General features: G+C 37.0%; 4 protein-coding genes and 1 long non-coding RNA gene across 7 annotated transcripts; 2 read left to right on the forward strand and 3 right to left on the reverse strand.

Moving 5' to 3' along the window:
* Positions 1-2,821: 2,821 nt before the first annotated feature.
* LOC145807652 (uncharacterized) lies at positions 2,822-3,219 on the reverse strand. Its single transcript, XR_014350914.1, has 2 exons — positions 3,051-3,219; positions 2,822-2,964 (listed from the first exon to the last, which is right to left on the reverse strand). It is a non-coding gene; the product is annotated as an uncharacterized LOC145807652 (long non-coding RNA).
* Positions 3,220-21,804: 18,585 nt separating this feature from the next.
* Positions 21,805-22,290, reverse strand: LOC114291108 (pectinesterase inhibitor 11). Its single transcript, XM_028235139.2, has one exon. The coding sequence runs from the start codon at positions 22,288-22,290 to the stop codon at positions 21,805-21,807; it is 486 nt and encodes a 161-aa protein (XP_028090940.1).
* Positions 22,291-24,331: 2,041 nt separating this feature from the next.
* On the reverse strand, positions 24,332-31,967 carry LOC114291092 (Phototropic-responsive NPH3 family protein). 3 transcript variants are annotated; one of them, XR_003639286.2, is made up of 5 exons: positions 31,250-31,967; positions 30,401-30,470; positions 26,228-27,436; positions 24,561-25,369; positions 24,332-24,474 (listed from the first exon to the last, which is right to left on the reverse strand). XR_003639286.2 is itself a non-coding variant. In XM_028235123.2 (4 exons), exons 1-4 carry the CDS (start codon positions 31,297-31,299, stop codon positions 24,773-24,775), a joined length of 1,926 nt encoding a protein of 641 aa, XP_028090924.2. In that variant the 5' UTR covers positions 31,300-31,967; the 3' UTR covers positions 24,332-24,772. The 3 variants fall into 3 exon arrangements, 2 of the variants coding, with proteins under 2 accessions (XP_028090924.2, XP_082762353.1); XM_028235123.2 differs by having other exon boundaries at positions 24,332-25,369; XM_082906227.1 differs by having other exon boundaries at positions 24,332-25,369; positions 30,401-30,456; positions 31,250-31,963.
* Positions 31,968-48,968: 17,001 nt separating this feature from the next.
* Positions 48,969-50,276, forward strand: LOC145807121 (uncharacterized). Its single transcript, XM_082905050.1, has one exon. The coding sequence runs from the start codon at positions 48,969-48,971 to the stop codon at positions 50,274-50,276; it is 1,308 nt and encodes a 435-aa protein (XP_082761176.1).
* A 1,560-nt stretch (positions 50,277-51,836) lies between these two features.
* LOC145807122 (uncharacterized) lies at positions 51,837-52,574 on the forward strand. The gene has a single exon (XM_082905051.1). It carries the CDS (start codon positions 51,837-51,839, stop codon positions 52,572-52,574), a length of 738 nt encoding a protein of 245 aa, XP_082761177.1.
* The last annotated feature ends 19,515 nt before the right edge of the window (positions 52,575-72,089 follow it).

The following is a 72,089-nucleotide window of genomic DNA, read 5'->3' on the forward strand; positions in this document are numbered from 1 at the left end:
AGAAAGTGTTATAAGACCCATATTAAATTGCATCAGGGCATAAATAAGGAATTGTTTGTTGATCTCTTAGCCACGGATATTTTAGACATTAAACCATCTTTCTCTTAACAAATTTGAACCATTCATTTTAATTTATCCAAAATCTAATTATACCTTTAACAAATCTGAACCATTCATTTTAAGATATCTATGCCTTACCACACCCAATCCATCCTCCATCTTCTTCCTTTAGTCCCCCACGAAGTTTGTTGTTTGTTACTTTTAAAAAATAAAAAATGTTTTTTTCAATTAAATTTTTACTAATTTCACAATACCATCACCATTATTCTCACCTTCACTGTCACACTACCATCACCATAGCCACTACCATCATCACTGCCGCCATCACCCCACCACTATGTCACAATCTCTACTTTCACCTTCGTTCCATCACCACCACCACCAAATATAAAAAAATATATTTTTAATTTTTTTTATAAAAAATATTTTTCATTAAAATATTTTCTATCTAAATAAATGAAGCATAACATTGGGAAACAAGCTGATTTCAGTTAAATCTATTCATAACTAAGAAAAATTCTTTTATTTTAAAAAAAAATTATTTAGTAAGACTTTGTATCCCCTTTTTATTTTTCCAGCAAATAAATCTTTGTACCCATCCTTTCTAACCAATCACGACTCATGCTTGTTTTGATTCTCTACAATTTCCTTATTTTCAAATACATTCATATATATATATATATATATATGAAATTTCAGAACAAGCAAACCATTCTGAAAATTGCAATACATAACAAAATAAAATAACATAGAAAAGCAAACCGAAACCTGCACTAGACAGTGTCCTTAATTTTTTTAAATAAATTTAAAAAATTCTAGATATGCATAAAATTTGACAAGAATAATATGACAATGTTAATTAATGTGTATTTGATTTTATTGTTGAGCCAAATAAAATAAAATAAGATTGAATGTATATTTAGCTTTGGTTGTGAATCTTAAAAAAAAAAAAATTGTGAACCTTAAACCTTAAAAAAAAAATTAAAAGAAAAACAAAAGAAAAAAGATTGAATGTATATTTAGCTTTGGTTATGAATCTTAAAAATTAAAAAAAAATGGTTGTGAACCTTAAAAATAAAAATAAAAATTAGATGTATATTTAGCTTTGGTTGTGGATCTTAAAAAAAAAAAAAAAAAAAAAAAAAAAAAAAAAAAAAAAAAATTGGTTGTGAACCTGAAAAAATAAATAAATAAATAAAAGAAAAAAAAATTGAATGTATATTTAGTTTTGGTTGTAAATCTTAAAAAAAAAAAAAAAAAAAAAAAACATATGGGGAAATTAGTGGGTACCCATCCCCTATGGATATTTAAAGAATATCACTTACCCTACCCAATGGATAAGAAAAAAATGGAAAACCCATGTATTTGGGTTGGGTCTCCATGGATACCCACAGGATAGGTTATCCATTGCCATCCCTAGTTGAACCCTCACAAATAATTTATCAAACTATGTTGTTTTGTCTAGGTTTTGAACTCTACACGTACAAACCATAACTCATAACATCATATTAAGGGCAAGTTTGGGATCTTTCAAAAAAGATAAAAAGACAAAAAGTTACTTAAAAAGTTAAAAAGTTAACACTATTCACCAAAAGTCAACAATTACGGCTGCACAACTCCCAATTTGAATTTTTCCCTACAAATCAATTTTTACAATTTTTTATTACACATTTTTTCATAAAAAGTAAAAAAGTTAACCCAAACATCTATATTTTCAACCTCAATTTTTTAGTCCAAAAAGACAAAAAGTGCACTTATTTAGGACACCCCAAACAACCCCTAAATTATGTGCGTTTCTTTGACATCTAGCTTCTTCCTATCGTGCTCTTGCTCTCTATTGTGCCACTATGAACGAGCCTCCAGAGGCACTATGCTCATCTTTCCATTGGCAAGAGGTCTCTCTTTCACTCTCCAGTTCCCTCTCTATTCCCTCCCCCTTTACTTTCATGCTCTCCATTTAGACACCGGAGAAGGTCAAGTCCTGGGCAATGGACTGTGGCGCTTTGATGGCGCACTTTGCACTAGCACAAATGCACCAGCACAAGGCACCATGAAGGTGCTTTCTTGTTTGCTACAGAAACCTACATGGCAACGATACGGCATTACACTGTAGTAGTGGCGTGGATCAACGGTTGATCGGACAACCAAATGCTAGTAACTGCCTCACTTATGTCTAGATGCAATGGGGTGAGATCATGACCGTCAGTCGTGCAATCATAGATTTGATGGATCAGATTGAGCCCAAAAAACTGAAAAACTGAATGTAATACACTCATACCCGATTGGGTGCACCGCACCCATTCATGGGAGCGCACCTATCCTTACGCATTTCCATCCGGACAATAATGTCTAGAGATTTTCATGCCTCAATTCCCACATCATATGGCTATAAGTATATTAAAACAAAGAGACATAGACTTGAAGAGAAAAAATTGCAGCCAGCATCTAACAACAAATGTATAGGAAAGGGTGGAAAATTATAAATCTGACCTTATGCTGTGCACAAGTAGTATTAGTTTGGCAACAACTTTTTCTAGTTTTAAATTTTTTTTATAGGTTTTTTTTTTTTTTTATAAATTTAATGAATAGATTTATAAAAAGGGCTAAAAAAAAAGGCCCACAAAATGTGCTCCCTTTTTTTGTCATGGACCTTTTTTCTTTTTTTCTTTTTAAAATTTAAGGACACCTAATCTACCAAAACACCTAGAAACTAAAAAACAATTTAAGAAAATGACTAAAGTTGGGAGGGGAAAAAAATCACTTAAGCCAAAAAAAAGCCAGGCCAAACTAGTATGACAAACCTTTGGTGTGAAAGATCCCACAATACCAAACTGAAAACAAAGCCAACCAAAAACCTTCTATGTCTTCCCACCTTTCCACAAACTTGCAAGTTGTTTCAAAGAGCTGTACATGTATAACCCAAAAAACAAAAATTTAACAACAAATGGATTTCGTTTTGTAATTGAAACACCTTGTACAATTGTATTTACCTGTCAAACCCTCCCCTAAGAACAGCATGTGTGCATGCATAGTAGCGTATAGCTGCACATACCTGTACATCCAAATCAAGGATCAGTGATGGCTTCTAGTCTGGCCAACCTTTTTTTCCTTTTGCTCCTTTGATGCGAAAGCATTGCTTTCACCCTCCTGTACTTCTCAACCCTTGCTCAGCAACAAAAGCTTTGTTTTGGGGGAGAAGTGGTGTCGAGCCTTGCCGTTGTTCATTCGCAGTTATGGCTAAGGATTTATGGGTCAATTGCTTGGGCTGTTTGAAATGCCTGATCATTAGATTTTTCTTAACTAATTCATGCATTGAATCAATTTTACAGCACTGCTACATATGTTGAGATTGAGTTGCCTGTTCCAGCCGATGCTACCAACCCAAATGTTCGGACATCATTGGGATCTGCGTCATATGCACCAGAAAAGGATGCTTTGATCTGGGAAATTAAATCTTTTCCTGGTGGTAAGGTGAGAGTTTACCTCAATTTTTTCTCAGTGTATTGTTTGCTAGTAATTTCTTGTTCATGGCTATTGGTTATGTGGGGCTACAGTATCTTTTCCACTTGCAATTTTGACATGGGATTTTAACACTCTTTGCAAATTCAATTTAGGAATATATGATTTAGGAATATATGCTTAGAGCGGAGTATACTCTTCCCAGCATAACATCTGAAGACACAGCTTCTGAGAGAAAAGCTCATATACTTGTGAAGTTTGAGATACCATATTTTGCTGTCTTAGGAATCCAGGTTTCCCCTCTCAAATACAAATTTTTTTTTATTTTTTTAATTTAATTTTTTATTGAATAGAAAATTCAGATATTGTTGCATTTATATCTGCAATGCTTCATTCTTTCTGTGTCTGCTGTGTTTGCGTCTTTTTTTCATTTTTTTTAATCTATCTAGACAAAGGTGGAATGGATAAAACCAAACCCTGTGTTCCAATCAAGAATGATAAACCAAAACCAAACCAAACTTTGTGTTCCAATCAGGTGGGAGGATTCATACTTGATGTGGTTGAACACTCAAATCTGATGCAGGATATCACTCCCTGTTACATGCATGTAGCCATGCACCTACCATTACTGCTCTGCTCTCCTTGATCAAATCAACAAATATAAAAAATAAATAAATAATAATAAAAAAAAAGGTTGGTTGTTGGACTGAGAATACTATTTCACTCACTTTCCAGGATTGCAGGATACATAAATCTGCATTTTGTATGACTCTTTTTTGGGTTTCATTATGCCCTGAAATGCTTGTCCTCCCAACAGAGGTCATGAATGACTGTGAACGACTGCTCCCCTGTAACTACCTATTCCAATATTACTTCTTTTTGACTCTGCATTAAAAGGGCCAACCTGCTTTTTAAATTCACAGATGTGGATACAAAAAAAGGCCAAACTACTCTCTGTCTGCCTCAGCCATTTTGGCACTGTAATTTGTCATTAGCCATTGATAGAAGCTGTGCTTGTTGAAGTGGTATTCCTGCTCTTGCACTGTATTTCCTTTTAGAATAGAATAGCCTGTTGAACTTCTTAGAGATGTGGTTTTCCACAGATGTTAGTGATTGAGCATGATTGAACCTATGTATTATAATTATTCTGATTCTTGCTTGCTGCTTTCTGCTACTGGGATGTGAAACTTCTAAACCTTAAGCGAAGGGGTTGATGTCTACTTGCCCTAGTTCTGGTCTTGTTCTTGTTCCGAGGAGTGAACAGTGCCACTGGTTTTAACTTTGAAATTTATTTTATTTTATTCAAGTTGGTTGGGGAAACTGCTTTGGTGACTTTTCATGATGATGCATTCCTGCTGTTTGGTTCTTCTGGATGCTCAGTTTGGTTCTTAACGTAACGTAACAACCATAATAAAATAATATCCTTTATTTATGTAAATGCTGTGTTTTGTAGGTTCGTTACCTAAAGATTATCGAGAAAAGCGGCTACCAGGCTCTTCCACGTGCGAGATACATAACCATGGCCGGCGAGTATGAACTAAGACTTATGTGAAAATCCATTTCCACCTGTTGGTGTTCTCAATCTCTACAAACTCGCATGATTTTGCACTTTCGTGGGCAAAATGAGCCTATAGGAGAGTTAAATTGCCCCTATACAGACAAATAGCTAATTGAGCAAATTCTTGTGCGTCCGTTTTCTTTGTTGAAGTCATTGTTGATTATCAATCAGAGGTTTGTAGAAGTTGATGTTTACTAGCAAAGTTTATTCAGACACTTGTGAAAATCAAGTTAACTTTTGTGAATTAAAGTTTGTTTGTTCGTGATATTTTTATGAACTCGTCCGCTTTTTATGTTTTTATTGTTAATTCAAAAACCCGAAGGTATATGCATCAGCACAAGATGATTGTCATGGTAATTTATGTATGATAGAAAAGCCTTGTTCTTATGATGTCAGAGCTTCATGTGTTCAGTTACATGATCATCTGACGTCCACTTGCATTACAACCTAAACTGATTGATGTGCACTTTGACATCAAGGCATATATCTTTCCTTTGGCAGGTACGCATCTTTTGGACCTGAATATGCCTACCCACAGGTCAGTAAATTCAAATCTCAACTGCTAATGGGTATTTTGGTACTCCAGTTGGTTCTGGAAAGGAATATGTGCACAATCATGGTGTGTTCTGTCTATTTTTTCAGGGTGTCTACAATCCTCACATGGGTCAGCATTACCTTCAAATATATGGTGTACCAGGCACAGTTAACACAAATATTGTCCCATATGGACAAATGGGTCATCCTTTCTCTAGCAACCATGGGTATCCAACCATTCAGGGCTATGTGACACCAGGTCGTCATGTTCTGCAATATGGGGGACCCCTTGTCAGTGGAGTAACTACAGACACTATTGTCATAACTCAAGCACAATACCTTGCAGGTAACTCTCTCTATCTCTCTCTCTCTCTCTCTCTCTCTCTCTCTCTCTCTCTCTCTCTCTCTCTCTCTCTCTGCTTTGAGCTGGGAAATGAGTGTGAAAATGATGCATACCAGATTTGGCATATAGCCAAAAAAATTATCAATCTAGAGTTGCTACTGCAAGTTTGTTAACAATACATATTTGCGTATGTGCATACGCCTAAGTGTATAAATGTCCATCCATGTTACACACAGACATGCAATTCTAGAAGCATTACAGTTTTGATTGTCAATATAATGATAATTAAGTGGAGACCAATTCATTCTTGCACAGATCCAGGATCATGTGAGATGTTTAGGATCAATAAAGATGTGTGATTATGGCTGAACCGAAGGTAGCTTGATGAGGCATCCTTCTGGCTACTGTATGGTTGTTTTGGGCCTTCTGACTACTGTATGGCTGATCTAGCAAGTTTCTTTCTTCTTTTTCTTCTTAGAAGCTTCCAACCAACCGTACAACTTTTGGTTAATACCTTCCTATATGATGTTTAGCTCCTGGCAGGAGCTATTGCTGAACAAAAGGGGTTAAAAAAAAAAAGAAAAAAAAGAAAAAGAAAATGTTATTTCAAATCTGCCTCCTTAGAATAACATATTGATGAAGAAGATATTCTCTAAGCAATACTATATCCTATAATAAGGTTATTTATGTGATGGTTGGCATTGCTTTAAGGGTGAAGTTTTAGGAATTGTTGGTTTGATTATGCTCCTCAAAATTGTTACTCTGACCTTGTAAGGATTGGTTAGGATAGAGATGTTAGTGGCTAATATTGTCAGTATTAGTAAAGTGATTGTTCTCTTGTCAGAATTTCATTTCAATACATTATTTTAGTTAGCTTGGAAATAGAAACATGAGGAAAGCAAAAAAAAATATTTGTAAACAAAAACCAAAACCTACCTTAATGGATAATTGAACATGGCTACACTAAACAAGGTTTACGAATTGCACACACACACACACACACACATATGTATATATAAAAGAAGAAGAATAAACATGGACAACAAGAGGGTGATGTGCACAGTCTTATGCGTAATTGTTTACGATCTAAAACTAAAGCAGATGAGAGAGGTTGAAGAATAAAAAACTAAAGCAATTGCCTACTTGAATATAGAACTCAAGTAAAGCAAAGTGACTATTTCCTTATTCTGCTCTTGCCATAAGAATTATTGACACAGCTTCAACAAGGAGGGACAACAAATATATATATATATATATATATATTTTGTAAGCAAATAAATAAAAAGAAGACCCAACCCTATACACTCAATCTATAGATTCTATATTGAGGTTGTGGTACTACTGAGGAACTTGGACACCATGCTCCATTCCAAGGCCCTGTTGTAAGTGTGAGCCTTGTGCACTGGGTATAACCTTTTTTTGTCTGGATTGCTCTCTCCTTTTGTTGGTTTAGCATTAGGCATGGCTGGCTAAGATGCAAATTAGCAGCCTCTTGATAAATATTTTGGTCAAAGATAAAACTTGAAAATTTGAAATCTTAACTTTTGTCAAGTGTTTTCATAAAATGCTAATTGATTACCCCCCCCCCCCCCCAAACACACAACACACAATTTCTTCCTCATTTAAGAGAGTGGAGGGCTTTGGTTTGTTCTAAAGTAATAGCATCTTAATGGGTTGGTAGTTTGTGATTGCAGCTTACTCTTTTTTCAGGATTTGTCAGTTATCAAATGGTGCGAGATGCAAATGAAGGTATATTTATCTATTATAGCAGTTAATCCTGGGCTCATTTTAATATTTGGGTCTCCGGACATTTACTGTTTTTATTGATTACAATTTTTCTTCATCATCTAATGTGTGGCATTAAAGACATTTCCTGAGTTTCAATCTTATAGCATATAACACTTCATATGCTCATTTGTACTTGTTCCTGCTTCAGTGACTCATGCAGCCACACAGCTCTCAATTAAGGAATAGTGGTTCTGATTGAGATTTTATAATTGCTACTGATTATAGTTGAAAGTAGTCATCAACTTGATGCATTATAATTTTGTGAAACTGAATGAAAAGAAATACCCTTGTCCTTGAAGTTTGTTTTATTCCAACAGGTGTGTTTTAATATTTCAAATGAATTTTTATTGGTGGATTGTTTCATGTTGACTCCCACTAGTTGATTGATCAATATTGAAGCAAGTGTTTCAGTGGAATTTCTTCCATGAAGTCCATAATATAATGTCATATTCCCAAGTAAATGATTTGTGGCAAGTAGCATATCACTATGTGCATGCAATTAGCTTGTGTAAACTGCTCGTCCACTTAGTCTTTGAGTTCAATATTGATTAGTGGAAAGTATTTTAAATTTTTCCTTACTAACAAATTGTTTCTGCTTTGAAACTTTTCTCCACACTTAATTATCATCCAAATACTAACAATTATCGATATGGAAATAATAAAAAAAAGAAAATTAAAACTATTCAAGCCATGTATTTATTGATGTGGAAATAATTTTCAACTCCTTTGGTCGATCAAAAACTTGACATTTAACAGTTTACCTTGCTAGAATAACAAAGTTTATATCATAATCTTTTAGTTTGTGATATTCAATCAAAAGTTTTACAACTTCCCGAAATAAAGTTTGTAGTTATGACATTTCCATTACAGAGTTTGATTAAATCACCAATTCTGGATATCAGAGTACTGCACTGAAATTTTATGTATCAATTTTGAGCATTATTCTTTCTTTTTTTCTTTTTTCTTTTTTTTCGATCAACTACAAAAAAAAAAAAAAAAGGTTATTCTTTCTTTGTCTGGGCTTATCTCTCCCTCTCCTTTACAGCTAGGAAGTCTGGATTCGGAAGCCTCCTGTCACTTGGACATTCCCGTAGGAAAACTTCCAGGATTCACATGAAAGGCCCTAGAGGACGTGGGGAGGTAGAAGTTGCTGTTTCTCGTGTTGTAGGTAAATAAGAAAATATTTTTTTTTCTCCGCTCATTCTGCAATTCTTCTAATATTTTGTAGTTTTTTTAACCTTAATTTTATTGGTGATAATGTTTTTGCTGGTGAAGAATGAATTGAATTGATTCATATTTCATAATTTGTATTGGAACTTTACGAAACTTGACTACCTTGGCGTTTGTTGGTAGAATTTCATTTAAATGTTTTTATTAAACTTACCATTCTTATTTAGCATAGCTGATCCACCCGAAACTCCCTTCCTTCCCCGTTCCAGAAACAGGTGCTTATGGTTTGACAGCTAGAAAGCTTTCTTCTGAAATATCTTCTCTAAAATAATTATTTCTTTTTCTTTTTTAATTATTTTTCTTGGTGGTGCAGGAGTGACAGTTTATCTATTATTGTTTTTCTTTGATACATTGAATTTGGCACAATAGAGGAAATTGATTCCTTTTTCCTTAGGTTTTTGTAAGTGCCCAGTTTGTTAGGATTTGCTTGAGAAGTATGTAGTTTACAATATATTGATGTGGTTTGTTTTCTGCACTTGAATCATGTCATTTTAAGCCTACTATAGTAATGCTTAACACTCACACACACACACACACTCACACACACACACACACACACACACACACACACACACACACACAGACTGCTACTAGATCAATAAAAAAGCTAATGGACTTTGTTTTAAACTTGTCATTGATCAATACAGATTGCTACAAGATCCTCCTTTTTGCTAGTGGCTGATGGCTGTTGCTTGTTGGTCTGCTGCAGTTGCTGGTCTGCTGCAGCTGTTGGTTTGCTGCTATTGCCACCGTCATGGCTGATGCTTGCTGGGCTGCTGCTATTGCAATGTTGTTGTGAGGCGGCTGCTACTAGATTTTGGCCTGCTGGATAAGTTTGTGGGTGATTTTCATGCCGTTTTGCTTGTCTTTGTTAGTTTCATGTTTTCATTTTGTTATCTGTTGCTTCTAATGTGGGTTCACCATTTGGATGTATTTGGGTATTTTAATGACTTTACCCTTTCAGGTTTTATACATTGCTTCTGAGAGCAGTATCACTAGTGGTTTTTTTGCTTGCCCATCAACTTTAGGTGATTTGATATCAATGTTATTAGTTTGTAATAGTGGTGCCTGAGGGATGCCTCTTGTAAATCTGTAAATCTTATAAAAATATATAAATTATTTTCAATTATTTTTGTTGGTAAATGTGTCGCCAAAAGTTTATTTTTGCCCACTCATATTGTGTTGTTAGAAGTGTATTTTTTGCTAATGCCAATTTGTCGTTGCCAAAAGTACACCTTTATCGACAAACAAATTGTCGGCAAATGGCAATATTTACCGACGTAAATGTGTTGTCAAAAGTTTACTTTTGCCCACTCATATTGTGTTGCTAAAAGTATATTTTTTGCCAATGCTAATTTGTCGTTGCCAAAAGTGAAGTTTTATCGACAAACAAATCGTAGGCAAATGACAACATTTACCGACGTAAATGTGTCGCCAAAAGTTTACTTTTGCCGATGCATCCGATGCATATTTTGTTGCTAAAATTATACTTTTTGCCCATGCAAATTTGTGTCGCGAAAAGTGCCACACAATCATCATATTTGAATGACTTTTACTGACGTAAGGTAAATTGCCGACGATGGATGAAGGCTTTTACCAACGACTATGTTCGTCACTAAAGGCATTACTTTTACCAACGCATTGATAATTTCGTCGGCAAAAACTTTTGCCGACTCACTTTTGCCTACGAGTTGCCAACGTAGCTTTGTGTGTCGGCAAAACTCTTTGCCGACGAATTTTCCCTTTTAGCAACATATTTTGTTGCGTTGCCAAAAATGCAATTTCTTGTAGTGAGAAGGAGGAGTGGTCATATTCATTGCATTCATTGATTTTTGTCCAAAATTGTATCCGGAATCATCAAGCAATCAATTTGTTCATTGATGGTTTTGGAAACAGTTTTAACCTTCTCTCGAGGTTTTTCCATAATAGAGAAGAGATGAAGGGACAAACAGAGCTTGAATAACTCTGTCTGCACTATTTTCACTTCAGAGCACAAAACAGAGTTTTGCACAAAATTGAGGCACGGCCGGCCTTCCCTAGGCTCGGCCGGGCTTCATTAAGGGCGGGCCGGCCCTTAATGTTTGGCCAGCAGTGTTTTTTTTTTTTTTTTTGTGTACAGAAAATAGAGGGCAATGGCTGAGGTGAAACAGAGCAAGCTTAGGGTAAACAAAGTTGTTCTCGAACATTGAGCATGTGCATGCATGCAATTCTTGCGCAACCGCGTTTACATTATGATCATTGTAATTAATTTAATCTAATATTTTTTTATGTAATTAGTCTCAATAATTATTAAGTGTTGTAATTATTATCATTGTTCCTTTGTAATTATGGTAGTTAATTAGTTTAAATAGCTAGTTGACATATCTTAGTTATCCTTGTTGTAATAGCATAGTTAGCTAGTTAATTAGTCTCGCTTATTTATTCATTTGGTTTTGTAATAATTAGTTAAATTCAGACTTTTGGACTTTGATTCGCATCCTCTTCCACGAGGGCAATGTTGTAATAAGTTATATGTCTTCCAATCCTACATCTTTTTCCCTTTTACTTACCCACTTATGATGGTTAGTATAGGGCATCACGTTTCATTAGCATTCTCATGTTTTGTATCCATTCGTCTTCCATGCATATAAGGTTCGGCTCATCATGCCAACCCGATATCAAATGTTCAAAATTCATTACTTGAATACGTGCTCTCTCACATGTCTTGAATGAAATCATATGCTATGCTCATAGCCGAGCCTATAAAAATACATAATGCATGTGTTGCATTAGTCATATTGCATAAGTTAGGAACATACATATTTTTCTAACTCTTTCACCTGTTTTGGCTCGGAGTACTAGGTGAGCTTTTATGTCTTGGCATATTGCATTGAATTTTTTTGTGGCTATGTTAAGCATGAATACCATGAGGCTAATTGCTTAAATGATATAATTGTTTGAATGCCTGTGGATGAAGGCTAGTTGTTTGAACTGGGATGGTTTGATTAAATATCCATTTTAAAGCCCACTCTTTCAAGTGGCAAATTCACAAAACAATTTCTAAACAAAACATGAGATCAAGTGTTCTAATTCTTGCAAACTAGTCTATACCTTGTGTGCGCATCACATAGTAAAATAGCTAATAAATCCAAACAAGAGCATATAATGTAAATAAGAAACACATCGCGATTAGTAAAGACCGATCTTTGATCGAGCAAGTGGGGTGCTCAATTCATGACCTTCCCCTTTCGTACCTAAGGTCCTGAGCCGAGCCACTTTGGTGATGATGGACTAATGGCCTTTGGCACAAGTCTAGGGTTTCCTACGTTCTCCAAAAAAAAATATTTAGGTGGCGACTCTGTAATCTAGCAAAACAGTCCACTTTTGGCATTTGATTCAAACATTGATTTTCCAAAAAGATTTGCCAGATTTAGACTCTTTTTGTGTTTTCATTATTTCACATTGCACTTGTGAAATCAGATTCAGAACCACAAGCGGAGTCCGGACTGTAGGGCTATTCGCCTTCCAAAAAGAGCGCGAAAAGTTAGGGTACAGTCAGCCATATAACTATCTATCAACCTTGCTACTTTCTTTAAAGGTCCAAATGATGGTGAAGTTTCTAGGTCAAATGATGCTAGCGAAAATGAAGTTACACTTGGTTCTACAGATGTAAAATGATGAATAATCCGCTCCACACTGTCAATATTATACAAAGTATCAAAATCTGAATAACTAGGTATCAGCAGACTATCAAGGGTTACAAGTTCGAGTTGCATCCCTATTCTCTTCTCTAAAGAATCTTGGCACGTGTCGTTAACACCTAATATCAAAGCGACACAAAGAAGTCCTAATAGAAAATGGCAAAAAGATTTCCCCTTCTTTTCGAGGAGCAACTTTACAACACTTTCCAAAAGAACCCTCTGATCTATGGTAACCGGTGTCATGCTGAAACTTGTCATTGTTCTAGTTTTGGTACTTTGTCCACCCTGCCATCGGCTCAAGCCTGGAAGGTACTTTTTAGCGTAATACATTATAGCACCGGCCAAGTTTTCAGGTCTTATGCCTCTTGCTACCATAGTCTGAATAAGTTTATAAAACAAATGCACACTGAGATATGAGATGTCTTCAAACCACCAGTCAGATTCAGAGCTTCAGATTCTGGCACTAGTGTTTATTCCGTTCCACAAGATACTTCCTCCAAGACTCTATAAACTACCATACATCATCATAGGCCATTCAAACAGACTAGGATCCATATAAACCATCATAAATACAGCACTTAGGCATTTGCTAATGATTTGGAACTCCTTGGTTATAAATGGATTTTCAAAAGGAAAATGAAAGTTAATGGCACAATTGACAAGTTCAAATCAAGATTAGTTACTAAGGGCTTTACTCAAAAGAACGTATCAATTATTTTGATATATATGCTCCGGCGACCAGAATTGCCATCATTCGAGTATTGATTGTCTTAGCCTCAATCTACAAGTTTGAAATCCATCAAACGGATGTTAAGACCACTTTCCTAAATGGAGAGTTAGATGAGGAAATCTATGTGCAACAACTGGAAGGATTTGTTGTACAAGGTCAAGAATACAAAGTGTGTAAACTCGTTAAGTCACTATATGGACTGAAACAAGCTCCAAAGTAGTGGCATGAGAAATTTGACAAAGTAATAGTGTCAAATAATTTTAAGATACATGAATCTGATAAGTGTGTATACAATAAGTCCAGTGGCAATAGAGGTGTAATCATATGCCTGTATGTAAATAGCATGCTTATTTTTGGTTCTAACAATGATGTCATTGAGAGTACTAAAAGTTTCTTGTTGTCTAGCTTTAATATGAAAGACATGGGCTTAGTTGATGTAATTCTAAGTATTAAGATCAAACAAGAGGACAATAATTTGATTCTTACCAGTCGCACTTTATTGAGAAAATTCTTAAGAAATTTGATCAATATAATTGTACACCCATGTCTACACCTTTTGATTCAAATTTGAAATTGAATCCTAATACTAGAAGAACTATTGATTAGCTAGAATACTCAAGAGTGATAGGTAGTCTGATGTATGCCATGACTTGCACTAGACCTGATATCGCATTTGCAGTGGGAAAACTTAATAGATATACTAGTAATCCCAATTTAACAGAGTACTTAGGTACTTAAGGAAAATAATAGACTACGTAATAGTCTATAATGGCTATCCACTAGTGCTGGAAGGATTCACGGATACCAGTTGGATAACTGACCGTGAATATCACTCGTCCATGAGTGGTTGGATTTTTACTCTTGGAAGAGGAGCCATCTCCAGGGGTTCTAAGAAGCAAACATGCATAACAGACTTAACCATGACGTCTGAGTTTATAGCATTGGCTTCTTATAGCAAAGAGGCATTGGATTTTTACTCTTGGATGAGGAGCCATCTCCTGGGGTTCTAAGAAGCAAACATGCATAACAGACTTAACCATGACGTCTGAGTTTGTAGCATTGGCTTCTTATAGCAAAGAGGCAAAGTAGCTAAGGAATCTCTTATTAGAGATTAAGCTATGGCCAAAACTTATGCCACCAATATCTTTACAATCTATCACGGGCCTATAACCATGTTTATAATGGAAAGTCAAGACATATAGGACTGAGACATAGCTGTGTCAAGCAGTTAATCACAGAAGGTGTGATTACCATTAGTTATGTAAAGTCAAGTAAAAACTTTGCTGACCTCTTATTAAAAGGACTTGCAAGGGATTGGGTGTGGAAAACATCAAAGGGATAGGTCTTAAGCCCATTTAACATAATCACTCCTGATGGAAACTTGACTCAACGCTTGAAGAAACACCAAGTCTTAAGTTCAATGAGCCCAAGTACACCATATGCCGTGACTGCAAGCACTTAGTTTTATTTTATTTCCATCCCAAGGTTGAAGTGCTTGGTACTTGTAATGTAAAAAGAAGAGGATGAGTTAGCAAACTCTTAATAAGCCTATAACTGGGTTGTTAGGGTACTGTAATTACCTGGGTACTCTCAGTAAGCTTACCTATATAGTGTAGGAGATGGTGCCGCTTCCTATGAGTATAATGGCTTGACTCCAGAGCGCTCATGAAACAAAATATAGACATGAGGTCAATCCATGTGTCGGTTTATTTAAATATTTGAGGTAACATGTACTGTGCGTGAGACATGTCTAGTTAGTCGCATAAGATCGTTACTTCAAAGATAAGTTTACTATGCCATCTTGACTAACTTTGAAATGTCTTCACTAAGTGAATGATTCAAATCGTAAGATATCTTCGCCTATGCATAAAGCTACCAAGTGAACCAAGAATCATCATTTGGTATTTTGAAAATGGTAGGGGAATGTTGGCGAATTTTCAAAATGGTTTTCAAAATTTATGATTTAGTTTTTGGGTGTTTTCAAAACCTTCCTTATTTTTCTTTGGAAAGCTTGAAATAAGTTTGGAGACTTTGTCCCACATTGGAAAGAAAGAAAACATGGAGCACTTAATAAAGTGCTACATGGAATATTCCTTTGAATATGGAATTGTAGAATGGATGCTAGTGTGCATGCACTCACACCGCAAGGATGGTGCTTCACACCATCCCACACGCACACACACATGCGTGCGGGGCGTAGGCAATGGGTTGTGTGGCATTTGATGGCGCACTTTGCACTTAGCACGAACGCATCAGTGCAAAGCGCCATGAAGGCACTTTTCTATTTGCATCGAAAAAGTTGGAGCGATGATTTGGATCCAACATAGCATGGGTGACATGGAATACAGTCAACTCCACGTGGTAGTGATGTGGCGTCCGTTGGGGATGAGTCAACTAAGAAATCAAACGATTACGCATCCGATCTGAAATAGTTTGATCATAGCCGTTGATTAGAGGTGCACGCAGTCGTACGGTTGAGATGACACCCAATCATGATCACGTGTGATCAGTCAAGGCATCTATTTAGTATGAGATTGATCTGCACCATAGATCATCGATCCAACAGTCAGATCTGATCAGATGTGATCAAAAGGCATGACTATTCGATCAGGTGCATTAAGGTCTATAAATAGGCAGTGAATTCAGCCATTTCAATCATTTCAAAATCTATAGAGCATTCCTACAATTCTCTTTCTCCTTCTTGATTTAGATTTTTCAATGAAAAGTTTTTTTAGCAAGTTTCTACTTTTCTTACTAGTAATCAAATTTTGCAAACTTGATTATCAGTGTATTGGTTTTCTTGATTATGTCAAAAGTATTCTAATCTATTGTCATCAATGTAGATGCCAGTAGACTTAATCCTTAAATCAGGCTTCATTGCATCTTAAAGGCGAATTTGTTGTAACCCCTTGCACACCTTTTGGTGGATGCAAATATTGTCTTTAGGAAAACCACTAAGTAACGCAACTTGAAACACCAAATTTATGTTCTACATAGACAATATCGTCGCCAAGTTTTGAAAATCCGAAGACCACCAATTAAAGAATTCAAGACTAATTGTTCAACAGATTATGCCCAAATTATTCTTCATTTTTTCTAGGCTTCATTGAATCCATTGATGCTTTCTCTTACTATATATATATATATATATATATATTTAAGGTTTTTTGTTTTTTGATTTTTTTCACTATCCATCAACTGTTACTGCATATGTGTATATATATATTTCCAAAATAATTCATTGATATGTTTACAGTGTACATATACTTTGTGTATACATATTATATATACATTATACATGTATGTATATTATAATTAAATTTAAATTAGGATAAAGGTTAGAGATAGATTAAAAATAATTAGGCACTTAAGGTTAATTTCTGATTTAATTAACTCAATTTTTTTTTTCATGAGAAATTAAATGTTGTTTAAGTTAGATTTGTGTATAATAAAAGAGAGGGGAAGAAACAAAAGTACACAAATGGAGAAGAAAAGTCTGAAGAGTATTATGGTCATTTCAAGTATTTTGTTAACAGAGTTTGAATTGCAATTTAATCCAAAATTACAAGAGAGATCTCTGCCTATTTTTAAACTATATGGGGGTAAGGTGCTCCAAGCCTAAACCATAAAGGAGTAAAATGAATTTTGTCCAAAATAATAAGTACTTTTAATTTTTTTTATTTTTCTAACAAAATTAATTTTTAATTTTTTTAAAATCATACCAAACATATCTTTGTTTGTTTTGACAAAATAAAAATAGTGACTACGAAATGTCTTCTTTCAATTCGCATTTTGAATTCTCAAATCCGAGAGATCAGAAAAAGGGAGATGAAACGCCAACATCAGCGGCTGAGCATCTCCAACCCACTAGGCATATAATGTTTGTTAGTTAAAATTCCTAGATGACTCACTTTTTTCAACTCTAATACACTAGGTATATGATTAGGCATTAGCTCAACTCACATTCATTAGCTACATATGGCTAGCCTTCAAAGGCTAAGCAAAATGTATTTAATCATTAAGATTATTTCCCTCTATCTTTTGTTGCTAATGTGATATCCTATAAAGTTAATAGTATTGGATGAATAGCTAATAGCTAAAATAAAGAGTATGGTTGGAGTAGAAACATGAAACAATTGATAGGCAAAATAAAATGTATACTTTATAGTAATATTTAGATAGGTAAAATGCCTATGACCGTTGGAGATGCTCTAAAGGCAGATCTGAAGGAAATGTGATGGATCTGGTGAGGGTGGATCCATGGAGGCGAGAAGGTAGCAGATCTGGTGGCGGTATGGTGGTGGCGGCACTGAAAATGGTTGGAATGAAGCAAGAAGACAAAGAAAAAAAAAAAAAAAGGAAGATGGAAGGAGGAGAGAGGAGGCCAGTGGCCGGAACACCTCCCCACCCCAGCGGCACACCCAATAGAAGGTTTAGAGAGAAAGGCTTAGAAAGAGATGCTCTCAGTTTAGAGAGAGAGAGAGAGGGCCATCACATATTCTTTGAATTGACATAAACAAAAATATATTTTTTAAAGTAACATATTTTAAAAGGACTTGTGATTTGAACGGGAGGATACTGTTCGAACACGTGAGACTTATCATGGATCTTATTTTGATAATTTGAATTATTTATTTTGTCGGGTCCTTTATATATATTATTCATAAAAAATAAAATAAAATAAATAAGTCGATCCAATAATCATAACATATTCAATTCATAACAATTATCTCCAAAAAAATGAACGAAAAGTGTGTTTCAAAAATAAACCATCCATTTTTTTAATAGCAAACGTGATAAATTAAATAGGTTACAATTATCAAATCGATTTAATTTTTTTATGCATGATATACACAAAGAACTCGACAAAATGAACGATTCTAACTACATGGACTCAGACAATACCACCAATTCAGATCATAAACAGGAGAGGGTCTCGTTCCATTTTTAAAATAGAACCCATTATCTTTGGCCTTGTTGAGAAAATTTTAAAAAAATAGTGAATACCTAAATTTTTTTATACATCACCAAAAAAGTATACCGGACTTTTTTTCTTCATGTTTTGTGATTTCTTATGTAATATGGTAAGTGTCATTATTTATTAAATAATGTGAGGCTTTGGTGGTGTTTAATAAAATGTATAGAAGAATACATCCGGAAGGACCATCTTGGTTCTAAAACCCAACCTTTGCTCATATTTTCCTCCTCCAGTCCATTCCAGCCGAGTCCAGTCCAATGATACGTCCTGTTTGGCCGAGTGCGATGTTCTGGTTCTTCATCGGCGTTTGCACCTCTTATCTATGGTGGCTTACAGCTTACCAGATGGGACCGTTTCCAAAAAAAGAAAAGGCGATATCCTAGTCGACATCGTCTTCAAGGCATCACAAGGAAGCGAGGTACAATTGTCACGTCAATAATTTTTATTTTATTATAAATGGCAACTAACAGCATGAGTAATAATTGATTTAAAATCAAGTAGTTTAAATATAAAATTAATAGGGTGTAGCACTAATAAATCCCAACATGTAGTCATGAACGGTTTAGTTCTCCATTTTTTTTCATAAATCCAAAAGTCTCATTAAAGTGAAAATTATATAAAAAGGTAGTCACTTACTTGTTTGGGTTTAATTTTTTAGGAATAAAAGTGATTTTCTCAAAATGTAAAATTACATATTTGGACAATTTAAACTATAGAAGTTTTGAATTTTTCCTTATTTTAGAACAAATCTCACATTACGAATGAAAATCTAACACTCTAATGTAACACTTCAATATAACACACTAAAAAACTCATTGGTATACTTTTTCCAAACGTAACAATGTAACACTCAAAAAAAATTCTTTGGTGTATTTTTCCCAAACATAACGCTCCAATGTAAAAAAAAAATATATATATATATATATATAATTCTTAATGTACTTTTCTCAAGCGTAATACTTCAATCAGTATAATCTCAAACATAACACTCCAATGTAAATGTAACACACAAAAACACTAAAATCTCCTAATATTGTGTTTGGTTGGGGGATTTGAAGAGGGATTTGGAAAGGGAAAAGGTGTGTGAAACTAGATGAAATTTAGACATGTTTTATTCACATTTCACCTACCTTTTCCATTTCTCTTTCTAAATCTCTCCTCAAATCCCCCAACCAAACACAGCATTAGTGTATTTTTTTTTCAAATGTAACTCTCATAGTTTGAAACTATACATTTGTTCAAAACTTATTAAGGAATATTTGTACTTCTTTCGGAATGGTTTGAAGAATCTCACATTTTTTTTTTTTTGGTTATATTGGAGTGTTATGTTTAGGAAAAGTACACTAAGAAATTTATTTTTTATTTTTTTTTTTTTTTTTGGTTACATTAGAACGTTACATTTGGGAAAAATACACCAAAGAATTTTTTTGTGTATTACATTAAAGTGTTACACTAAGAAATTTTTTTGAAGTGTTACGTTTTAAAAAGTACAATGGTAAGTTTTTTTGTGTGCTATATTAGAATGCTACACTAAGGGGCTTTTGTGTATTACATTAGAGTGTTACACTAAAAAAATTTTTAAAGTATTATATTAGAGTGTTACATTTGAAAAAAAGTACATGAAGAAGTTTTTTTTGTATGTTACATTAGAGTGTTACACTAAGGAGTTTTTGTGTGTGTTACAATAGAGTATTACATTAAGGAGTTTTGTTGTGTATTTACATTTGAAAAAAATACACTAAAAAATTTTTTTGTGTGTTACATTAGAGTGTTATAATAAGAAATTTTTGTGTGTATTACTTTAGAGTGTTATACTAAAGAGTTTTTTTTGGAGTTTTATATTAAGATATTACGTTCGGGAAAACTATAATAAGGAGTTTTTTTATGTGTTATATTAGTATTACGTTTGGATGTTAATTAATGTCAATGTTATAATGTCAATGTTACAATAGGGACGAACATCATAAAAAGAAACGAACACCACACCAATAACCCCACAAACGGAGTAACATCATCCACCTACAAATCACTCTACTAAATCTCCACACAAAAAATAGAAACGTAAAAACCTACCTTACCTACATACACCCAACATTAGGAAAAAAATTCAAACAAAATCACACACAAGGGCAAACAAGTAAACTTTCAAACCCCAAATCAATAAAATATAACATACGCAAAATAAAAAGGACTAATTGGTTTGAAAAAAAAAAAAAAAAAAACTTCTAGGACTAAATGGAAGAACTCTTCTCCAAATGAGATTTATGAGTAATTTTTCCAAATTAATATTATTAAAAAAAAAAGAATTGAATTGATTTTTGAATAATAATTTGAGTTGGAAAATGGAATTTCTTCTTAAAAACAATTTTTTTTGGGTGTTACTTTTCTATCCTAAATTAATTAAAATTGAATAGATTTATTTTTATTTTTTATTTTTTTTAAGGTTACTTATATATAATTGGTATAACCTATATTCTTAAATAAATAAAATAAAATCCCAATAAATATGTTGTTGACCTAACGCCTGACAAAATTCTAGATTCATCCCTGAAGACATGTATCATGTTAGACATATTAAACCAAATCAAATTAAGTCTTAAATCCCATCAAATGGAGTCAGCTATGAATCGTGTTAGACAATAACCAATATTCATTAGTAATGAGAAACACACCAACCAAAGCACAAATTTAAGGGTAAAATATATCAATATTGAAATGTATATAATACTGTAACTTGAACTGTTCATATATTTGCGTATATCATATAAAGTCTTGTTAACATATGTCCATAGGGTACGTGTTAAGATAACTTTACAAGATTATACATTTTTTATACACCCACTTTCATGTATAATATACAATCTATTTAAGCTCACATGTTAACAAAACTCTATTATATGTAATATAATGTATATATTATAACAAACTAGGCAAATCTTCGACATTGGCTAACTATGGCATTAGATATAGTATGCTCAACCATAGTTTTATATCGACAATGCTTAGATTAATTGATTGACAAATTTAGAACTTCTCTAATGATTTTGTATTTCGTCAATGTCAACCTATAATTTGTCATTCTATAAAATTCAACTGTGCCATTTGTTATCAATCCAAAGTAAAATAATAAAAAAATATTATGTTTTTAGCTCAAAATGACAAAGAAAGAAAAAGAGTGACAAAAAGAAAAAAGTAAAATCTTTGAGTTTCATCATGGATTGAAGTAATACTTAGACCAATGAGTAATATAATATAGAAATGGCTACGGCATCACAAGGAACTAACACTTGCGATTTTTTTAACCACATGTCATATCGCTTATTTTTAAGTTCTTATATCAGGTCTCAAAATATAATCTTCATAGTAAAAACAAACGACATAAGGTCGATCCCCCTCATTCTGTGTCATCTGAACCTCTTGTACTTCAAACATTGTTGGTATGGCTCATTGTGCCAATTGGTTAATTGTTGCTAGTGCATTACTAATGAGTTTCTTAGCATTAGTGACCTGTCCTTGTACGGAGCCCTTAATTTTTCTATCTAGAGCTTTGCCCGACAATCCTTCCTCACAATCATTTATTTCAGTCAAGGCAGTACTAGTCCAAGTTTGCACATTGCCCCGGTGAAAAACAAACTTGTCACCTTTGACTTGGCCCAAGAACTTAATTTCTCGTACTGATTGGCTAAGTTTGTCCACACTTTCTTCAACATGACCCAAGCAATCCTTCAAGACTTTGGAATCTGTGGCCTTGAGTCCCTTAAGGGTTTTTAGCTTCAATATATTTGCTTTTATGGATCCAGCCGTTGCTAAGCTCGTCGTCAACGCAGTGCGAGCCTTAACAATATTTGCCAGGGCTGCGGATTCACCTGTACCAGAAATGTACAAGACATAGAGGGCCAAGAGAAGCAATTGAAGGGTAGGTCTTGCCATGTTTTAGAACAGTGGGGATTTGTTAATTGAGGAGGATGGTTTAGAACAGAGTGAATTTGTTAAATGAGGAGGATGAGGGTTAAGAGGTCTCTATGGCAACATTTTATAGAGCATGCCTTGGTTTATTTTTGTTCTAATGTAAGTTGCGGATCACCCTTGGTGAATACCATGTCACCAATTTGACCATGTACCATACCAATTTTGGCATTTACTTTATTTAGAGTATAGATGCACAAAATAGGCATTCGACTCTAACTGTAGTCATGTTTTGTTCAAAGTTTCTAAAATTGATAAATGATATTATGTACACAATATCAGACTTGATAATTGCGTCAACTCATACAAACCAGTCATATTTGTTGTGTAAATCCACATATAATGTGAAAAACTTAGTAAAACTCATCTGGTGATGCATAACAACTTTCTTAATATAATGCAACCTCGTGTTTCTGTAATGATAACTTCTTATACTTGCGATGTAGATTCCCTTACGAGAAAATTAACTAGCCTTACAATATCATTGTTAATAAGAATCTTAAAAGCATATTGTAAACTTTGTTGATAGTATCTTACAAAGATTTTGTTTTTAAACCCTCATTTACATAGCACATCATTAACCTATTCATTTTCTTTACATGCACATTGCATGTGCTTTCTGCTACCAATAAAAAACAATATTACATGATTTTGCCGATTCTTTCTGCAACTCTCGGTTGCCTCCAATGGACACAACCTGATTTAGCTAGCCTGAGGGCACCATCATGGAGTAGAATTCTTTTGCATCAGATTATTAGTGTCGGGAAAAATGCCGGGAATAAGATTTTTGTTGACATATTATAATGCCCCTCAAAAACTGTCATTTGCATAAGCATTGTCCCCGTGGAGATAAACTACACGCAATTGATGGCTATTCGCCATGATTAACTCCCCATCTCAAATAGCTAGTCCTAAACATTTGACCATTCAAGATAGTAGTTGAACCCTCACAAATAATTTATCAAACTATGTTGTTTTCTCTAGGTTTTGAACTCTACACGTACAAACCATAACTCATAACATCATATTAAATTATGTGCGTTTCTTTGGCATCTACCTTCTTCCTATCGTGCTCTAGCTCTCTATTGTGCCACTATGAACGAGCCTCCAGAGGCACTATGCTCATCTTTCCATTGGCAAGAGGTCTCTCTTTCACTCTCCAGTTCCCTCTCTATTCCCTCCCCCTTTACTTTCATACTCTCCATTTAGACACCGGAGAAGGTCAAGTCCTGGGCATTGACTGTGGCGCTTTGATGGCGCACTTTGCACTAGCACAAATGCACCAGCGCAAGGCACCATGAAGGTGCTTTCTTGTTTGCTACAGAAACCTACATGGCAACGATACGGCATTACACTGTAGTAGTGACGTGGATCAACGGTTGATCGGGCAACCAAATGCTAGTAACTGCCTCACTTATGTCTAGATGCAATGGGGCAAGATCATGACCGTCAGTCGTGCAATCATAGATTTGATGGATCAGATTGAGCCCAAAAAACTGAAAAACTGAATGTAATACACTCATACCCAATTGGGTGCACCGCACCCATTCATGGGAGCGCACCTATCCTTACGCATTTCCATCCGGACAATAATGTCTAGAGATTTTCTTGTCTCAATTCCCACATCATATGGCTATAAGTATATTAAAACAAAGAGACAGAGACTTGAAGAGAAAAAATTGTAGCCAGCATCTAACAACAAATGTATAGGAAAGGGTGGAAAATTATAAATCTGACCTTATGCTGTGCACAAGTAGTATTAGTTTGGCAACAACATTTTCTAGTTTTAAATTTTTTTTATAGTTTTTTTTTTTTATAAATCTAATGAATATATTTATAAAAAGGGCTAAAAAAAAAAGCCCCACAAAATGTGCTCCCTTTTTTTGTCATGGACCTTTTTTCTTTTTTTCTTTTTAAAATTTAAGGACACCTAATCTACCAAAACACCTAGAAACTAAAAAACAATTTAAGAAAATGACTAAAGTTGGGAGGGGAAAAAAATCACTTAAGCCAAAAAAAAGCCAGGCCAAACTAGTATGACAAACCTTTGGTGTGAAAGATCCCACAATACCAAACTGAAAACAAAGCCAACCAAAAACCTTCTATGTCTTCCCACCTTTCCACAAACTTGCAAGTTGTTTCAAAGAGCTGTACATGTATAACCCAAAAAACAAAAATTTAACAACAAATGGATTTCGTTTTGTAATTGAAACACCTTGTACAATTGTATTTACCTGTCAAACCCTCCCCTAAGAACAGCATGTGTGCATGCATAGTAGCGTATAGCTGCACATACCTGTACATCCAAATCAAGGATCAGTGATGGCTTCTAGTCTGGCCAACCTTTTTTTCTTTTTGCTCCTTTGATGCGAAAGCATTGCTTTCACCCTCCTGTACTTCTCAACCCTTTCAAAACATAGATTTAGTTTCTTTCTTGTCATAGCACTCACAACAAAGAGAAACTTTTGCGATGCCTGGAGTGATGGGAAGGTCGTGCCTGCTCAACTGATGATCTTGGAGTGCTTCCAACATCTGATGGTCTTGGAGTGGGCCCCGTGCTTTCAATGACATCCAGTTGAGCATCGGATGATCGTGGAATGCGCTTGCACCCCATCCTCTGAGCAACAAAGCGGGGAGAACTTAAGGAACTATGTGATTTGGTCACCCTTTTCATCTCTTGCTTTATTTTACTAAATTCTTCTTCAAGTTCTCCAACTCTAGACCTCATGTTTTCCATGTCCACCTTTAAAACCTGGTTTTCACGCACCACTGATACCCATCCATCTCTCTGTATGATCTGACCTGCCATGTCAGTAGGGATGTTCGTAGGACCTGTAGGAGCAGTATCTGCATCTAAGACATGAAGACAGCCTGCTAGAGCTGTTCTCAAGTGCAATTGCTCAAAGAACAGGACTTGAAGAATAACTCTAAGTGGCAACCTTTCGTTTTGAGAAGCATGTGCACAAGCATCAATAGATAATTTCTGGAAATCAATGATATTGCAGAGTTGCTTCTTCTCTTTCTCCTGCAGCCAAGGGTGTCCCTGCACAATGCCAGTAATTCTGGTAAATCCAAAACAACACAATTTTCTTTGGCTAATTATGCTCTGTTTGTTTCGAAAAAAATATTTTCCACCAGAAAACTTTTTTCAGTACTTGAAACTAATGGGTGGGTGGTGGTCGTGGTGGTAGTGGTCGTGGTGGCAGTGGAAGTGATGGCCGTGGTCGTGGTGGCATTAGTAAGATTTTAGTCAGGGAGGAAAACGGTTTGCGCCCAAATAGGTTTGCTTCTGTCAACCATGAAAACATTTTCCGTAGACTTTTGTTTTCCGTTATACCAAATGCTAGAAAACCAATCAAAGCGTTAATCCAGAAAAGATTCACCAAAGTTTGGTCAATAAACACCAAAAAATGTGCATTCATGAATTGCTAGGTGTAACAAGGTCGACAACTCAAGAAAACCAACAAAAGGCCACCAGCATGACACACTAAACAACAAATGTGAAGACCAAAAGACATCAAAGAAGTAAAACAAAAAAAAAAAAAAAAAAAGGCTGCCTAGGTTGTGATATCAAAAGACAATCAACATTACAGCACCAAACCAAGATTTTATTAGAGACTATCTATGATCCAATGATAGTCTTGAGTTGAGTGAGCCAAGTGAACCGAATTGGGTCAGCTTTTGGGGCAAGTCTACTTCTCAGAATATATCTTCCATTTTCAGTTAAGCAAAATGATCAAAAAAGAAATAAGATTATGTGGGCAGCATTTAGACCAATTCATCCACTAGAATGAGTAATAAAATGAAAAAGGTCATGAATGAAAAAAATAAATAAATAAATAAAACCATCTAAACACTACGTAGTCGATGCTTGGTTGGAAGCAAGAAAATCGATTCAAACCTTGAAATATATATCAAGTGCTCTGTATAGCCCATCATGCAAAGATCTTGAAGATTCTGGAAGGGCCTCTGCAAGTGCACGTATCTTTCCAGGTTTTAAGTTCACATCAGAAGCAACCTCAGCCATATAACTATCTATCAACCTTGCTACTTTCTTTAAAGGTCCAAATGATGGTGAAGTTTCTAGGTCAAATGATGCTGGCGAAAATGAAGTTACACTTGGTTCTACAGATGTAAAATGACGAATAATCCGCTCCACACTGTCAGTATTATACAAAGTATCAGAATCTGAATAACTAGGTATCAGCAGACTATCAAGGGTTGCAAGTTCGAGTTGCATCCCTATTCTCTTCTCCAAAGAATCTTGGCACGTGTCGTTAACACCTAATATCAAAGCGACACGAAGAAGTCCCAATAGAAAACGGCAAAAAGATTTCCCCTTCTTTTCGGGGAGCAACTTTACAATACTTTCCAAAAGAACCCTCTGATCTACAGCAGCCGGTGTCATGCTGAAACTTGTAACTGTTCTAGTTTTGGTACTTTGTCCACCCTGCCATCGGCTCAAGCCTGGAAGGTACTTTTTAGCGTAATACATTATAGCACCAGCCAAGTTTTCAGGTCTTATGCCTCTTGCTACCATAGTCTGAATAAGTTTCTGAAACAAATGCACACTGAGATATGAGATGTCTTCAAACCACCAGTCAGATTCGGAGCTTCGGATTCTGGCACCAGTGTTTATTCCGTTCCACAGGATACTTCCTCCAGGACTCTGTAAACTACCATACATCATCATAGGCCATCCAAACAAACTAGGATCCGTACAAACCATCATAGATACAGCGCTCAAGCACTTGCTAATGATTTGGAGCTCCTCAGCTTTTGTTATCACAGGTTCAGAACTTTGAAGAGCCAAAATACAATCTTTCCAGTTCCGCAGAACATTCTTATGGAAGAAACTCTCCGACCTGGAATGCAAGTTATCTTCTCCATACTCATCAGTCATTTCAAGATAGTCCGCTGCACAATACACCATTATGATGTTTCTTGCTGTAAATTCTATTCGGACACCATAGCAGAATTTAGCAGCAAGCAAGAAAGTGTCGGGGCCACCAGGGAATCCTTCTAGAGTCATTGTGAAAGTCCCCTCATGGGCACTTTGAGATTCTTCAATTATTTTTGCTATCTTCCCACATTTTGACATTAGAGGAAACTGGAGAGACATGCATTGATTACATATTATTAGAGTTTGATGAGAAATAATGTATGGGTTTTACCATATCTTAAAATGTAAACAAGAATTGTATTACGTAAAGCATAGATTCCAGCATTGAAAGAAATATCAACTAAAAGTCTGCAGAAGTATCGCACTAAGCACTACAAATAATTCTTTTCCATTGATAGATACAGTAACAACTCAAAAATTAATTTTCTTTGTCAAATACAGTAACTACTGACAGAACATACAAAGCTAAGAATCAAAAACAATAATGGAATGGAATAAAGATGACAGAGCTATAAACATTCTCAACCAGAGAAATTTTTAGGAGGTCAAATCAAAAGGATAAATTTTCTAGAAATAATAAATAAGTAAATAAATAATAGGAGGGGCAGAGAGGTTGTAAATTTCAAATACAAAGTCCGACTAAACAAGTAACATGATTGTATACTAAAAAGGCACCAATTGCAAAAGTGAAAGTTGAGCACACCAAGTTATCGAACCAAGCCTTGCAGCACCATGGGTCAGATTTGTAAGAAATAAACCATAATCTCAACATTCCAAAATTTCACTTTTTGGAGTTGATCCTGGTGGAACAAAATCCGTTCATTTGATCACAGTTTTCCATCAAGGTCAACCATTCTCCAAGGAGGACCCAATGAACACTAGGTTCCACTAGTTTGCATCCACTGTGCATTACTAGCACACCTTATGCATGGTGACATGGCATCCTTGTGATCTGCCATGTGGAACAAAAATTCATGGAGACTTTGCATCTACCACTTCACTTTGTAAGTCTCCACTTTTCATAAACTTAGAACTTCCTGCTCCATATAATAAGAAAGTAACTGTTGGCATCCCCACTGCTGTAAAGTCTAAATAGTTCAAAGTTTCACCCAGCAACAATCTAGATGGATGGATGATACAAAGTGCCCCAATCCTTAATGGATTTCAGCTAATGCAAGTTGAATTGCTAATGATTTAGCATTATTTGGCAAGACACTGTCACATGTACTGGCAATAAGGACCTGGCAAGCATTCTACAGACCACGAACACTTTTTTTTCGGTTTAGCAATTAGGGGTGTGCAGGCCAGTTTACGTGCACCTCTACTAATCCCCTCTCCGGTCCAGTCAAAGGCAAGTCATCCATGCCAAGACTAGGGAATTCACAAGAAATTACTTTCTTGAGGCTTGGCCCCAAGGATTGAATCCTAAAAATTGTGTAGGGAGGACACCAACCAATAACTCGGGACAACCCCCAGGGTTACAGACCATGGACATTGAGATCAACACTAATTCTTAGAATCCCTGCCTTTGATTTGTCTCCCTTTGAGAAAATGGGGTAATGATTAGAGGATTGACAGGTCAAGAACATGTAAAATAAGGACCTTGTTAAGAGGACTGATGGATAGCAACACAAGAAAGAACATGACCTTAAATGAACACTTTAATTTTGGCAACCGAATTTTTTAGACAAAAAGTCAAAAAATTACTAAATTAGCCAAAAAGCCAACAACCCATACCAAAAAGTCAAAGATTCTCTTTTCTCTCTACTTTTTGCACATCTTTTTGTAAAAAGCCAAAAAATCATCCCAAACATACTAGTTTTTTTTAGCTCATATTTTGGTCAAATAGCTAAAAAGTTACTAAATTAGCCTGTTCCCAAACGAGGCCTTATAAAATGAGAAGACAATGTGACACAAAATCACCACTAGCACTATCACAATAAGGAGGATTTATTAAATAGAATGTGGGTTTAAGTAGGCTGCATAAAATTATGGTATACAATTAAATAAGAGTGCATAAGCAACCATATTTATGTAGTTTGCATAGAGGGATTTGTTGAGTTTCTTGTGGCATTATCATAATATTTTTCACGAAATAGTACTTCTTGAAGATTTGGAGTGATTTACACCAAATACTGCACCCTTCTATTTGTTTGTTAGAATTTTCTTGGGTTTGGGGGCGGGGGTGAAACTACAACTAAGTTAATTGAGCTGCTAATGCTTTTTTTGTTTGAATCTTTTCAATAAGTGCTATGGAAAAATAATCTCCTGCCCCTTCCCAAACTGCAATCCCTTGCACAGCCCCGAGATTCCATAAATTCATGACAAGTGATAAGCTTCGGAAAGAAGATAGATATCAACAGTAAAACCAAATGGTGCTACAGAGTTACAAAGAGTTTAGATTTTAAGAGAATAGTTTGAATATATAGCTGAGAAACAAAGAATCAAGTTAATCCCATAAATCCAAATAAAATTTTGTTATAAGAATATTAATACCTCTAGGCCCCGTTTGTTTTGGGAGATAGAATGGAGGGGATTGATAGTGAGGGGATTAATAGTGAGGGGATTAATAGTGAGGAATTATTAAATTATTTTTATATAAAATAATAAAACAAATAAAAAAATATAAAAAATTAAACATTATATTTAAAAAAAAATTCCCAATATATAAAAAATAAAAAAATTTCTAATCCCCTCACTATTTTCTAATACCATCTCTACCTCCTCCTTACCAATCCCCCTTCGAGGGTATTAGCAATACCAAGGGACTAATAGTCCCAAGGCTTTCTCTGCAAACAAACAGGGACTTTAGTAATACCATGGTATTACTAGTCCCAATACCCTCCTTATAGCCCAAAACAAACGGGGCCTAGCCTTTAGAATATCTCCTGATTACATTTTAACATTTAAATTGGGTTTCATTTTAAACAACATTAGAGTATGCTAATTAAGTTAAAAAAACATGACAATTATCATAGCATTAAAATTTCCTAGACTCCTTCGTAGGAATAGAAAATCCACAACACTGAAGAAAGGAAAATCCGTAAAAGTTCACCCCCAAAAATTAAGAAAGATCCACTATTTTTTTTTTTTTTTTTTTTGAATAGACAGGCCTGGAAATCAGCTATTTCCCTCATATTCCATCTTTAGAAGAGAATAGACAGACAGTACCTTGTGTAGATGGAAGTTTGCTCCGTCTACAGCTATAGTGATATCGCTCGGCAAACCTGCATTGCAGAACCTGTCATACCCAAAAGAGATCCACATCACACAATAATTTGATTTGAACTAAACAATTTCTTCACTAAATGGATTACCCAAAAAAAATCCTTTGGAACAAGGTTCCTCTCCATGTCAAGCAGCTTCCAGTTCCATCTGTAGCCAAAATTTCAAGTGGGTCCAATTTAAGAGAGTGGTTCCCACATTGAAACCTGTGGTGGGTGGGTGATTTCACTGGAAGCTTTGCCAATTGGAGAGGATTCTTTTCCTATCTTCCTCCTGCAAGAGCATCTGGAATCCTTCATCAATTTTTCCATCAAATTCAAATTTGATGGGAAAATGGTTAAGAGTGTGCTCCAACCACTTAATTAAATTAAGGCTGAGGCAATTTTTTCACCAACCAAATCCTTCACCAAATTCCCAACATTCATATTTTTAATCAAATTTCATGAAATTTGAAAAAAGTAAGGATTGCAGATGGTTTTCTTTCATCAAAAATTGTTAAAACAATATTTTAGGATAAGTTTGAAGTTTTTCAAAAATATTTGATGGAAAAAAAAGAGAAAAAAGTAAGGATGGGAGATGCTCTAAGCCCTACATTAATTAAGGAAGCACCCATCCAATATGTACTCTCAATTATGAAACTCAATCAACATACATGTTGAACTAGAAGTCATATACACATTTATTGTAAATAAACTCCAAACATTAATTATGAATAGAAACAAAACCCAAATACGATTAAAAACTGAACCAAGGAAAACAATTTAGCAATGGGGTTACTAGAGAGAGAGAGTATACCAGTCGTTTCCCTCACGGTAGAACACAATCACCTTCCCAGAAGGAGCCATGAGTGACCAAGTAACAGACACACCCTTCTCTCTCTTCAACAGACCCCAATTCAATCAAAATCATCAAACACCCAAATTCTAAGAAATCAAAAACTAGGCCACCAACCAAACAATCCTTTGAAACCCAGTCCACTTTAGTCAATCCCAGGTCATATAGAGAGAGCAATGGAGGATCTTTACAGGTAGATATAAAAAGTTGAATTTGATGGCATCATGGGCAATAATATTATTGAAAAGGAAACGCATAGATCACAGCAACCCCATGAGAGGATTTATTAATATGAAGAGAGGAAGTGCCAATCTGTGAGATTCGAATTTGGGAAGTTTTTTTTTTTTTGGACATAGTAATTAACAACACAAACAAGCAGCACTACAAGAAGAGCCTATTCAAACAAATATACAATTATATAAATATAAATACGTGTCTGTGTGTTGAGTGTGATTGAAGCTTTAGGCCGGCCGTGGAATGGAAGAAGGAGAGAACAGGAAGACATGGGTAATGATAATGATGATATTGCTTTTTCTAGACAAAAGAGAGAGAGAGAGAGAGAGAGAGAGGGAGAGAGAGAGAGTGAGTGGGGCTTTTTGTCGAACGGTTTGGGTGCAATCATCGAGAGAGCGTGGAACCAACGAAAGCAGCGTTGTTGCCTTGTTGTTGTTTGTTGGGTACTCTGATGAATATGGAAGAGTATTTATTTGTTTAGTTTCAGTTTCAGTTTTTAAAATTTATTTTTGAAAAAATTTTGGTCTTCTTTGGTTTAATTTTCAAAACATAATTTTTGAAAAAAAATTCTAAAATATTGTTTGGTTGAAAATTTTTTGATTTTTTTTTTAAAATCACTTTATTTCTTTTACACATCAATCAATTATTTTTTCTCTTTCCTCTCTCCTTTTCAATCATTTTTTTCTCTCACACACATTCATGAGTTGTTTGGGAAGTGGGTTTGGGACTAAAATAGCTAAAAAAAACAAAAAAATGTTTTTAATCCTAATAAGACAAAACATCACATTTAACTTATAATCATTATATTTTTTCTCTCACAAAAAAATTAAAAAAGCCAAAAGCTCTTTCCAAACTAAGTTTTTTAGTCCCAGGCTAAAATAACGAAAAAGGCAAAAAGTCAACCCACTTCCCAAACCAAGCCTTACTCAATTACAACAAAATATCAAATCATCTCACACTCTCGTACTCCAAAATTATTTTCAAAATATATAACCAAACAAATCAAAAAAATTTCTAAACTCTCTCCTCAAAAATAATTTAAAAAATTTATCTCCCAAAACTAAAGCAAACACACCCTTTACTTTTTCATTTTTATGTATTTTTTGTTTTCATTAAATTTTTTTAATATTTCAAGTAATTTTTTTTAATTTTTAAACACACCTAACATAAATACACTTAAAAAATATAATATTTGTGAAAAAAATCTTTAAAAAATTTACTAAATACCAAAAATATAAAAAAAAATATTAAAATTCAATACATTTTTCATATTTTTGTGTATTTATTAATTTTTAAAAATATTTTTTCACAAATATCTTACTATTTAGATTCATCTAAGTAAGGTGTATATAAAAAAGTAAAAAAATTACTTAAAATTTAAAAAATATTCACTAAAATTAAAAAAAAAAACAAGCAAAAAAAAAATTAATTTTCAGAAAACTGAATTTAGTAAACTAAAACCAAACATAAGATTTGTGTGTGTGTGTGAGAGAGAGAGAGAGAGAGAGAGAGAGAGAGAGATGAATGTGTAATATTTGAGGAATTATTTTGTCTCAATTAAGCAGTGTACCTATGTCATAATTTCTCCTAATATTGGATAACCCAATTTTGGTCCCCACACTTGAGTTGTAAACTAATTAATAATTTTAGGAATTAATTATAAAAAAAAATCATAAATTTATTGACCCCACTGGGGTGACATTTGGAATAGATTGTTTGGTTTTAATTTTTAAACTCAAATTTTTTGAAAATTGAATTTTTTATATTTCGTATTTTTTATTTTTAATAATTTTTTTAATATTTTAAATAATTTTTTTTTATTTTTTGGATGTACTTAACCTAAATGTAATTAAAAAGTAAAAAACACGTAAAAAAATATTCAAAAAATTAATAAATACACAAAAATATAAAAATATACTGGATTCTTATATTTTTTGTATTTAGTGAGTTTTTTAAATATTTTTTTCATAAATATTATACTTTTTAAGTATATTTATGTTAAGTGTATCTAAAAATTAAAAAATTTTATTTTAAATATTAAAAAAATTTAGTAAAAACAAAAGCATCTGAGAAACAAAAAACTATGGAACCAAGCAAGGTAAAGGTTTCTAAATCATTTATTTTGTTTGATTATACATTTAGATCATTTATGAAAGAAATTTAGATTAATTTGATAATTATAACTTATAATTTTATCAAATTTCTCTACAAGTAAATAGATTGATTATTTTTAAAATTATTTTTGCCGCCTATTTTTTACAAACAAGTACAGTATCATAACATGTAATTAAAATCATTAGATTAATTTTAATTTTTTTTCTTTTTATAAATAATTTACCTGCATAGTTGAAGGATTTAATCTGTTAAAATAACGTCCGCAGCCTAGCAAGGCCCAACAACACTTTCAGATCGACAATGCTACGTAGCTCAAATTTTGTGGCTCAAAAGTGGCTCAAATGGCCAAAACGACGTCGTCTTGAGTACAGAACAACATAAAAATGGCCAAAACGACGTTGTTTTGGCCATTTGAGCCACTTTTGAGCCACAAAATTTGAGCTACGAGACATTTTCCCTTTTCGATATTGTTTGGGAAAGGCTAAAGTGGCTATTTTAGTCACAAAAGACAAAATAAGTTATTTTAGTCACAAAAAATAAAACATCACATTCAACCCATAATCATTACATTTTTCTCTCACAAAAAAGTCAAAAAAACTAAAAAATCAAAGTAAGCTTTTTAGCACAGGCTAAAATAGTCAAAAAAATCAAAAAATCAACTCACTTTCCAAACGGAGACTCAATCAACGGAAGCATTCCTATTGTTTATCTATGGTCTTATTTGAGTAAGTTAATGAAATTTCATTTTATATTTTTAATCTTAAAAATGTATATTTAAATTTTTTTTAATAATGAAAAAATCACACAAATATTTTTTGATCATTTAGTAGTTTAATTATTTTAATAATTTTTTGGCTTAACAAAAAAAAAGGAAAAAAAAAAAAAAAGAAGAAGATTGATTGATATGTATTATACTACATTTTGACTTTTTTAATTTTTTGTCACTTTTTTATTTTTTATTTTTAACCAAAAAGTTAACTGTCAAACAAGACCAGCTGAAAGTCATACAATTTCATAATTGAGAATTTAAAATGTATGATTTTAAAATTGAAATAAGTTTAATGCTGTTTGCATAATCTTAATTTTATAAATAAAATCTATCACAAAATCGACTATAAAAAAAGAGTAAGTTTATGTGCATAGAAATTGAGTACAGAATGAAATACAATCCTCTCATTATAAGGGGTGGGGCTCACATGTGTGAGACCCACCACTTGTAAAAAGGTTGTGTCTCATTATGTGTTTGATTTCTGTGCTCCTACCATTATTGTAAAAACAGTTTTGATATGTAGCTTGAAATTTTCGAGTTTGAATTTGTCCCAAATCCAAAACGACGTCATTTTGAAATTATTATTATTATTATTATTATTATTATTATTATTATTATTATTATTATTATTATTTCTTTCTTTCTCGATGTTTTGAAGATGAAGAAGAAGAAAAAGAAAAGAGAAGACGGAGCAGCTGCAGCTAAACACATCATCATCATCAACATCTTCATCATAATCATCATCATCAACACATCATCAATAGCCAACAAATTTTTTTTTTCCCCTCATCTTCCGATCTAGATCCACTAGAAAAAAAAAATTAAAAAATAAAATAAAAAATCAACAACATCTTCATCAACACATCATCATCAGCCAACAAATTTATTTTATTTTATTTTTCCCTTCATTTTCAGATCCAGATCCACTAAGAAAAAAAAAAAAAAAAAAAGTAGAGTGGCGATCGGCGATACCCACCGGCAATCACCGCTATCACCGTCAAAGCCATCACCGTCTCCATCTTTTCCCCTTCTTCTCTCTTCCTGTTCTTTTCTCCTCTCTCTCTCTCTCTCTTGCCTCTTCTCTTCCTCTATATTCAAAAGCAAGAAAAAAAAAAACCCAAAACGTCGTCGTTTTGAATTTCGAGCCAGTTAGTTTCGGGCTACCAAGTATTATTCTTGTAAAAAAATGTAATAAATTTTGTATCATGAGCTTATTCATAAACTATAACAGTTCAGAGCATTCAAGACATGTATTTATTACTATAAATACTGTTATATGTATTATGTGACATAATTTTAGAAGTTTTAAGTATTTATAATTTGTATAATAGGCGGGGTCCATAATAATAACATAACACTAATTAGTATACTATACATTAATTGGTACATGTAGCACTACTGTATTGCTATTAGCTTTGCAATTTTAATGTGGGAAGTTAACAGAATTTTATGCAAATTATGTAACTTAGCTTGTTTTGGGAATATAGTTAAAAGTAGTGTTTTGGTTGATTTGAATCACATTTTCTTTTCTTTTTTTTTTTACACGTTTGTTATAAGAAAAGTTTTAAAAAAAAAATTTAAAATGAACTTTTAACTTATTTTTCAAAATCAGCCAGTGACGGCAACGATTTAAGGAAGTGGGTGGGAAAAAAAAAATTATTAGGCAAATCAATAACGGAAGTGGGTGGGAAAAAAAAAATTATTAGGCAAATTAATAACGGCTTGGGGGTTACATGGTTAATGAGTGGGGACAACAGAGGGGGTTACCATGCATTCAAAAAAAACAGAAAAGGGTTTACCAAAGGGTATATGTTTCGTTTGGCATTGATTTTTTTGGTTAAAAAAGTATATAAAAATAAATAAATAAATAAATAAATAAATAAGTTAATAAGACAAAACGTAAATCATTTTATTTTTTCTCTCATAAAATTTAAAAAAATTAAAAAAATCCAAACCAAACAAACTTTAGTCTCAAGTTAAAATAGCCAAAAACCAACTAAAAAACCAATTGCCAAATGGCAACTAAGGGTGTGTCTCGGATTGGATTTTTTAGTTTTTTTTTAAAAAAAAATTTAAACAAATTTTTTAAAATTAAAATTACAAAAAAAAAAGGATTTTTTTAATAATTTTTTATTTTTAGATTATTCTACATTAGATGGAATTGAAAAGTAAAAATTTTTAACACAAATTTAAAATAAAATAAAAAAGAAATAAATTCATGAAAAGTCCATTTTCATAAATGTGTATAGTCTAATGATTGTTTTGTTTTGGTCATAAGAATATGATTAATGAAATTGTTCGGTGAAAAGAATAAATTAATGTGTTGAAAAATAATTTTTTTCATTTTTACCCTACTACCACTAGACCACTAATCACCGGAAAACGAGATGGCCGACGGCAGTTGGTGATAATGGTGGTGATACGAACAAATTGGTAGATTAGATGAACAAATAGATGACGTGAATATATAGGTGACATTAACGGACAATCAAATATATAGGGTTAATATGGTCTTTCTAGCTGGTATTGTCCTTGGCTTCAAAAGATTAAATCTTGGGAAATTCTATTTCCATACACTTAAATAACTCAGAGTAAGTCTTTTCTCAATACACACACATGTTAATTTATTTATTTATTATTTTTCTCAATTCACACACTAAAAATTACAATTATATCCTTCATTCAAATATTATTGTACACACTTGCCCCTCATTTTCACACACCTTTTGTAAACTTGAAGACCAACCCCTCATTTTCACACACCTTTTGAAAACTTGAAGACCAAAAAACTTCCACCCACGTGAACTTGAAGACCTCCATTGAAGTAAAAACCTCCAATGTCTGAAATGAGTCCATTGATTGAAGCCATCCATGGAAGACCTCCATAAAAACCTCAATTGAAAACCTCCAAAATAAAACACTGGACCCTTTAACCTCAGTTTCTCAGTGCATGTAATCTGGAAAAGGGGCGGGAAATTTTTTTAATTCAACACTACAGAGCCGAATGAAATTATATATTTCATCATTTGGTAACCGAAAAAATTAAAATATTCGGCTTTAAAAAAATCGGAACTAAAATACCGAATTTATTAATAATTTTTGAGATATAGATGTCGAAGAAGTAAATATATTTCAGTGGTTGATATCCGAATTTAATACATAAATTCAACACTGGTTCTTCGAATTAAAATCGAAACAAATATTGTTCAAAAAAAACTAACATTTTCATTACTATTTTTCTGTCACCCGACATATTTTTACTTGGATTTGAACTTCTATAAATTTGCAACGATAGGGGGATTTGCGCCGGGAATAGTACGACCGAGCTACGGCAGCGCGGATCGTGACGGACCCCGCGGGAGCCGCACCATCTTCTACATCTGAATTGTTCCCAGGCCCGCCATGCGCGGCCGAGCTGGATTTGTCGACCGGAGCGTGGGCTAAGGCATATGTCGGGCCGAGCTGAGACTTGGCTAGATGTTCAGTTGGATCCGTAATGGTACGGGTGGATCGAACCAATGACAGCCTGGATTGGCTTTGGGCCAGGGAAAAGGTCGGTACGCTTCTCGGTCTGGTTAGCCCGGAAGGACCTCCTTCAGCTCGGTCTTGAGGATCGTGGTTGAGTTCCTTTCCAAGGGACAGGTCGGCCACGATATCTCGGTTGGGCGTACCACCTGGACCAATGGTGTAACAGAAGGGAAGCCCACTCCAGACACGCGTCAATACCGTTTAGCAGTTCCATACACACTGTTTGGAGGTTTTGGCTTTTACACGGGTAAGATAGGGAGAGGCGAGCACTGCCACTTGTCCAGGGAAGGACAGTAGAGATAGTGCGCGCACAATCCCTGTGGCTGCATGGCTAGCCTAGAAAAAGGGAGAAAGGAGAACGTTGGAGGTATGCTATCTGAACAACTCTTACTCTCTCTCTCTCTTTCTCTAACGGTATTCTCCTTCTTCTTCAAGTGATCTAACTTGATCGTCGGAGGGTCTATCCGGCAACACACTGTCGGGCAGCTCACCGTTTCTCTCTTTCCAGTCCGACGCCGTTACGTGAAGCTTGAGTGTAACAACCCTCATACTGTTTACCGATTAATGACTGATTAATTGCGATAAACATCGATTACCGTTAAACTGAACTGATCATGACTGATAATTGAACTGACTAAAAGTACTGAACTGACTGACCGAAATTGAAACTGAATGGATTGAATACATCTGTTTGAATTGCATTCTATATGTTGACCGTTTGTTTGATCTGTTCATGTTTTATGTTTAAACTGCTGATTGAAAGCCTTATCGGCGGCCGAACCGGGAATTGGTTAGTGTTTTATGATCCTCATAATTAATGTGATTTTATGGTATATTTACCTGAAAACTGATTAGGTATGCGTAAATTAGATTTAATAAGCTAATTAAAGAGTTGGACTTAATTACCATTTTGCCCTTGAGTGGGCCACTACCTCTACACCTTGAGCTCATTATACTTGAGCCAAAAACATTTTCCTCAGCCTTCTTCTTGTTCTTGCCGACCTTGAGGGAGAGAGGGAGAGAATAGAATCGTTCTTGGGGGTTTGGCTTAGTCAACGCGAAGAATTGCATGAAATTGAAGTGTATCTACCTATTTGAGCTCCTTCACTTCTACTTCGAATTCTACACCTAAGGTAGATCATTCATCATCTTAATGGTGTCTTTGAGTTGTTCTTGCATGATTCATACTTTATTGTAGAACTAAGTCATGAATTGGTTCATTGTTGTTGAATTGAAGCTCTATCCTTGCATGCATGTTTGTAATGTAGAAGTTTGAGTTGTTTTCATGGAAAATGTTACATGCATGTTCATAATTATGTTAAGTCCATGGTTTCACCATGTTTTGAAAAGAATTGGTTCCTCAGAGCATCAAATTGGAGCTTCAAAATGATTTGAATCCATGCATGTTTGCATGTTCTTCTTGTTCATGAAAATGGTTTGAAATTGAGTTTGAATTAAACACCCTTGGGCTTTGATTACTCAAATTGAGCTTTGAACCATGTTATTCTATGTGTTTATAAATGTTTTCCAGAAAATGGGCCCAAGAGGATCGGTTTTGATGCATTTGAACTTGAGTTTGAGCTTGGAGGTGCAATCTGGGTTTTCCAGATTTCGCACTTCCGCTCGAGCGGGGAAGTTCCGCTCGAGCGGGGAATCCGAGCAACCAGCATCTCTCTGCACTGTTTTACAGTCCGCTCGAGCGGAGGATCGGGCGCTCGAGCGGAGTCATGTCTCAAGCTCGAGCGGGCATCGAGCGGAGATTTCACCCATCCAGTACTTTTATAGTACGCTCGAGCGGGAAAGTTTACGCTCGAGCGTGTACCTTTGTTGCATTACCGCTCGAGCGGGGAAACCTGAGCTCGAGCGGGACTCTGTTCTTCTGAAATTGCTTTTTGAGTACATCTTTGCATCCTCATCTCATCCTAGGCATTCTTAGGCCTAGTTTAAGACACCTTGTTGAGGATATAGATGTAGAACACACCGAGGCAAATTAGGGATTAAGTTATTATCTTTCCCAGCTGTGTAGCTTAGTGTGTGTGCAATCTGTTAACTGTGTAGGGTTGGCGACTGGGGAGACGCACTCTAGCCTACTGTAGCCCAAACTCCGTGAGTAAAAATTGTGTAAAGATATGTTCAAATGATTATCTTCTGAATACTGAACTGAACTGTTTACTGAACTGATATTGTTTACTGAATGAATGTGTGTCCTATCTTCTGAACTGTATTGTGGCATCCTTAGCACCTACTGTTTACTGTTACTGTTACTGTTACAGAGATCTCTGTCGGTTCCCTCGTGGAACCACTACTGTTTACTGACTGATGGCCATCATTAATGTTCGGTCTTTAAGACCTACTGTTTACTGCTATGCTAATGGATGTACCACATATGACTGAATAACTGTTCTGACTGAAAGACTGAAGTATTGTTTAATGAACTGATTTCATTACTGTAAGGACATTTCATTCATAACCTCTTTACGCACTATGTTATTCACTGGGCTTTAGCTTACTGTTTATATATATATGTAGGTGCTCAGCCACCAGATCGGAGCTAGGAGCGTCAGAGTAACTCCAGTTTTGTCAAGCCAGCCTATGTGCCTCACTGCGAGGTTCCGAGCCTATCGTGTTAAGGCTTAGGGGTGTTTTACAATTCCCTCTTCTGCACCGTCTCACTGTCTTGTATAGACTGAATGTTTACCGTACTGTTTAATAGGGTTGAGTCCCTGGTCAGAATGATTGTAAATATTGTGCATACTGTTCTGTACTGGTTACGTATAATGTATGAAAAGTCTTTTTGCATACAGACTGTCACAGCTCATCGGGCATTGTTTATTTACTGTATTGGCTTCCGCCAGGCCCTGTACTCTGTTTTACTGTGTTACTGTTCTGCAGGCCTTTGGTAATCTCAGATTACTGGCCGGTTACGGTGCTAAACCCATAGGGCCGGGTTTGGGTCGTGACAGAGTGGTATCAGAGCGATACTTAACCACGAGTTATACCGCACACACGTGTCCGAATGAGCTATAGGGTGTCCTAGAAAAGTGATTAGGGCATGTCATGAACTTGAAAAGTGTGTGGTTATGTTATGACTGAGTTATGACTGAATACATGCTAACGTGTTAAACTGTTAAACAAATGACTGCCTATGTTTAAAACTGTTGTAACTGCTTATAGTGAAAATGGACAATGCAAATGAACCTGAATCGTCATCTACTGAGGCAAGAATGGAAAGAATGGAAAGAATGATGGAACTGATAACTGTTAGACTTGAACAACAACAAAACCAACCGCCCCCACCTCCTCCTCCTCCGGTACAGCCGGAACCTAATGTAAATGTGAATGATGGGGACATTATTGCTCTGACCCAGAAGTTCAGCAAGATGAAACCGCCATCCTTTCAGGGAGGATTGGAACCGCTAAAAGCTGAAGCGTGGGTTCTTGAGACAGAGAAATTATTTGAGGTGTTTCCGTGCTCTGAAGCACACAAGGTACTGTTAGCCACCTTTACTCTACAGGAAGAAGCTAGAAGGTGGTGGATGTTAATTCGCGATGCAAATACTGTTATGACTTGGGCTCAGTTCAAGGAGTCCTTCTTTGAAAAGTACTTCCCGCAGTGTGTCAGGGATAGGAAAGTGACTGAATTTGAACAGCTGAAGCAGGGCACAATGTCCGTTGCGGAATATGAGACGAAATTTACCGAACTTGCCAGATATGCACCACACATGATGGACACTGACTACAAGAAGGCCAGAAAATTTGAGGGTGGCCTTAATGTTGCAATACTTGACCGAATAAATGTTTTGAAACTACCGACTTTTGTGGGTGTTCTCGACCGGGCATTAATGGCCGAGTCAAACATTGAAGCACTGAAAACTGAAACACCAACGTCGGAATGGCGTAGTAAGAGGCAGGGTTTCAAATTTAAGAAAGGCAAGCATAACCCGGCCAACAAGAAACAGAATACGGGGTCGACAACTAGCCCCAGCCAAGGGAGTGGGTTCATACCACCCTGTTCTGAGTGTGGCAAGAAGCACAAAGGGGTCTGCTATAAAATATCTGGAGCCTGCTACAGGTGTGGCAAGGTGGGCCACATGGTTAAAGACTGCCCCTCTGCGCCGCAGGCCAGTAGTAAAGCTGCACCAAGCGCAACAGCATTAACTGTAGCACCAAAGCCGAACCCCAAGGCTACCGGGAAAGAGCCCATGAGGCAGGGCCGAGTGTTCTGCAAAATACAGAGACCGTTGTGTCAGGTATCCTCTCTATCTGTACGCAAAATGCATATGTATTGATTGATTCAGGGTCTACACATTCGTATGTATCGCATGCTTTCTCACGGAAATTGAATAGACCCTTAGAACCCATGAACTATCTGTTAGCCGTATCATCACCCGTAGGAGGATCCATGACATGTGCTTATATGTACCCCGCATGTGAAATTATTGTTGGGGATATGCATCTGTTTATTGATTTACTGCCATTGAACATTGATCATTTTGATGTAATATTGGGGATGGATTGGTTACAAAAATATCATGCCACTATTGACTGTGTGACCAAGCAAGTTGTTTTCCGTCCACCTGGTTTGCCTGAATTTGTGTTTAATGGGAGTGGAGTAGTACCTCCTCCGTATCTGATTTCATCTGTGAAAGCTGTTAAACTGATTAGAAAGGGATGTAAAGGATATCTATGTTCTGTATTGACTGTATCTACTGATGATAATGCTAATGTAAACTGTATTCCTATAGTCAGAGAATTCCCAGATGTATTTCCAGGTGATCTGCCAGGGGATTTGATTGACAGGGAGATCGAATTTACCGTTGATGTGGTTCCGGGTACACAGCCGATATCGAAAGCTCCTTACAGAATGGCCCCAACTGAACTGAAAGAACTGAAAGTGCAACTGCAGGAACTGTTAGACAAAAAGTTCATCAGACCCAGTACCTCACCATGGGGTGCACCGGTTTTATTTGTAAAGAAGAAAGATGGCTCACTGAGACTGTGCATTGACTATCGTGAACTGAATAAGGTAACTGTAAAGAATAAATACCCATTACCGCGTATTGATGACCTGTTTGATCAGTTACAGGGTGCCAAAATGTTTTCTAAGATTGACCTCAGATCGGGGTATCATCAACTGAAGGTTAAACCGGAAGACATTGATAAAACTGCTTTTAGAACGAGGTATGGCCATTATGAATTTTTAGTTATGCCATTCGGAGTCACGAATGCCCCTGCTGCTTTTATGGACCTTATGAATAGAATTTTTAAACCGTACCTTGATGATTTCATTGTAGTATTTATTGATGACATATTGATTTACTCCAAAAGTATAGAACAGCATGAACATCATCTGAGACTTGCCCTACAAACCTTAAGAGAACAGAAACTGTATGCTAAACTGTCTAAATGTGAATTTTGGCTTGACCATGTCATGTTTTTGGGGCATGTTGTTAGCAAAGATGGGATTTCTGTTGATCCGCAGAAAATTGAAGCTGTAGTGAACTGGCCTAGACCAACAAATGTGACTGAAGTCCGAAGCTTTTTAGGTTTGGCTGGATATTACAGAAGATTTGTCAAAGACTTCTCCAAAATTGCCTTACCCTTGACTCAGTTAACTCAGAAAGGGATATCATTTGACTGGACTGACCAAAGAGAATCTACTTTCCAGGAGTTGAAAACTCGACTTGTGACTGCACCAGTTTTGACTTTACCCTCAGGTACGGATGGTTATACTGTATTTAATGATGCTTCTCATAAGGGTCTGGGATGTGTTTTAATGCAGAATGGGAGAGTTATTGCTTATGCTTCCCGACAACTGAGACCACATGAAAAGAACTACCCGACCCATGACCTGGAACTTGCTGCAGTGGTGTTTGCACTGAAAATTTGGCGTCACTATCTGTATGGGGTGACATGTGAAGTATACACCCACAAGAGCTTGAAATATTTCTTCACACAGAAAGAACTAAACATGAGACAGCGGAGATGGCTAGAACTGATTAAGGACTATGACCTACAGATTCTGTACCATCTGGGAAAAGCCAATACCGTTGCAGACGCATTGAGCCGAAAATCGATTGGAAACGTAGCATGTTTGCTTACCGGACAGAAAGAGCTGCTTAGTGACCTTGACAAATTTGAAATTGAAGTTGTTTTGAGAGAACAAGGTGGAACCTTAGCTGCTATTTCTGCTCAACCGGCACTGATTGAAGAAATTAAAGAGAAACAGCAACTGGATGACTTCTTGAAGAAGATCATCGAAGAAAGAGAATCTAAACCGAGACCGGGATTCAAATTTGAGAACAATGTACTGAAATTTCACGAAAGACTGTGTGTACCAAATGATACTGAACTGAAAAGAAGAGTTCTGCAAGAGGGCCACAACTCAAAATTGTCTATCCACCCGGGGAATACGAAATTGTACCAAGATCTGAAACAGAATTTCTGGTGGGCGGGAATGAAGAAAGAAATTGCCGACTTTGTGTCCAAATGTCTTCATTGCCAACAGGTCAAAGCTGAACATCAACGACCTACCGGATTATTGCAACCCCTACCCATACCAGAGTGGAAATGGGAGCATATCACGATGAACTTCATTGTGGGATTGCCTCGCTCCAGGAAAGGTATGGATTCAATTTGGGTTATTGTTGATAGACTAACCAAATCTGCTCACTTCTTACCTGTCAAGACAATTTATAATGCGGACAAATTGGCTGTTATCTATATTGATGAGATTGTGAGACTGCGTGGAGTGCCTGTGTCTATTGTTTCTGACAGGGATTCGAAGTTTACATCGAGGTTTTGGCAAAGTCTACAGACTGCATTGAGTACTGAATTGAGACTAAGTAGTACCTATCATCCTCAAACAGATGGACAGTCAGAAAGGACCATCCAAACTCTGGAGGATTTACTGAGAATGTGTGTCCTTGATTTTCAGGGAGATTGGGAAAGTCACCTGCCATTAGTTGAATTCGCCTACAACAACAACTACCATTCGAGTATTGGTATGGCGCCTTTCGAGGCATTGTATGGCAGAAAATGTAGATCTCCGATTTGCTGGGCAGAAGTTGGAGATGGGCCTTTGCTTGGGCCCGAGATTGTTTATGAAACCACTGAGAAAGTGAAACTGATACAGCAAAGACTGAAAACTGCACAAAGTAGACAGAAAAGTTATGCGGATGTCAGAAGACGAGACAGAGAGTATGAAGTGGGTGATCACGTTTTTGTGAAAGTGACACCAATGAAGGGCCAGACTCGTTTTGGAGTCAAAGGCAAGTTAGCGCCAAGATACGTCGGACCATATGAGATTATCGAGAAAATTAATCCGGTGGCGTATCAAGTTGCGCTCCCTCCTGAAATGGAGCATATGCATAATGTTTTCCATATTTCCATGTTAAGAGATTATCTCTGGGATCCCTTCCATGTAATAGAGCCCACCCACGTAGTGTTAAGCGATGACTACACTTACGAGGAACGGCCTATACAGATTGTAAACAGACGAATCAAGAAACTGAGGAACAAAAAGATCCCGCTAGTGAAAGTCGACTGGCAAAACCACGGTGGCATGTATGCCACTTGGGAAAGGGAAGATGACATGGCTAAAAGACATCCTGAACTGTTTCCACTGAACCCTGTTTTCTTCCAGAATGAAGGTAACTCGAGTTTAGAGGACTAAACTCTTTATAAGGAGGGGAGACTGTAACAACCCTCATACTGTTTACCGATTAATGACTGATTAATTGCGATAAACATCGATTATCGTTAAACTGAACTGATCATGACTGATAATTGAACTGACTAAAAGTACTAAACTGACTGACCGAAATTGAAACTGAATGGATTGAATACATCTGTTTGAATTGCATTCTATATGTTGACCGTTTGTTTGATCTGTTCATGTTTTATGTTTAAACTGCTGATTGAAGGCCTTATCGGCGGCCAAACCGGGAATTGGTTAGTGTTTTATGATCCTCATAATTAATGTGATTTTATGGTATATTTACCTGAAAACTGATTAGGTATGCGTAAATTAGATTTAATAAGCTAATTAAAGAGTTGGACTTAATTACCGTTTTGCCCTTGAGTGGGCCACTACCTCTACACCTTGAGCTCATTATACTTGAGCCAAAAACATTTTCCTCAGCCTTCTTCTTGTTCTTGCCGACCTTGAGGGAGAGAGGGAGAGAATAGAATCGTTCTTGGGGGTTTGGCTTAGTCAACGCGAAGAATTGCTTGAAATTGAAGTGTATCTGCCTATTTGAGCTCCTTCACTTCTACTTCGAATTCTACACCTAAGGTAGATCACTCATCATCTTAATGGTGTCTTTGAGTTGTTCTTGCATGATTCATACTTTATTGTAGAACTAAGTCATGAATTGGTTCATTGTTGTTGAATTGAAGCTCTATCCTTGCATGCATGTTTGTAATGTAGAAGTTTGAGTTGCTTTCATGGCAAATGTTACATGCATGTTCATAATTATGTTAAGTCCATGGTTTCACCATGTTTTGAAAAGAATTGGTTCCTTAGAGCATCAAATTGGAGCTTCAAAATGATTTGAATCCATGCATGTTTGCATGTTCTTCTTGTTCATGAAAATGGTTTGAAATTGAGTTTGAATTAAACACCCTTGGGCTTTGATTACTCAAATTGAGCTTTGAACCATGTTATTCTATGTGTTTATAAATGTTTTCCAGAAAATGGGCCCAAGAGGATCGGTTTTGATGCATTTGAACTTGAGTTTGAGCTTGGAGGTGCAATCTGGGTTTTCCAGATTTCGCACTTCCGCTCGAGCGGGGAAGTTCCGCTCGAGCGGGGAATCCGAGCAACCAGCATCTCTCTGCACTGTTTTACAGTCCGCTCGAGCGGAGGATCGGGCGCTCGAGCGGAGTCATGTCTCAAGCTCGAGCGGGCATCGAGCGGAGATTTCACCCATCCAGTACTTTTATAGTACGCTCGAGCGGGAAAGTTTACGCTCGAGCGTGTACCTTTGTTGCATTACCGCTCGAGCGGGGAAACCTGAGCTCGAGCGGGACTCTGTTCTTCTGAAATTGCTTTTTGAGTACATCTTTGCATCCTCATCTCATCCTAGGCATTCTTAGGCCTAGTTTAAGACACCTTGTTGAGGATATAGATGTAGAACACACCGAGGCAAATTAGGGATTAAGTTATTATCTTTCCCAGCTGTGTAGCTTAGTGTGTGTGCAATCTGTTAACTGTGTAGGGTTGGCGACTAGGGAGACGCGCTCTAGCCTACTGTAGCCCAAACTCCGTGAGTAACAATTGTGTAAAGATACGTTCAAATGATTATCTTCTGAATACTGAACTGAACTGTTTACTGAACTGATATTGTTTATTGAATGAATGTATGTCCTATCTTCTGAACTGTATTGTGGCATCCTTAGCACCTACTGTTTACTGTTACTGTTACTGTTACTGTTACTGTTACAGAGATCTCTGTCGGTTCCCTCGTGGAACCACTACTGTTTACTGACTGATGGCCATCATTACTGTTCGGTCTTTAAGACCTACTGTTTACTGCTATGCTAATGGATGTACCACATATGACTGAATAACTGTTCTGACTGAAAGACTGAAGTATTGTTTAATGAACTGATTTCATTACTGTAAGGACATTTCATTCATAACCTCTTCATGCACTATGTTATTCACTGGGCTTTAGCTCACTGTTTATATATATATGTAGGTGCTCAGCCACCAGATCGGAGCTAGGAGCGTCAGAGTAACTCCAGTTTTGTCAAGCCAGCCTATGTGCCTCACTGCGAGGTTCCGAGCCTATCGTGTTAAGGCTTAGGGGTGTTTTACAATTCCCCCTTCAGCACCGTCTCACTGTCTTGTATAGACTGAATGTTTACCGTACTGTTTAATAGGGTTGAGTCCCTGGTCGGAATGATTGTAAATATTGTGCATACTGTTCTGTACTGGTTACGTATAATGTATGAAAAGTCTTTTTGCATACAGACTGTCACAGCTCATCGGGCATTGTTTATTTACTGTATTGGCTTCCGCCAGGCCCTGTACTCTGTTTTACTGTGTTACTGTTCTGCAGGCCTTTGGTAATCTCAGATTACTGGCCGGTTACGGTGCTAAACCCATAGGGCCGGGTTTGGGTCGTGACATTGAGTTCAAGGAGTACGGAAGGCAAAGGATATTTCACCCCTGTACAATTGGCGCCGTTTGTGGGAAGACTTTGATACTCAAACCTTGCTCTTCAAGCTTCTTCGACCGTTTCCATGGCTAACAACGACAAAACTCCACTGTCCGTCGTCAATGGTGTCACACCAGAGTCTGTCCGACGGAGAGAAGGCCCACCGAATGTTCCAGCCATGGTGGGCCTCGAGACTTCTTCGAGAGGTGCGTAGGAGGAGTACTGATCGCTCGAAGAGTCGAGAGGGCCGTCGACGGCGGGGGGAGTCCCGTGCACAGCGCCTGGAGCACAAACTCAAAGACCAGGACGCCCTCATTCTCAAGATGGCGGCTGAGATGGAGATGCTGAAACGCCAGATTAAGGGGAAGGGTGTTACTGGAGAGGGCAACCTCAGTGAGCGCACCCCGTCTCCTCGTTCTAGCAATCGCCACCAGGAAAGGACGCACGCTCTCTCTATACCAAGAACTACGGGGTTGGAGACTCCGACCCAAGGGAAGGCAGGTTCCTCACTCGTGACAACACCTACCGTCCCTCGCACCCATCGTCGACGTCACGATACTCTTTTTCCACCCGTTCCGGAAACCTGAGGGACGTGTGGGAGGAGAGGGCGCGCCGTAGAGAGACTCAGAGATTACCGGCGTTGCAGAGGCAGAGCACCCAAATCCATTGTAGTGAGGAAGTGGCAATGCTAGCGCCTAGGATAGTGGCCCCTGCGCTAGTGGACAAAGAACTGGCGAGGCTCACAGCTACGCCACTGTCTCTATAAATCGAGAGTACACCACTCCCTGCCAGATTCCACCAGCCTAAGTTCACCTTGTACAACAGCAAAACGGATCCGTACATCCACGTGAGTCATTACCGGCAAGTAATGGCTGGACACCGGCGGAATGACGCCTTGATGTGCCTGATATTCCCAACAAGCTTAGGAGAACTGGGCCTAAAATGGTTCGAAAGGCTTCCGGATGGGAGTATCGAGGGGTGGCAGCAATTAGCGGAGGCCTTCGTCACCAGATTCAAAACTAACACTCGAACACCGAAGGAGGTGAACCATCTTCTGGGCATCAAGATGGAGTCTAGGGATTCGTTGAAGGCATACAACGCAAAGTACTGGGAAACTTACAATGAGATCATCGACTGCCCCACCAATTTGGCAATCACTCAATACAAGCAGGGTCTCCCAGCCGAACATAGACTGCGAGATTCGCTTACAATGCACCAGCCCACAACCATGGAATCCTTAATGCAACGGATCAACGAACACATTCGTGTGGAGGATGATGCCGCTTCCGCGACCAAGAAGGCTAATTTGGTCGCTGCGGACAGAAGGGTTTTAGGGAAGGTTCACTCGATTGGGCAGGAGGATAATTGCCCGAACAACCGGTCAAAAGATCAACGTCGTGGCTCAAACCGCGATGATAGAAACAAAGGTCGTAGAAACAACCGAGCTAACGCTCCCCGTGACGAGGAGGAAGATGCCAAGAGAAAATTGAAGGCGCGGACCGGTATCACCACGGTCTTTAAAATCCCTATCTACCGCATCCTAAGTGAAATCCGAGGTAAGCCTTTCGTCCGCTGGCCGGCCAAGTTGGGTAGTGCACAGAGAGGCTTCAACTCAAGATATCGCTGCACCTTCCATGAGGAAAGGGGGCACCGAACGAAGGACTGCTTGCCGCTCAAACAACATTTGGAGGAGTTAGTGGCGGTGGGACATCTTGACCAATACATAAATGGGGGTATGAAAGCTGCTCCACCGGGCAAAACCGAGCCAAACGGCCTTGCCTCCCTTGAGGCAGCGCCCCAAGGCATAATCAATGTCATCCATGGCATCATTGAACCAGCAAGGGTCTGCGAGCTAAGAAGAATGATTAAGAAAGCCGAGCACATGAGGGAAGTGCTCTCCGTTCAGCCTGTTGTGAAGAAACAGAAAACCGAAGAAAATGATATCCTTACCTTCTCAAGTAAGGACTTGGAGAGAATTCAGATGTCCCACAATGACGCTCTAGTAGTGACTCTTCGCGTCAAAGACTTCGACATCAAGAGAATCTTGATTGACCAGGGGAGTTCGGTCGAGATCATGTATTACGATGCGTTCAAGCAAATGAAGTTACAGGACAAGGACTTGGCCCTACAACGTCTCCTCTGGTTGGCTTCAACTCTCAGCCAGAATGGCCGGTAGGAAATATCATACTGCCGGTCAAGGTGGGCTCGGTCATAAAGCAAGTTGAATTCTGGGTGCTCAAGGTCCCATCAACCTACAACTTAATCTTGGGCAGGGGCTGGTTGCACGTCATGCAAGCAGTAACATCGACCTACCATTAGGTTCTGTGCTTCTCGGCGCTAACTGGGCCGATAAAAGAGGTCTGAGGAGATCAGGTAATGGCAAAACAGTGCTTTGTCGTGGTAACCAGCAGTCGAGCCGCCAAAGGGTTTGTCCAAATAATAGAAGGACCGGAGGGAAAGAAAGTCTTGGAAGACGTGGGAAGAAAGGCCGAAGAGAAATCAATTGAAGGTTTGGTGGAGGTGCGCGTGGATGAGAATTATCCAAATAAGTTCTTTCTCTTGGGCTCATCCCTGTCCAGCGCAGAGTGGCATAAGTACGTTGACTTCCTGATTTCTAATATGGAAGCCTTCGCATGGACGCCTTACGATATGCCTGGCGTCGACCCACCGATTAAACGTCTTTCCGAATGCGCTACCGGTCATCCAAAGGACACGCCGCTCGGCCATGCACCATGCCGAGGTAGTGGTGGAGAAAGTCAAGAACTTGTTGAAAGTAGGGGCAATAGAAGAAGTGCAATACCCTCGGTGGATATCCAACACAGTGATAGTTCCGAAAAAGAACGGCAAATGGCGGGTGTGTGTCGATTATAAGACGGTCAACCGTGCGTGCCCAAAGGATAGCTTTCCCCTCCCACGAATCGACCAGCTGGTGGACTTGACCGCTGGCCATCAGAGGTTTACCTTCCTGGATGCATATTGCGGCTTCCACTAGATAACCATGTATGAACCAGACCGAGAGATCACATCGTTCACTACTCCTAAAGGCCTGTACTGTTATAAAGTCATGCCGTTTGGACTGAAAAATGCCGGGGCAACTTTTCAAAGGATGGTGACCAAGATGTTCGCTCCCCTTCTGGGCCATACCATGGAGGCCTACATTGACGACATGGTGGTAAAGAGCAGGAAAAAGTCTCAACACCTTGCCGACCAAGCAGAGATGTTCACTATACTTAAACATCACAAGCTTCGTTTAAATGCCTTCAAGTGCGCCTTCGGCGTCGGCACCGAAAAGTTTCTGGGTTTTTTGGTCACGAACCGAGGGATAAAAGTCGACCCATCCCAAATAAAGGCCATACAAGAGCTGGAGCGCCCGAACTCCACAAAGGATGTGCAACATCTTGCCGGGATGGCAGCCACGCTAAACAGATTTATAAGCCGCTCTTCAGATCGTTACAGGCCCTTCTTCAAAACTTTGAAGGCCAAGTTCTTCTAGGATGACGAGTGTGACCGTACACTGGCGGATCTAAAAGTGTACCTTTCCTCAGCCCCTATCCTAGTTACGCCAAAATCGGGTGAAGAACTGTATCTCTACTTGGTAGTCTCTCAACATGCGGTGAGCGTCGTTCTAGTCCGCGCTAAAGGCATCTAGCAACTACCTATCTTCTATGTAAGCAAGACCTTGCTCCCTGCTGAATCAAGATATCTGCCGCTAGAAAAATTAGCCCTGGCCCTGATGATGGCTTCAAGAAAACTGGCGCACTATTTTCATGCTCACACAATAGTAGTGCTAATCGAGTTCCCGCTTAAGGTGCTCTTTGAAAAGGCAGACTTTACCGGGAGAATTTTGAAATGGGCCGTGGAATTGAGGCAGTATGACATCAAGTTCCGACCGCATACCGCGATCAAGGCTCAAGCTCTTGCAGACTTTGTGGCGGAGTTTGTCCCCGGAATGCATCCGGCTTGCCCGGTTGATTTGGGTAGCGCAGATTTGGCACAACCCATGGCTCAAGCAATGGAGCCAAGTGTTGAATCACGAATGGAAGAAGTGCAAATGGCAGCCGAACTGGAAAAGCTAGATAATTCATCAAAAGACAAACCCAACCAAGACATGGAAGGAGACCAGAATGAACCGACCGGAACCTTGGAGTTGAGAAGCTCGCAAAACCCATCGGATTGCTGGAAGTTGTTCATTGGCGAGATGTGGAAGCTTTTCGTCGATGGGGCCTCCAACAGGCATGGCGCTGGGCTGGGTATCGTGCTGACTTCCCCAGACAGGCTGGTTATCGAGCAAGCAATTACGCTCGGCTTCCCAGCGTCCAATAATGAGGCGGAGTACGAGGCCCTCCTTGCTGGACTAAGAAGTGCATTGAGAATGAAAGCGTCAGCCCTTATGGTATTCAACGACTCCAAGCTGGTGGTCAATCAGGTCTCTGGGGAGTATAAAGCCAGGGATGAAAGAATGGCGAAGTATTAGGTGCTGGTACGCGCAGAGATCAAGAAGTTCGCCGCCATAAGAGTGGAACAAATCAACCGTGAAGAAAACAATACAGCTGACGAACTAGCCGGCCTTGCATCTACGCAAACAGCCTTCCCTAATCCCTTAATGATAGAATTCTTACATCGACCAAGCATTGAGGAACCAGAGGTATCCGAGGTACTCTGCACCGACTTGGGACCTTCCTGGATGGACCCCATCATCGCCTTCCTAAAAGATAGAATTCTACCAGAAGAAAAGAAAACGGCCTACAAGATCCAGGCTAAGTCAGAGCGGTTTTGGCTCTCTCCATCCGGAGCCTTATACAAGAAGTCTTTTACCGGGCCGTATCTGAAGTGCGTCCACCCTGACAAGGTGGAAGCTTTCCTCTATGAGATCCATGAAGGCATCTGTGGAAGTCATATTGGAGGTAGGTCTTTAGCTTACCGAGCGATTTTCCAAGGTTATTGGTGGCCATACATGCAAGTGGACGCACAGAAATACGTTCGCAGGTGTGAAAAATGTCAGAAATTTGCTCACCAAATCCACCAGCCAGCCAGAGAATTGCTCCCCCTCACAAGTCCTTGGCCATTCGCGCTCTGGGGATTGGATATTGTTGGACCGCTCCCAGCAGCTCCGGGCAATCGCAAATTCTTCATCGCCGCTACCGACTACTTCACCAAGTGGGTTAAGGCCGAGCCATTGGCAACCATAAAGGAAAAAGATGTGAAGAAGTTTGTTTGGCAAAACGTCATCACCCGCTTCAGTATACCGAAGGCCTTCATATCGGATAATGGCACTCAATTCGATAGGAAACTCTTTCGTAGTTTTGCGAGGAGTTAAAGATTGAGTTCTACAACTCAACACCGGCCTACCCTCAGCCAAATAGTCAAGCAGAAGCCTCAACAAGACCATCTTGAACGGGCTGAAGAAGCAGTTAGAGAAAGCCAAAGGGAAGTGGGCTGAAGAACTCCCTAACGTGCTATGGGCATACCGCACTACGCCAAGGCGATCGACCAGGAAGACACCATTCGCCTTGGCCTATGGCATGGAGACCGTCATCCTGCTGGAAATTGGTATGCCAACCATCCGGTCTGAGAGTTTTCAGCCAGACTTGAACAATGAAGCGGTGGCATTGGAGCATGACCTAGCCAAGGGAAGAAGGGAACGGGCTCTAATCCACATAGCAGCTTATCAGCAAGAACTCTCCAGGAAATACAACAAGGCTGTGCATCCAAGGCTATTCAAGATAGGGGACTGGGTCTTGAGAAAGGTGATGGGCAACACGATAGTCCTCGGCGAAGGAAAACTTGGCGCAAATTGGGAAGCGCCATGTAAGGTGACTGGCCTGGCAGGCAAAGGGGCATACCATCTGGAAGACTTAGATGGTAAAGCTATCCCCAGACCGTGGAATGCAGCCAACTTCAAGATTTTTTACTTTTGAAATGTAATCATTTTTGTTACATAGCCTTTTGAACTTTTAACCTTTTGGCATTTGATGTAAGGATAGCCCTTCTTTTTGTAATGAAAAATAGTCCTACTTCTTGTCTTATATTATGTCTTTCTGTACAATGGCATCGCAAGGATATTGGGCCACTGTGGATGCCAGGGGCAAGGAGACCAACCTGCACCGAGCAGAACTGATTTTCTCTCGCTGAAATAGAAAAAAGGCTATACAAACCGTTGGTGCATTGTCCAATTAAACAGTTGGTGTATTTTCCAATTAGATAGTTGGTGTATTGTCCAACTTGCATAAAGGCCGCGCTGATTTTTGCTTGCCCCAAAACGAAATGTTGGCGTTTTGTCCAACTTATAAAGGCCGAGCTGATTTTGCTCGGCCAAATGAAATGGAAGGGTGTTAATCCAACCTATAAAGGTCGAGATGATTTTGCTCGGCCCCTGGAAATATTGGTGTTTTGCCCAATTTACAAGGCCCGCTGAAATTTGCTCGGCCGAAAGAAGTATTGGCGTTTTATCCAACTTATAAGGGCTGTGCTGATTTTTGCCTGCCCAAAATGGAATGTTGGTGTTTTGTCCAATTTATAAGGGCCAAGCTTATTTTTGCTCGCCGAATCTAAATGTTGACATTTTGCACACTTTATAAGGGCCGAGCTGGTTTTAGCTCGGCCGATCTGATTTTTGCTTGCCCAAAATGGCATGTTGGCATATTGCGCAGCATCTGAGAGCCGAGCTACCAGTTGTGATTCATGAACATTTCAAATCGAAAGAAATTTCGCACATTGCAACCGCGCAGAAATAGTTACGCGACGGGCAAAAATTTCAAATTTTCATTGATAATGGAAGTTGCATTACAAAAGTGGGGCCAAGCCCGGTTACATTCAAAAAAAGAGCAAAAACGATCGAATATCAATCTAGCTCAATGTCAACTGTTTGCTCAGCAGTGTCAACTGTCTGCTCGGTCAAGCCCTCCTTGGCCTCATCATCAGCGCCTTCCACAACAACAACCCCCTGCTCAGACTCTTCATCTTCGACCCTCTCAGAAGCTTCAGGAGGAGTTTGATCAGCAGGTTGCGCGGCGGCAGCTTTTTTCTCGGCTGCTTTCTTTGCCTCTTCAATGAGCCTTTTTTGCGTGGCGCTCGAGTACGCTTGCATGTAGGGTGGTATGAAGGTAGCAGGCAGATTTTGGAACATCTCGGCGTCTTGACCAAGGCCAACTTTTTCCACGGTAGCTTTCCAACCGTACTGGAAAAAGATGTCCTTGGTCGCCTGGACTTGCCGCTCACAAGTCCTTTCACCCTCCACAAACCCGCGGTCTTCAGCATCGTCTACCGCCTTGTCCTTCTCGACTTTGTGGGCATTCTGAAGCTTACGCAGCTCGGCGAGGTAGCGAGCCTTCGTTAGCTAAATAGGCCTCTACTTGTCTTCTTCAGCTCGGGCCAATTGCTCGCTTAGTTTGTCGCGCTCGGCCTCCACCGCCTCCTGCGTGGCCTTTAGCTTGGCCAGCTCCCTGCAAACTTTGCCACACGGCAATCATTCGCTCATAGGCCAGGTAGTTTTTCTGCTTGGCCTGAAAGCAAATGGAGATTGTTAGAATTCACAAACCGAGCAAAAAGTTGGTGAACAAATTAGTCTCTCAACTTACTAACACAATTGATTTTGCTGCCGAACGAAGCACCTTCAGGTCAGACAGCTCGTCGTGCTTCTTCATGTCGGTGGGAAGGATTAACCCCTTGGTCATACTGAAGCCGAGAGAATAATCCTTGTCTGCGTAGACTGAATCGGCCGCAAAGACAGCCCGACCTTTGTATTTGAACTCAGGCGACCAGACCGGGGAGGGCACTTGGGTGTTTGGATGGCTCGGAGATTGGTTGCTCGGTCTGGTCCCCCAAGTCGGTTGAAGCTTGCTTGGTTGAGTCCTCGTCCGCCAGATGCTGTCTGGCCATATCTTTCCTCTATCTCTTCTTTGACCGGCCAGCTGCTTGTTCGCTGGCCAGAGCTAATACAGCCCCCTTTTCTGGCGCAACCGGCGTGGAGGAAGTCCCCCTAGATGCCTCCGATGGCTGGGACTCACTAGCCTCACCGGTAATCATGGACTTAATTGCTCGGATCTTGGACATTTCTTGCTCGGCTGTCAGTGGGACTAGTTTGACCGGTGGAAGACTTGGGTCTAGTTCTAGAGATGGCGCACGCAGAAAGTCGGTTACCCTGCTCTTGCGCGGCGCTGTGTAATGGTAGGTCGGTTCAAAGCCGAACAGCTTTGGTGATTCTTTCTCCTCGGCTGGGTGACGCAGAAAAACCCTTATGGCTTCCTGGTTAGCGCAGGAGTAGTCTTCTGCCAAAAGCTTGTAATCTGCAAAAAGATGAAGTGTTAGATCGGCAAGAGAAAAACCAATGCAGAAAGAAGATAATGCGGTTTGCCGAGCTACTCACTAGCACTCCCAAAATCTTTCCTAATGTACCAACCCGGTATGGGCGCCTCAGTGTCCTCGTAACGACCAAACACCCATAGGAAATCGTCGTCGTTTGCTTCTTTATCCGGATTACCCTCTGTGAGCTTTGTTCGGCCCTTTTTGACTTTCAGGTACCAGCAAAGCCCACCTTTATTTTTGCTAAGATTGTATTGATGAAATATCTCGGCAAGGTCGAGATTCAGACCAAGTCTCCTATTTAGCTCGACCACGCCGTTTATTATCTTGTATGTGTTGTTGGAGACTTGGGTCGGACAAAGCCTTGTCTGCCTCAAAAATTCGCAGATCAAGGGCTAGACCGGGAAGTGAAGCCCTCATTCTACTATGGACACGACCGTGAAGGGGCACTTGTCTAGCTCGCCCCATGGGGTGTCTCCTTTCTTGGCCAGCTCTAGATGAACATCATCTGGAATGTTGTACTCTCTACGGAACTCGGCCAGTGCCCCGGGAGAACTCAACATGAACCGATACTTCCCCATCTATCCCGGCTCTATTTATTGGGCGACTTAGTCCGTATCTCGGTCAAAAGTGTTTGCTCAGTCTTTGAGCTTCACCGATGGTAATGCTAGGCAGGCCTGGTCGGTCCTAGTTTGTTCTGCATTGTTAAGAGAGCTCAATGGTTAGCACGGCATAAATTACACGGCTTCTATGGGAGTTTCTAGCTCGATGCAAGGTTCCTGGGGGCGTTCGACCAACCCGTCTCCCAGCTCGGCCTTATTATCTGGCTGATTTGGCCCCCTAGTTCGAATTAGGCTTTCAGCTCGGTTGGGGCCCCGGTAGGAGGCCACGAAAAAGTTTTTGTGCGGCTAAATCCTTGTCACGATCCAAACCCGCCCCTATAGGTTTAGCATCGTAACCGGCCAGTAATCCTTGGATTACCGAAGGCCTCTGAACAGATTAACAAAATTAAGGGGGCTAGCGAAAGCAAATACATAAATATAGTTGTCCAATGAGCTGTGCTGACTTATACGAATAGAATATTTAAAACTTTATATACATAATCAAAAATTATTCATACATTATACCCACACACATTACAGTATTTTAAGTACAGCCAACGACATCAAATCAAGTCTTATAAAAACAGAAACCCCAGAACTTAAACACAGGACGCTTCGGGAACCTCCACGTGAGGCACAATGGTTGGCTGACAACGGACCACAGATCCAAACAAAAGCCTTCAGGCTCGAACTCCAGAATGCTCACCTATACATATATATATATATATATATATATACAAATAGTGAGCTAAAGCCCAGTGAATAACATTAAGGTAAAGGGGTTAGTGAACGAAATCCGAACATATCATAAGCAGAAAACAGATCATGACATAATCATCCTCATATCAGAACATAATAATGGTACATCCCATAGAACACATCACAGAACGTCTTTCGACTAGAGTAATCAGTTCCGGATACCGATTAAACACATATCACCACAATGAAGTGGCTAACGAGATCTCGTAATTACTTGTATGTCATGGACTCGCATTTTCATGCCGTCCCCCATGAGTTGGGACTATCTATGGATGCCATAATAGATTTCAAACATGGAATATTCGTTCACGAAAACATATATCATTTCAGAAATCATAGCTTATCACATTTCATTTGGAACATAATTTCATATGAACGTATCTTTACGATAACGTTACTCACAGTTGTTCCAGTAGGTGGTCAATCAATCCCCAAGTCTTGACCTACAATCACAAAATACATAACACAAGCATGTCTTATCATTATATATTCATGTAGCCAACACGGCTTAGCTTACTTTACATTGATTCTTGTTCTTTCTTATCCCATAGATGAAAACACACTCTTGAATCTCGTAACTTAGTACATTCTTTACTTAGTGTGTTTCTAATCCATAACCTCATTACTATGGCTTAATTAAGGCTTAGGAATGCCTAAGATGCAATGAGGATGCCAAAACATGCCTTGGAACACTTAGGCAAAATTTCTGAAAATAAGGTCTACGCTCGAGCGTAGCTTTCCTCGCTCGAGCGGACATGCAAAATGTGAATGTTCGCTCGAGCGACCTGTAAAGGGCATGAAACTTCTGGGAGTTTGCAATTCACGCTCGAGCGGACTTTTGATCACTCGAGCGGAGTGCATGCACACAGAGTGGTCGCTCGAGCGTGAACTCCCACGCTCGAGCGTAGATGCAAATTCTGAAATTTCCAGATTGCACATTCAAGCTCAAAACTCGAATTCCAACCTTCAAAACACATCTCTTGGGCCCCAAAACTTGAGATAACATAGTAAACTTGTAAAACATTATGAATTAAGCATTATTTCATAAAATCATGGCCCAAGAGTTTGTTAAAAACTCACAATTTCAACTTAAAACATGATGAATGTTTATGAACACAACATGCATGAATTTTTCTTGTATCCAACTCCTCAAAACATGATCAAACCCCACAAAACAACTTGAAACTTGATGATTTCCCTAAATGAAGATGAATTTCAAACATGCAAGAGAGAATTCTTGGAAATCATGCTCAGTTTGTAAGAAAATGGACATGCATGCATGAATTGCAACTCAAACTCTATTCTAGGCTCAATATACACATGCAAACTCATAATCTTGAAGAAATTTCATGTTAAATGACTTAGTTACACAATCTAGAGGTTGTAATCTTACCTAGAGTCTTGAATTAGCTAGATACTTGCACAATCTTGGTGAATTCCTTCAATTCCTCTTCAATCTCTTTTTCTCTCTCTCTAGAATGCACTCTCTCTCTCTCTCAAGTAAATTCTCAGATTTTTCCACTCAAGGGAGATGAAGTAAATGAGTTCAAATGAGCTTATTAGGCTCATATAAAGCTATGGTGCCAAAAATACAATAATTAGAATATTAGGCTAACCAAACATGACTTAATTAATCTGACTGAATCAAATTTTAAAAAAAAATTCCATATGGTTCTAAAAATTTCAAATAACATATCGGTGTAGTCAATTTCGTTTTCAAATGCAGATAAAGCTTTCAATTTACATATTAGAGTGGAATTTCAAACAGATATTTCTACAAGTAACAGATAGTAAGCCAAATATCATGCAAATCACATACTAACCCCAATAATTCTTTTGATTCACTCAATTAGCATCATTAAATACGGATTAGTGGCTAATTATGGATAGGGGTTGTTACAATCCTATTTGTGGATCTAAAAGACAGATCTAGCTCGGTCTTACCCAGGGTTTAGGCAGTTCATCTTAAATTCGAAGTTCATGCATTTACAGTTGAAAAAACAAGGGGCACCGGAGCCCCCATCTACTTTTTCGATTCCAGTTCCTCCTAGGGTGTGCAAGTATCACCCCAAAGAGAGGGCACTAGCAACATCTTAGCAATTTAGAAGCTTGGACAAGCAAGCATGAAGAACACGAAGAACACGAGCATAAAATATGAGAGAGGGGTGAAGAAGCCTACCGGTGACGGATGCCAAGCATAAATCAGTCAATCACGAGCTCGACTACAGCTTCGGAAGGAACAGAAACGGATGAAGATGATGCGAAATGCAGCAATGTCAGCGATGACAGAAGCTTGAAGGTTGGGAAGCTAGGGTTTTGGCTCAAGTGAGAAGATGAACAGTAGGGGGACGAGTGACCCCTCGTGTGTGTATAAAAAGGTGGGAAACCCAAAAGGCGCAGCCGTTTGAATTTTGCGCGTGAGGCCACGTGGCATCGAAAGGACGGCTCTGTCAGTATGGCTGTACGACCCTTGACAAGACTACTAGCGTAATTCAAAGACCGACCAAATGATATAGCTCGGTCATGGCGGTGACCCCAATCACGCTCGGCTAGGTACTGGCGCAACTCAGAGATTGATCAAATGAGATAGCTCGGTCATGCGGTAATCCCAATCATGCTCGGCTCGGATGGGATTAAGGGGCAATTAAGAGGGGATTTGCGCCGAGAAGAGTACGATCGAGCTACAGCAACGCGAATCGTGACGGACCCCGTGGGAGCCGCACCATCTTCTTCATCTGAATTGTTCCCCGGCCCGCCATGCACGGCTGAGCTGGATTTGTCAACCAGAGCGTGGGCTGAGGCATATGTTGGACCGAGTTGAGACTTGGCTAGATGTTCAGTTGGATCCGCAATGGTACGAGTGGATCGAGCCAATGACAGCCTGGATTGGCTTTGGGCCGGGGAAAAGGCCGGTACGCTTCTCGGTCCGATTAGCCCGGAGGGACCTCCTTCAGCTCGGTCTTGAGGATCGCGGTTGAGTTCCTTTCCAAGGGACAGGTCGGCCACGATATCTCGGTTGGGCATGCCACCTGGACCAATGGTGTGACAGAAGGGAAACCCACTCCTGACACGCGTCAATACCGTTTGGCAGTTCCATACACACTGTTTAGAGGTTTTGGCCTTTACACGCGTAAGGTAGGGAGAAACGAGCATTGCCACTTGTCCAGGGAAGGACAGCAGAGGTAGTGTGCGTACAATCCCTGTGGCTGCATGGCTAGCCTAGAAAAATGGAGGAAGAAGAACGTTGGAGGTATGCTATCTGAACAACTCTCACTCTCTCTCTCTCTCGCTAACAGTATTCTTCTTCTTCTTCAAGTGATCTGACTTGATCGTCGGAGGGTCTATCCGGCAACACACTGTCGGGCAGCTCACCGTTTCTCTCTTTCTAGGTCCAACGCCGTTACGTGAAGCTTGAGTTCAAGGATTACGGAAGGCAAAGGATATTTCACCCCGTACACTCGTCCATATCAAAATCAATCAAAAATTGTAGAATTGATAAAAAAAAAATGATATAAATAATAGATTATAAACCTAGAGATTAAAGCAATATGAAAGATGTTTTGAGAGTATTGTTTTGCAAGTAATAAAGGAGTATAGAGTATGTAGCAAGCAAAGTGACAACAATGGGGAAAAAAAACTAGGGTTTATTTTTTTAACTCAAAATGTGTACATTGAGATTTTTTTGTTTATAAAAGATGTGTATAGAGAATTTTTGTATATAATATTATAAGTGTTGTTGGATGTCTATTATGATCATTAAGGTTTAAAGTATAATTGCCATTAAATTAAAAATTCATTAAGTGTGTTCCCTTAGTTATTTAGGTGTGTGAAAATAGAAGTTCCCTTAAATCTTTGGAAAAAAATTTCAAATTGAATTTGACTTAAATACCCAAAAAAATCATAAATTTCAAAATTGAATTTATGTTTGGGAACTGATTAAATTAGTCAAAAAAATATTAAAATGCAAAAAATTAAAAACTAAAAAAAATCAAATATTTGTTTTCATTCTTTCTATTTTTTTACACTTCTTTTCGTAAAAAATTAAAAAATCATTTCCAAATATTTCATTTTGTTATCTCATATTTTAACCCAAAAATTACTAAAAAAAATCTACTTCTCAAACTAACCCAAAATCATTGTTAAGAAACATAAGCTAAAAAAATTGTAAATGGGTAACAAGTTCCTCTAGGTCCAATCAATTTCTTGAATTGGAAGATATTTTGAGCAATTTACATTTTACCCCCTCAATTATCATTGTTTTTTACCTTACCTCCTCAAACTAAAAATTAATACAATGTACCCCCTTCATCTTCTAAAAATTTTCAATCTAAACCTTTATGTCTCCATTTTGTTAACAAACCTGACGAAAAATATGTATGTAATGTTTACATATCATATTTACGACAGATCTTTAAAGGTTATTTTCATCATAAATATAACATGTGCACATTATACATACCTTTTCTGTCTATTTTGTTAACAAAATTAAGATGTAAGGATTAGATTGAAAACTTTTAAAAGATAAAGGGAGAGAAAAAAGTTATACAATATTGGCTTACCCTAATTTTGGTGAGACCATGTCTATTTATAATCAATATAAGATACACAGGAAAAAGAAATTAAATAATTACACAATCAAATCCTAAAAATCAAATCCCTAAATAACCGTAATTTATAGAAATCACAGGATCTCCCAAATATACAATATTATGTATTCCAACACTCCTCCTCAAGCTAGATCAAAGATGTCAACCAAACCCAGCTTGCCAATAGAAGATTGAAGTAAGGATGGTCCGACAAATTTGGTAAAGATATCGGCAGTCTGATCAGAAAATAAAACAAACGAGGGACATACAAGGCCAACTCGAACCTTTTCTCGAATTAAATGAATATCAACTTCAATATGCTTAGTACGCTTATGAAGCACAGAGTCAAAGGCAAGTAAGATGGAAAACTTATTGTCATAAAATAACTTGGAGGAATTATTCTCCTCAAAGCCTAACTCAGTAAGAATGGACCGAAGTCATAGTAACTCACCTGTCCTATGAGTCATAGCTCAGTCCTCAACTTCAGCAAATGATCGAGAAATAACCGCTTGTTTTTTGCTTTTCCATGACAGAAGATGGGTACCAAGGAAAGTGCATAGCCCAGAAGTGGAACGTTTGTCAGTCAATGAACCTGCATAGTCTGCATCAGTAAAACAGGACAATCCTGTCTGAAGCCCACCATTGAAGAATAAACCCAAACTTGGACATGGCTTGAGATATCTCAAGATATAGTGAATAGCATCAAGGTGAGCAGTATGAGGTGAATGCATAAACTGACTAACCAAACTCATAGCAAATGTCAAATCTGGTCGTGTATTAGTCAAATAGGTCAAACGTCCTACCAATCTCTGGTAATGAGATGGATCAGAAAACAACTCACCAGACTCAGCCGAAAGTTTCGGATTTGGATCTATAGAAGTAGATGCAGGCTTGCACCCCATCATACTGGTGTCCCGAAGAAGATCAATGATATCCCACTGCGAGAACAAACTACTTCAGTCCCCAAGAAATATTTGAGAGGACCCAAATCCTTGATGTCAAATACTCGACTAAGTTCCTATTTTACCTTAGCAATATCAATGGAGTCATCTCCTGTAATGATGATATCATCCACATAGACCAACAAAATAATACATCGACCATTGGGCTGATGACAAATAAAGTATGTATGGTCGGAGTGACACTGCATAAAATCCATGGATATGATAATAGAGTTGAAACGGTAGAACCATGCATGAGGAGATTTCTTCAAGCCATAAAGAGACTTACGCAGATGACAGACCTTGCCGAGAAGCACAAAAACTAAACTTGACAGCAAGAGCCATCTGATCTGAAACTGAAGATGAAGCAAGAATGAAGGATGAAAGCGGAGCCACTAGTCGAATCAATCGACGACGACGCTCCTCGCTATCAATAATAGCAAAAGCTGAATACGAAGAGACTCGAATTCAGGTTTTAAACCCATTAGAAATTGATAGGTGTATTGGCGAGCAAGACGAGCAGACACTATAGAAGCGGCAACGGCTGGAAAATCACTCAACGGCTCATACTGTGCTAATTCCTCCCAGCAAGACTGAAGGTACCCAAAAAATTTGGAAACGGTAAAACCCAAAGCTTCCTGAGAGGCATGAGAGATATCCTGATAGAGTTCAAAAATCCTAGCATCATTGTGGACATGTGCGTACATCTGGGTAAGAGCATTCCACAACCGAGAAACTGTATTACAGTACATGAACATGTTGTAGATGCGTTCTTTCATAGAGTTGAACATCCAACCAAGTAAGGTGCAATTGTTAATATCCCATTGAACCCGCTTAGGATCATCAGCGGGAGGTTGTGTCTCTGTTTCTAGAAGCCATCCAGATTTGCCTCTACCCCTAAGGTAGAGACGTATAGAACAACTTCAAGCAGCAAAGTTGCGACCATTAAGCAACACACTAGTAATCTGATGAACCTGAACACGGGAGGCAAGGAAAACATTTGAACGAGGTATAATGCTCTAGGTTTGTGTAACAAAGTCAGACATTCTGAAACACCACGAAGTCGAAGCAGTGGCGTCACACAAAAGAGATGCTACCGAACAAACCGGTAGCCCAAGTAATAAGGAACACACACAGATTGCTTACCACATTAGCAACACACAACCCTAAAAGGGTTAGAAACCAGCCCGGACCACCCTAGAAAGATGCCGAATTGCATAGAACCAGGACAGAGCCTGGTCGGCTGCTGTAGGAACCCTGACAGTGACTGGAAAGGACTGTCGAGGGAGAGAGAAAGAGTTTCAGGTGGTATAAGGTGGTTGAAAGGGGGCTAGGTAGGTGAGTCAGCTACTAGGAAAGGAATGAGAGGCTGGCGGTAGTGATGGGTAGGTGTGGCTAGGGTTTCTTTAGCTCTGATACCAAGAAGAAAGTTGTACAATATTGGCTTACCTTAATTTGGGTGAGATCATGTCTATTTATAATCAATATAAGATATACAAGAAAAAGGAATTAAATAATTACACAATCAAATCCTAAAAATCAAATCCCTAAATAACTATAATTTATAGAAATCACAGGATCTCCTAAATATATAATATTCTGTATTCCAACATGGGATACATTATATCAATTGTTAGTTTGAGAGTAAAATGAAAAATGATGATAATTAAGGAGGATAAAGTTTAATTTATCCTGATATTTTTGTCATAAAAAAGCTAGGATTGCCTTGTGAATGAAATTATTCTTTCAAAAACTAATTTTAACATATTAAAATACGAAAGTACCATTTAAAACTTGATGAAAAAAAAATACCTTGGGATTTGGCTTCAAACCTCAAAGTTTTTGATTTTTTAAACCACATAGTTCAATATATATACACATTTTTTTAACAAAATCCTTTTCTTTTTTTATTTTTTATTTTACTCTTTTTAAAAGAATAAATAAAGGATTGAGTTTTTCTCATGTAAACTATCTCAACTTGAGAGAACATCTGGGTTTACTAGGTCCATTTTGAGACTGACTTCGATAATTCGAATCAGTCACTTTTTAAAACTCGTTAAGTAGAATACTTACGCAAAAAATAAGATAATCAAATATCGGTAGTTATATGTTTGAATTAAATTTGTATTATAAAAAATAAATAGTTATTCTTGAAATTATATTTGTCATCTATTTTTATAAAACAAATATGATTCAAATATATAGTTACTGATATCCAATTATCTTAATTTTTTATATAAATATTCTACTTAACGAGTTCTAAAAAATGAACAATTCTGATCACAAAAATATATTCTAAAATAACTCTAATAAATTTAAACACTCTCAAATTAAGATGACTTAAGAGACGTAAAACCCTAAATGGGTATTCGGTCCATCAAATTTTGTCAAAAATACTATTGTCATCCGACTTTTGATATTCTCTATTTATTAAGCTCTGGAGGTTTTGAGATGAAAAAGGTGATTCATGGTTTTACATCTTTATAATCCAACCGTTTACAAAAGTGAGAAAATGATTCATGATTCGTCTTTGTGTTTTCTACTCCAACTAACTTTAGTGTTTGAATATTGAATTTATACGAAAATTTAATGGAGGGAATAGAAAAGAAAAAAGTGGGAAAAACAATTTATAGTCATTTACTTTTCAGTAGTACTGTACAAATAGAAATTTTGCATAGAAAATATAGTTATAGAGAATGATATGACTTATTATGATCTATTCATTTAAAATACAAGACCTATTATTACAATCATAATTGTTTTTTAAAATGTCTCTGTCATATTATTTTGAATTAAAATTATAGTGATATAGCATTTTTGGATTAATTTAGGTTATGTTTGATTTATAGATTTGGTGATGAATTTTAAAGGAAAAAAGTATGTGAAATATAGTTATTTCCTTTCTAAATCCATCAATCAAACACAGCTTTAATCTTTTTTATAACATCTAAATTCTAGTGGTATATATTAGCATTTTTTTGTTTTTTTTAATTTGTGTCTTTGTATTTTTGTATTAGAGGTGAAGAATATGTAACGCCACGGTAATTATAATACCAACGTTATGCTTGAGTTCATGGCATGTGAATAGCAGATTATCCCTCTTTTTTCTTTTTCTTTTTCTTTTTCTTTTTCTTTTTTTTAGCAGATTATCCGAATGGCATGAATTTAGATGTTCTGTAGAGTAACTCATCTCATGCGCTTCTGTAGATTGTAATACATTGATGAGCTATGCCATATAATTTCATTTCTCATATATATATATATATATATATAAGACACAAGATAGTAAATTTATATTAACATGTGTATAGAGGACATGTATTGAAAATATTTTAAAATATTATATATTTTTGCACTGACCATCATAAAGCTTCTATCTTAAGGCACCGCTAATAAACTATTCTTACTATGAGGTGTTTTGAGAAGTTGATTAAAAGTTAATTTTTTAACTTTTTTTGACTTTTGAGAATAAAAAATGTGAGAGGTAATATAATCCAAAATGAATTAAAAGTCAAAAGATGGAACCAGTTTCCCAAATGAGCCTATATGCATGTAAAATTTACTCACTTTGCATTTAAAAGTGAGAGAAACGAGATTATGTGGTAATATTTTCAAATTGAAAAAAACAAGAAAAAGAAAAAAAAAAAAGATCGTTCCACACATACGATCAACTTGTATGATGAAATGAGGTGAGAGATGAAATTATGTAATAACACTGGTGTGATAGATGGGACTATCACATACAAGAGAGTATATTATATGAACAGAAAAATATAAAATATATATATATACAGTGGTGAAGCAGCAAATTAAATCAAGAAAGATACTTATTCATTACAATAAGATGATAATAATAATTTTTGAATTAATATTAAGTATAAAAAATTAAATAAATTGTTATAAAAGTATTTCACATAACATTTTACAATTAACTTTGAGTAAAATAGAAAAGAAAGTATTGCATGTAATTAGTGTGTCATGAATAATGTAAAAAATTCATATATTTAAGTCGTAAAATAAATTATATAATGGTAAGATAAACAAATTTTTACAAAATTTGAATAAAAATTTCATATAATAGTAATATCACGTCATTGTTGACTTATGATATCACTAACCAATAGTAAAGCAAACATATGAAGGGTGAATTTCACATATAAAATATAACTAACACTCTAGTAATTTATATATATATATATATATATATAGTGAGATTAATTATATTTGCATATCAATAATGATTGATATTATCTTTATATTGAAATTTTTTCACAAAATTTTCATACATAAAAATATAATTTATTGTAGTCACTTCATTTTCAATGAAACAATCACTATTGTTTTCATAAATTTAAAAATGCTCTTAACATTTTATTTTAAATATTATTTTTATTTAAAATTTTATTTATATACATATGTAAAAAAAAATTAAAATAATAATAATAATAATAAATTCAGGGGATACGTGACCCCCTAAGCCCCACGTGGCTCTGCCACTGTATATATATATATATATATATATGTATAAAATGGTATGATTGCATTATGAGCCTATGAAAACTCATCATAATCACTATAAATTAGAAAAATATTGTTGTCACATTATTTTAATGAAATATTATGTATATAAATAATATGTTAAAATAACCTCTACCCATATTCATGATGAGGGCTTAATTACATCTTATTAGGGTAATTAGCCATTTTGCTAAGAGACCCCCATCATTGTCATCACAATAATGAGGTGCCCTGATTTCTACTTCTTGTTTCTATTATTTTGTTTTTATGTTCTCTTTGGGACATTTTTATATCGAATCAATAATTAAGGTATGTATGTGTCCTATCTTAAGAAGTAATAATTAATGTGAATTGCACTTGATGACTAGTCTATTTTTCCTTTTCTTTTTTAAAATGGTAAAATATATGCTGGTATGAGGTGTGTGGGGGTGTTAGGTTGAGGCGAAATTAACTTGAGAATTTTAAATTCTAATAACATAAATTGTGTGTTCAAGGGATAATTTTCTCAGCTGATGGGAGAAAAAATCATAATGGAAAAATTCCATAACACATAATGAGCAATTCTAAAACTATGTAGACATTGATAAATTTGGGTGAAACTATTAGGATGAAAAAGAAATTACAATCATGATAATTAAACTATTATGGTAGTGAGAGAGGAATTTGTGCCGAATAAATGGGCCGAACTAAACCAACATAGGCCGTAATGTTGGGTCGAGCTAAACCAATGCGAACCTTAATGTTGGACTAAGCAGAGCTTACGCGGGCCTCGTTGTTGTGCCGAGCTAGACCAAGCTTGGGCCACAGGTACGAACCGAGCCAATGTGAGACTGAACTAGAGCTGGACCTGCATCTTTACGGTAGGCCGAGCTAGGCAGGGCTTGGGCTGCAGGCGAGGACCGAGTTGACCGAAGATGGGCCGTGGCCTATTGCCGAACTGGTAACCGAAGGGTTACAAAGAGGATCGACTGGTCTAGGAACATAATGTCCTTATGGAATTGATCGAGCCCCGAAGCCTACCGAGAAACCGGTCTAATTTAGCTCGATGCAAAGTTGTCCTAAGCTAGCACTTTGAGGATGACACAAATGATTGCTTGCACTATTACAAAATTATGAATAGATCACACTTTTTATGTGTGATGTATGTTATTTAATCATACATTTTAAGTTTTGTCAAAGAGTGATATTTGGGAGTGTGATTAAAAATCGTCATTTTTAATCACATTTTGAGTGTCAGAGGATTCCATTACACATTTTGCGTGTGATAATAAATATTTAGATCACATCTTTTAAGTGTGATTAATAACTAATAAAACCTGTGATAATAAACATTTAGATCACAGGTTTTAAGTGTGATGAATATCTAATAAAACCTGTGATTAATAATGAGATAAGATCACACGTTATATGTATTTCTTATCACAATTAATGCATGTGATAAAAAAAAAGGATTTGACATATTTGAAGAATAATCAATATTATTTTTGTATGCGCATTTGAAAAATATAATAATGTCACATATTTCATAAATAAAAGTTGAATGTTCAAAAGTATATTCAAATGAATTAATAAAAAAAAGTTTTTAACTGTGATTATATATATTAAAAAATGAAAAAACTTGAAATGCAAAATTCTTAAATTTTTTGACCATATTTTGCATTTCCAGGCAATTTCTCACCTGAAAAATGAAAACACAAATTAATTCAGAGACTAGTACTTACTTTCGAGATAAATTTTAATGGTCCATTGCATTTTTTAGGCTAAAACATAGTTCATGAGCTAGTTCAGTCTAACATTTGATGACATGTATTTTTTATTAAGAACTTAGAACATACAACTATTGACATCAAAATAAAAGCTCTTTCTTATGCGTAACTTTGATAAAAATGAATAAATTTTAATTGATTATAAATCATTTTTATTACATATTTTAGATAAATTTTATATTATTACTTAAATTTAAAGACTAATTTTTGATTATTTATTTATACCCATGCATAGCATGGGTAATATAATAGTGTATATATATATATAGTTAAAAGTGAATCCCACTAATACATCTTACAAAATCTTACTCATTTTATTCTATGCTTAATTTTGTATTTAATTTCTATATTCATAACAAATTGAATTAGCATGGGTTTTCTTAAAAAGGCATGCCACAAATGTGTTGGTCCTTTATGGGAGTGTTTGTTTGGATTTTTTTGAGCCAACTTATAACTTTTAGTTTTGAAAAAGTTATTTTAGACTGTTTGGTTAAACTTATTTCAAATAATTTCTAATTATAACAACTTATTTCAACTCAAAAAAGCTGATTCTAAGAAGCTTCTCACCCCTTACTTCTGATTATTAGCTTCTACTGTAGACATGTTAATTTACAGTTATATTCATAGATTTTTTTATTTTTTATTTTTTTTAAAATAGAAAAAGACCCAAATGAACTATAGATTATTATTTTTTTTATGAGAAATGTAGACAAGTAGTGAATAATAAAAAATAAAATTTAATTGAAAAAACTATTTCACAGTTTATTTAACAAATATTACTCAGCAACTTAAATCTATAATCTAATAGCTACACCAAACAGATTAACAACTTTTAATTAAAATCATAATTTATAATCTGTTAAGTTAAAATTTATAATTTATTTTAACAATTACACCAAACGGGCCTATGTATCAAATGTTGGCCCCATTACAATATGCCCCATGCTTAAAATATCATAACTTCAAGTTGATTTTTCTACTCCCTCACTATTGAATTCACCTTTTAATTTTTAAATTTGGTGGTTTGAGAGCTAAGAAAGGGTAAGCTGACCAGAAAAAGGGCATGTTTTGAGCTTGCTGGGGGCTAAATTCAACCATTGTTCAAGGGTCAACATCTTCTATTCAAATTTTCCATTACGTCAATTGGGGTAATCATTCAAAAAGGGTCTTGTACTTCTTGTCTATATCATTTTAATTAAAGGGGGACTATAAATTCAAAAAAATTTACTCAGAATTTATTCAGAAATAATAATCAATAGTTATAATCCATTTCACTTATGAACTCCACACTTTAACAAATTGATTTTTACCACACAAATCAATTCTCGACAAATTTTGAGATTGTAAGTATGAGTTCCTAGCTTTTTTTCCTTTTTATTATATACAATGAATAAAGAGTTGTCAATTGATAAAAGTATCCTTTCGTTAGTTTTAATTAATGCAAATAAATAGATGATTTAAATCGTGCCCAAATTCTTGGTTATATTCAATTTTATTATAAACTTAGGGCATGTTTGATTGGAAGGATTAAAGTATGGGATTAGGATTATTAATCCGTGGGCCCAACCATCCTATGTTTGTTTTGACATTTGGTTTAGGACTATTAATCCAATGGATAATTAATCCAACAAATTTGTAGGATAATTAGTAATGGGGTAGGGGTGGGATAGTTAATACCACACTAATTTGATAGAATTATTAATACCTCACTATTACTATTGTGAATCAAACATGGCCCAGTTTAATGTGTTACAAGATCAGACTCTGCTATCTTTTTTTAAACAAATTTTTTTTTTCAAAATTGGTGTAGTTAAATTAATAATAAATATTAAAAAAAAAACACTAAAAAATGTAACTAAGCTTAAACATGAAGCATAATTCAAGCAAATTGCTTTGGTGTAGTGCGTTTATTGGTGGATGATCACCAGAGTTGTAGAACTTGTGGATGCGATCGCTGATGGGATTAGTCTAACATTATAAAAAGATGGAAAAAAAGTAAAAAAAAAATTAACAAAGATTGAGTAGACAAAAGTAAATTTAATTATAGAAAATTATGTCAAATTGCATTTGGCGTTTACAAAACATAATCATCCTTGAAAAAGAAAATTACAATTTCACTTTCACTCTAAACCTTGTATAATTTATTTTTATTTTTTTTTAAGTTGAAAGAGTGTGTTTTTTTTGGGAGATGCTAGAGAGCTCTAAATCTAGAGCTCTAATTTGAGCTCTAGTGATGTGTCCAAGCAATAAAAAAAAAAAAAAAAAAACAAGGCAAGGCACAAATATCACATCAGAGTGGGTCCCACATTCCCATTAGAGCTATTAGAGCTCCTATATTAGAGCTCTAAAGCATTTTTTTTTTTTTTTTTTTGCAGACAGTGAAATTTCACATGTAATCAGGTAAATTATGTGACAAATGTGTAGAAGATTTGTTGATAGAAAATCATAATCATAAAAGGTGTCAAATCAATATTGGCAAAGCATGCGAGGAAGCATCTATTTGGAGTAGTTGAGTG

Source organism: Camellia sinensis, chromosome 14 (assembly GCF_055761805.1).
Source record: "Camellia sinensis isolate YWXY chromosome 14, ASM5576180v1, whole genome shotgun sequence".
NCBI lineage: Eukaryota > Viridiplantae > Streptophyta > Magnoliopsida > Ericales > Theaceae > Camellia > Camellia sinensis.

What these genes read in the sequence shown, in the direction of transcription:
- LOC145807122 (XM_082905051.1), top strand. Translation starts at nt 51,837, where the DNA reads ATGGCTTCAAGAAAACTGGCGCACTATTTTCATGCTCACACAATAGTA.
- LOC145807121 (XM_082905050.1), top strand. Translation starts at nt 48,969, where the DNA reads ATGGCTGGACACCGGCGGAATGACGCCTTGATGTGCCTGATATTCCCA.
- LOC114291092 (XM_028235123.2), bottom strand. Translation starts at nt 31,299, where the DNA reads ATGGCTCCTTCTGGGAAGGTGATTGTGTTCTACCGTGAGGGAAACGAC. An exon ending in TACCGTGAGGGAAACGACTG is followed by an intron (nt 30,471 to 31,249) that starts GTATACTCTCTC and finishes TGGGTATGACAG; the next exon opens with GTTCTGCAATGCAGGTTTGC. An exon ending in CAAACTTCCATCTACACAAG is followed by an intron (nt 27,437 to 30,400) that starts GTACTGTCTGTC and finishes ATGTCTCTCCAG; the next exon opens with TTTCCTCTAATGTCAAAATG.
- LOC114291108 (XM_028235139.2), bottom strand. Translation starts at nt 22,290, where the DNA reads ATGGCAAGACCTACCCTTCAATTGCTTCTCTTGGCCCTCTATGTCTTG.